At 43.5% G+C, this 60,948-nt stretch overlaps 1 protein-coding gene across 1 annotated transcript; it reads left to right on the top strand.

Moving 5' to 3' along the window:
* Positions 1 to 17,025: 17,025 nt before the first annotated feature.
* Positions 17,026 to 29,248, top strand: LOC128409867 (uncharacterized). Its single transcript, XM_053380364.1, has 9 exons — positions 17,026 to 17,509; positions 17,805 to 17,844; positions 19,953 to 21,566; positions 22,312 to 22,377; positions 23,249 to 23,349; positions 24,103 to 24,191; positions 24,483 to 24,628; positions 27,243 to 27,395; positions 28,666 to 29,248. Exons 1-9 carry the CDS (start codon positions 17,375 to 17,377, stop codon positions 28,977 to 28,979), a joined length of 2,658 nt encoding a protein of 885 aa, XP_053236339.1. The 5' UTR covers positions 17,026 to 17,374; the 3' UTR covers positions 28,980 to 29,248.
* The last annotated feature ends 31,700 nt before the right edge of the window (positions 29,249 to 60,948 follow it).

The raw sequence follows: 60,948 nt of genomic DNA, 5'->3' as shown, positions 1-60,948 counted from the left end.
AGTTCTTAACCCGAGGTACTAACTATTTCTGGGTTAGCGGAATCTGTAACCTGAAGCGTCTGTAACCCGAGGTACCACTGTAGTTACATTAACAGGGATAGATTTCGGCCAGTCACTAGATGGTGCTGCCTTTTGTTCGGAAACTAGCTGGTGAAAAATGTTTCAAATGTCATGACCAGAGTTTTGTTTGTGGAGCATGTGGGACTCCCAGTTACTAGCATGCTACCTCTAGTATTGGAGCCTCTGTGCTTCTGAATACCAGTTGTTTGGAATGGGCAACCAAAATGGTCAAAGGCCTGGAAACGATGCCTTATGAGGAACGGCTAAGGGAGCTGGGCATGTTTAGCCTGGAGAAGAGGAGGTTAAGGGGTGATATGATAGCCATGTTCAAATATATAAAAGGATGTCACATAGAGGAGGGAGAAAGGTTGTTTTCTGCTGCTCCAGAGAAGCGGACACGGAGCAATGGATCCAAACTACAAGAAAGAAGATTCCACCTAAACATTAGGAAGAACTTCCTGACAGTAAGAGCTGTTCGACAGTGGAATTTGCTGCCAAGGAGTGTGGTGGAGTCTCCTTCTTTGGAGGTCTTTAAGCAGAGGCTTGACAACCATATGTCAGGAGTGCTCTGATGGTGTTTCCTGCTTGGCAGGGGGTTGGACTCGATGGCCCTTGGGGTCTCTTCCAACTCTATGATTCTATGATTCTAAGGTTACCCTCAAGTCCCACAAGCAGTGGCATCTGGCTAGCCACTGTGGGAACAGAATAGTGAACTAGATTGTCTTTTGGTCTGATCAAGCAGGGTTCTATTTATGTTCTTAAGCATACTTTCTTTGTAAATCAGTGAAAATCAATTATGTTAGAAAAGGGATGTTTAACACAAACATATTTCATGCTTTAGAACTCAGATGAATTGGCTTAACAAAAGAAATTTCCTGCCAGGTGAGTTTGCCAGGTAGCAGAGCACAAAAGGGCCTAGCAAATAACGAGATGCTATACAAACAGAAATTGTTGCTGTTCTCAGAATCTCTTTTCAGTGTTTAGTCATGATGAGGGCAGAGAGTTATGGATACCACCAAATGAATCACATACGTTGCACTCGCTCATAGTAAAAGCATGTGGATATTTGCAAGTGTTGTTCCATTGGACCAATGCCCATTACACCAATAAACTGGGTCATCTTGTGCACCAGTTTTGCCACCTTGTAACTCACCTCCCACACTCTTGCAACTCAACTTTTCCCTGCTTGGCAGGGCTGAGCCAAAACCTCTACAGTTCTGTAGAGCATTCCTCACAGGCAAAGAAAGCTTCCTCCTCAGCTCTTTCCTGCCTGGCAACCATTGCACTATTTCTACAGAACTCTTTTAACAAGAAACTTCTACAGAATTCTTTCCTTAGTGGTTCTATTTTGTGCTTTTGTCACTGAAAAGTATTCCACCAGGAAGGCCTGGTGTGATCAATACAGTCCCATTAAAAGATAGTTCCTGGATAGCTCAATTGGAGAGAGTATGTTGATAATGCCAAGGTTGCAGGTTCGATCCCCATTTGAGACAGCTAAACTCTTAGGTTGGGATTCCACTAAGAAGCCCCACCAGCAGAAGCCCATGCAAGGACTTCCTCTAGCACAATGAGGCTTTGCCCTTCCTGTCCCACCAAATTGACTCAGGGGGAATTGGGAGAACCCCCCAGAACAGTGCATGGGAGGAGGAGAGGGCAGATCATTCCATCTGGCAGGCAGAAATGCATGCACAGACAGAGCAATCTGCTTAAGTGCTACATTGAATTCCTCCCAAAATGAAAACATCTAATTTCCACATGGAAAATTAAATGCAAAGCTCCCCGCCCCATCACAGCAGAGAGCCCTGCCACTTCTGCTCATCTTCACCCATCAGAGGTTTCCCCCTGGGGCTACCCTGCTGGCATGTGCTTCCAACACCATCTTGCAATGCTTGTGTCACCTAAGAGGTGGTCTTCAGACAGCCTTGCAGCTGAGACACCTAGCCGGGCCCTCAGAACAGCAACCAAGGCTAAACAGTTCTGGTAGCGGAGGAGAGGGAAGATGCCAAACAGTCCTCCCCCCGCCCCCCATTCATGCTCAGCCACTGTAAGAAATGACTGAGGAGGCCTGCATCCAAATGCTGCCCTCATCCTGGACTTACTGCATAGGCCAGACCATATTTTTTTTACCACGTCAGATCCTAATTTGTAAAAAGGGAACAGGTTATTGTATGGGCGTTGCTGTCGCCCTCAAAAGGAGAGATACTTTAACATGAAATGAGCAGAGATGAGCAATAGGGCACTGACTCACTGGCTCCTTTTTAGCAGTCCACTTACTTCTGTGGAGCGCTGGTTTCATTTAATGTCACGCTTGTGTGTTACTCATTTTGCAAATGCAGTCATGTACTGTTTGAAAGGTTTTCTTACATCACTTTTCAGATTATGTGAAATATGTATTCTGAGCACACATGCATTGTTTGGCTTCTCTAGGCATCTGTTTCGCCACCCTTTCATTCTACAATGCCCTCCTTTTGGTACCTTCCTTTGCGAGGTATAAGGGCATTGTCTTACTCAGCAGAGTCCTGGCAATCGGCCAGTACTCAGTTCAAGAAAGATCTTCAGGTATGGGATTTTCCCTAATGCAGATTGCTGGGATAAATCATCAGGCAGCTTGAGTCACTACAGCCTGTGCCCGTGTGCTTGGAATTAAAGAGCAGAGGTTCCAAAACACATAGTAATTTCCTCCCCCCAAAAGGGAGGCACTATCTAAATTTAAGCACCTCCCCATGCCTGCCTGGTACCTCTTCGAGGCTCTGACTGAAATGCCGCAATGAAAAGATTGCCTTGGGTGGCCATGTGTTCTACTTTACAAAGGAGAGAGGCTTCTGTTTGAAGGGCTCTCAGTCCATGTCCAATTTAATTATAAAGAATTCTTACTCTTATGTTGTTACTTCTCTATCCCACCTTTTCCTAGCCATGGAACCCAGAGTGGCCTAGTGATTCCCAAGCTGTCACCCATCCAGAAACTGACCACACCCAAACCTGCTTAGCTTCAGCAAGGTTGTGGCCTCATGTGCCTTCAGGCCATACCCAGCCTAACCATAAGAAGGGAGAACTGGGGGCTTGAAGTTGCCCATCAACACTTAGTAGCTCGGCAGCAGACTGAGCAGACAAACAGGTAACTTGGTCACAGTCTTCAGGTGAGAGGGGAGAGATGGGGAGACTTGTTTGGGAATGATTGGGAGTGTTGCTTCAGAGCTTATCAACATTACTGGCATATTATTGATTATAATACATTCATATATTGTGATTTATACTGTTTTGATTCAGAGATTGTATTTGTTATACCTTTATTGCATTTTTTCTGTATTAGCAGTTGTTTTTATTAGGTTTTGTTGTTGTTGTTGTTGTTGTTGTTGTTGTTGTTGTTGTTGTTGTTGTGAGCTGACTCAGCTCAGCTTGGTTGTTCCAAAAGCAGCAAACAAATATTACATCAAATTGAAACAGTCTACCCAACTGTGGCAATATTAGTAGTATTTATATTTAAACTGGAGTGATTATTTCTAAATTTGCATCTCTAAACTAACATACACAAAGCTTTGTCCCCCCTCTCTCTCTTTGGGGATGTCTCCAGGAGGGAGACAAAATGAGCATCAGTTAACCCACCATCTCCTTTCCCCTACAATTCAAAGACAAGCCTCCTGTTCTGTCCCATCACCTGGCCCCGGAGCAGGGGAATTCCTCTATCAAAGGAGGCTATCAAGACCCCTGGATTCCTCACCTTCTACTCTTCAGCAGTCTCCTACCTGCTTCCTTTGCATTCCTGGGATTTCTAGAGACCTAGGTAAGAAATGCAACCTTCTCAAAGGGTTTACTAGGTCCTTTGCAAGATTTTTGTGACCAGAAGATTTCAAAAGTGACAGATTGCTCAAGAAAGATCAGTAAGAGGACAGCTTAGTAAAAAAGGTAAAGGCAAAGGACCCCAGTTGAATTCGACTATGGGGTGCAACACTCATCTCCACTTTCAGGCCGAGGGAGCCGGGTCATGTGCCCAGCATGTCTAAACTGCTTCTGGTTTAATGGGACATCGAGACAAGTACCAGAGTGCACAAAAATGCCATTTACCTTCCTACTGCAGCGGTACCTATTTATCTACCCACAACGGTATGCTTTCAAACTGCTGGGTTGGCAGGAGTGGACCAAAACAACAGGCGCTCACCCCATTGTGAGGATTCACACTACTGACCTTCCAATCTGCAAACCCAAGAGGCTTGGTGGTTTAGACCACAGCACCACCTGTGTCCCTGTAACTTAGCAATAGAAGTTGAATCAACAGAGCCACCCTCTTCCAGCCTCCTGAAAGTTTCAAATTCCTCACTTTTAAAGGCTGGACAAGATTTGGGGGTTTGTCAGGAGACAACAGAGCTATCAATAAAGACAAGAGAGAGAGTGGACACTGAACTGAAGACTGATAAAGAGAAACTGGAAGACCAGGCCAGAGATGTCATAATCATATTGGCCAATATGGGGTGTTTTCAGTCTCCTCTGTTGCTAGGCAAACTTTAAAATACATTTTTTTAAAAGCTCCAACAACTCTAGCAATGATTTCAATTCCTCCAGCTGTTCAGTGTGTAATTATGTAATTTTGAGGTTGATACTGAAATCTGAGAATTAGTAGAAATCTCCCTATGTCAGTCAGAGGCTGTTACCAAATCTGCTCACGGACACATAGACATGAGCCTGAATCTTACTTACAGACATTTTCACAGAGCTATCACTTTGTGGATCTTTATATGGCGCAGAAATTATTGCTACTGGCACAATTACATTAGAAATGACCAATATTGCTTTGCTCATTTGGGGGTAATTGGCAGGAATCAAATGCCAATATTATCTTGTTTCTTCAGGGGAATTAGCAAGAACCCACACCATATGCTATGCTTTATTTATTTTATTTCTACAAAATGACAAAGAACAAACAGGAATGGCTTTGTGGCTTGAAGCACCAATACAGAAATGCAAGAGAGTTAAATGGTTACAAATTGTGCAGGCGACCCACTTCTCATTGCCTGGACCCTGAGCTCACACAGTTCCTACTACAGAGAGAGAGTCAGGTATTTCTCGGGCAGGCATTTAGAGACCCAGTGAGACTGCAGAAGGGAGAAACAAACCAGGAGGAAGAAAAGTTGGCCTGCAAGTTAATGGAAGTCCAGGTCTCACAAGAGCTTAAGTAAGTAAGATCAATGAAACATGAAAAAGAGAAGTGAGAAGGATGACATGCAATGGTTACCTGTCTTTAGAATGGGGGAAGCAAAGAGAAGCAGTTTCTTTGGTTTTTACTAAGTTCACTGTCATGGCTGGGTCCAGGGCTGCTGGCAATGGCTAAGCTGTTGATTCTGGGGTAGTGGAGACCCTGACAGCTATGTACCGCACATCTAAGATGGTTTTAGTTTGAGCTTGATAAATTGAAACACACATATCCCCATTTTGCTTTTTCATGTGGAAAGGTGACCAGGATACTAACTTCACCTGACAAGCAGTACAGCAATTGATGGCTTCCAGCATGATTTGTGTGACATTCAGTGGACTGTTCAGTCATCTCATCTATTGGGGGGGGGGGGTCAGTTGCAGAAGCATTGGATTTTCCTCTTCCAAGCTTCACTGCTGCATGAGTAGGAAACATGCTGTGTTCAGTAAATAGGACCCCACTCTGTTTAGCCAAACCCTGAACACCAAAATTCATCACAATAGTTTTAACCCCAAGTTAAAGAACACAGTGGTAGGATGTTTCACAGAATACCTTGCCCGCAGTAGCAAAACCACACCTTGAGTTTCCTGAACTGCATATGGTGGAGGTGGGAACATGGTTGGTGGCAGCAATTAACCAAGTGAGGGCCTGGCAGGGGAGCCAGGAATTCAGAAGGACCCACCGGCTGGGAGTTGATTCTGCCACTGTGCAGGGCCTCAGCCGGCACCGTCCTCCGCATAGGAAACAGATGCATTCAGTGGGAAGCTGTGAAGTACAGGACTTTTGAATGAAAGCTGTCTGTCTCCCATGCGCAAAAACTTATCCGGCATGCAAGGCCCACCTGGCACTGCACACCTTCTTGCCCTTCCAGCAGTTCTCCTTTCTGAACACACCTTATGTACACTTACAATGTCCTGCTAATATTCCATGGCAAATCTCTAGTCTTTGGCCTCTTCCCACTTTCCTGTTTATATGGGCTGCTATCTATTTCATAGGAAAGGCAGCCTTGAATTAACTGCTTTAATTATTCACTCACCTCAGTAGAAACATTCAGTTATTACAATGTGTTTCTCCCTACTAGAAGTTAACTCAATCCTTCGTGTGTGTGTACCTTGCTAGTTCCACAGATATGTTTCTTCCTGTCAACACAGGAACCACTGAACTGGCTTTGCTCATGCTATTCAGGCGTGCTGATGCTGATCTTTATCTCTTTGACTACTTCTTAGAAATATGTTGCACTCTCAACACTGCTAGTAGCCTACAGGCAGTGCTGGGGTGGGTGTGGGGAGAAGCTATGCTTGATTCATGGCAAGATCAAGGCACTTGGGGAGGGTGGGTTCCCATATCTGATAAATTGGCTGCCCAGCCCAGGGTAGCATTCCCCCTGAAAGAGCAGGCATGCTGTCTGGGGTGTTTCTGTGTCCAGCTTTGTCACTGGAAGTCCAAGTAGCCTCATTGGCTAGAAGTACCTTTTATGAGCTGCGCCTGGTATGGCAGCTATGACTGTTCCTGGACCAGAAGAGCTTGATCCACAGGAGTGCAGGCATTGGGGACGTCAAGACTGGATTGCTGCAGTGCGCTCTAGATGGGCCTTCCCTTGTCCTGGAAACTGCAGAATTCTGTAGCCTGGTGTCTAAACTTCAATGGATGGGAATCCAAGTGTGTGCTTGACTGGCGGTCAACATATCCATTTATGATGTGCATATTCTTCCTAGCTCTGGAAGAAGCTTGATGTGAGAAGGAATAATGGAAGGTCTCTTTAGTACACTCTCTTGTTACATTTGGGCACAGCCTGTTCCCATTTTCCTTTGAATGCAGATCACACCTCTGTGTGTTGGGTTAATTAGTTTGCCACATCATAAACAAGGCAAACCACCAGCATTAATTGGCATCTGCCTAAGTGATGCTTTATAAACTCTAAATTACAGCATCGTAAGACCTCCTTGAGTTTATCACTGTGGCTCGATGAGACTGAACTCAGAAGCTCAACTTTATATTACAGCGAAATACTTTCATGACTAACTGGTACACTGTATGTTATGACTCCAGGTTCTGCCAACTTCAAGCTTGGCAGCCCATGAACCCAGGTGGGACTTGCAGGAGGAGAACAGATGCCAAGTGCAATTTGACAAATGAAATGGGCGGAGAGGTAGGGAACATGCTAAACAAATTCAGTACAAATATTCTGAAGAGAATGCGGATTTCTGCATACAGCTTGACATTGACGTTGTGGTTGTTACTGCTGTTGCTACCATTATTTTGTGTGACCTTTCTCAAAGAGTTCCTTTTGTATCTAGAGGCTCAGCTTCCTTGGGCAGAGAGAATATTCGAGACTGAGTGGTTTTGTGCTATTTGTTTATTTACAAATGCACAGCTTGAGCAGGGGGAGGAAGCGTGTAGGTGCACAAACAGATAGTGCTAGTGGCATCATCCCACCCCGCAAATCCTGGTGCCCATACACCTTAATGCTGCTTCTTGGAAACCAGCAATATAAATGCAAGCTGTTTCATTTCATCAGGCCTAAACCAAAGTGCCTCTTTCTTTTCCATTAGTTTAAAAACCAGACCTGCCTTTTGCTCCCACGAGGACTGGAAAGTGCCACTTCCTAAAGCTGGCTTCTTAATTTTTTTAAGAGGATCAGCCATACCAAGACCTGAGGAGAGAGCTACTTTGCACAATCAAAGTGGATGTTTACAACATCATTATTGCATGCAAAGTACATTTTAAGTGGCTTAGTCATAAAGAAACTACTTGCCCCAAAGATCTCAAAGTACTTTTAATGGAAGGAGAAGAGAAAAATTAGAGGGGCAATAAAAGAAGCAACAAGTTAATTTTTAAAAATCAGTTTTCCAAGTTGTTAAAATGTCTGTTTAAATAAGATTCAGTATCAGTCCCCCCACACACTTTTTTGTTTATTTCACTGGCCTTGGAGTCTGGCCTTGATGGCTGGTTAAAACAGGCATAAGTTTATTACCCAACCTCAGCAATACAGCTCATGAGTTTTTTTATTGCACCAGAAAGAGTCTATGTTATGTTATCTTCATATGCTCAGCTCATGCCAAAACTAATGAAAGTAGCAGCATCTAGCAAGATATATAAACTGGCCATTTGCAGACTTAGAATCATAGTATTGTAGAGCTGGAAGGTTTTCCTAGCCAATTTGCAAATTCTCCCACTGGACAATGTTCAAGGACAATTTTCAAAAAGATGCTTACTGTTGTTTCCAATAGCCTGAAATGTGTTCTCCTATTAGTGCTAATATCTCTTTAAAACATAAATGACCAGGGAATCCTGTGTAAATAACATTAATGTTTATTTCTCATCTTCAGCCTTTTAGCACTGATCTTTCTGAAGCCAATACAGCAACAACCTGTGCACAAGAGAAAGGTGAACCCTGAGATGCACCCAAATAAAATAAATATTTTAATTTAAAGCTTGTTTGTTTTTTTAAACCCACACAAGTAGTGCATGCATGGGAGCTGGGGTGTGGGGGAGCCAGTGCTGGGGGGGGGGCTGGTGCAGCATCAGCTGAAGAGGAGGGAGAAGCAGAAAAGAAGCTGGAATGGGGGTGGAGGAAGGCAGGCAAGGAGACAAAGCACCAAGGAAACGAGGGGTCTGTGTAAGGTACAAAATGCTTTTAATTGATCAAAGCAAAGTGGGCGGAAGAGAAGGTACAGATACACACACAGAACACAGGGCGGGAGGAGCGGCTGCCACTGCCGCTTGCCAGCCAGCCTTGTTGTATCTCACAGCCACCCAAGCAGGTTTTCTGCCAGTCTCTTTCTGTGTATCCTCCCAAGCCCACTCCATTTCTTCCCCGAAAACAACCTGGCTAAGCACCAGAGTGTAACCAGGCTGAGGTATCCTGTGGCTGCCCTGTCTCCCCCGCCCTCCAGTTCCATTCCATAAGCAGCAAGGGTAGCAGCAGATCTTCCCCACTTTCCTGCGTCCCTTGAAATCCCTGATCCCTGCAGGCCTACTAAACAATGTCCAGTCACATGGTGCTCAGTTGCAGAGCACATGCTTTGCATGCAGAAGGTCCCACGTTCTACCCCCAGCATCTCCAGGGCTGGGAAAAGACTCCTGTCTGAAATCCTGGAGAGCTTCTTCCGGTCAGTGACAACAATGCTGAGCGGGGCATTTGGGTACCTGAGGCAAACCACAAAATGGCACCTCCCCATCCCAGCCAGGGAAGAAGGGGCGAGTGCAGATCAGGAACAAGAGAAGGAATGAAGATCTACTTTGGGACCTGCTGCCACTGTGGATCCTGCCCCCAGAAGCAGGACCGACCCTGATGCTGAGCTTGGTGGATCAATGGTCTGACTCAGTACAGGGCATCTTCTTGTGTTGCTCATGGGCTTTGCTCTTCCCATGCGGCTCAAAGAGGTCTGTGAGCATTGTTCCTTCCATGGCAAAGGGCTTGAGGTTCAAGGCACCGAGGACAAGCCCAAACCTCATTCACCTGGAAGCTTCACGTTGGGTGGGGCTATTGGTAGCAGAGCACATGCTGAGCATGTATTAGGTATCAGGTTTTGTCCTCAATATCTCTAGATAAAAATGAATCCTGGGAAAGGCTGGAGAGCTGGGGGCAGGGGCGCCTGTCCATGCAGTCAGTCCTGGAGAAGATGGAGCCAGGGCCTGACTTCCAGCATCTTTTCTCCTGCTCTGGAGGGTAGGACCAGAACCAATGGATTCAAGTTACAAAAAAGGAGATTCCGACTCAACATCGGAAGAACCTTCTGAAAGGAAGAGCTGACAATGGAACGGACTCCCTTAGGAAGTTGTGGACTCTCCTTCTCTGGAGGTTTTTAAGATGAGATTCCTCTGTTGTGGAGGGTTGGACTAGATGATCCTTGCAGACCCTCCAAGTGTCCCTATTTTCCAGGGAACATCCCTGATTTAGAGCTGTCCCAGTTTCTGATTTGATCCTGGAACATCCTGCTTTTCTTAAGGAGAAATATTGGAGAGTATGGAGTTATCTGACCCCTGAGCCGTCTGACAGCAATCCTGTATAGGAAAGGGTTTTTTATTTAATGTTTAATGTTTTATTACATTTTTATATAGGTTGGAAGCTGCCCATAGTGGCTGGGGCAACCCCGTAAGATGTCTGGGGTATAAGTAGTAAAATTATCATTATGGACTGGGATGCCCCTATTTTCATTGGAGAAATGTTGGAGGGTGTGCCCTTGGGCTCCCTTCCCATTCAGCATAAGACACTGTCATGAAATTAGTCAGCAACGAAGACAAACAAATCATAAAAATCAACTGATATCAAAATTAAGGTAATAACAACAACCTACCTAGGACTTTAGGGGTGTCAGCACTATGGATGTGGAAAGGCAGGATCCGAGCCAAGTAAAGTTAAGCTCCTTGGGGTCCCTTTCAGTGGGACAGAGTTGAGCATACGGGCACTGAAATTGCTTATCTTGGCTAGATCAAGCCCTGTGACTTTTGAGCTAGCAATTGCAATTAATGTATCATCACCACCTTATATCAGCAGCTACACATTTTACCATTATTGTATTAAGGCCATGTTTCTTCATGGAATATATCACATGTTCATCTCCGAACAATACCTATGCATGAATCCTGTGATAGTTGGGGGTGGGAATAAAAGCAAAGCATGTGGAGGGTTTTTTTAAAAAAAGGCAAAGCTGTATTCAGTAAGACGGATAGAATTATTATTTATATATGGCCATCCATGTGATTCTACTTCTCAGAGGACAAATCCCTGTCCTGAGGAGCTTGCAATCTAAAATTTGCCAAAGGAGAAACAACAGTGGAGGAAGGGAGAGTAGGGGAGGCCAAGAGGAAATAAATATGCTATTGTTTCAGTTCCACATGATTAGGCTTGGTAGCAGGCTTAGTTTTTGCAGGGCATGGGAATTACAGGGTTGAGCCCTGAGTGTCACGGAAAAGAAACACTGGGTTTGAAAAAGCAGCAGTTGGAATTGCATATGGTATTTGTGAAGCCAGCTCATGTGTGTCATTTATGAGCTAACTTTAAACCAGGATTGCCACATGCTGAAAGGTCACAGGCACGGATCCCTAGTAGGTTTATCAGTCACCAAATTGTGAGAACGGCATTTCCTTTCCAAGGTCACAAAGGATACTGCCGTTAAACCTTCATGGTTCCGCACAGGCAGATTTGCATAGGCAGATTTGCATTGGTAACAAGGATATTTGCATTGAAATGAACACCAGGATACAAAATACTCTGTTTCCCACACCCCAGATCTCTCTGAGCAGTTTAGAAGTCTAATAAACATTGAGATTTCCAAGAGCTGGCTTGTTTGTTTTTAGCACAAAGCAGTATGCAATGGTGACACCTGCTGTGGGAAAAGAAAACTGACTTGAGGTTGCAACCCTTCCCTGAACACTGATTTCAGAGCAGTCATACGTGGGGGCCTAGGAGCCAGCTCCCAGGGCCCAAGGTCCCTTCGGCTCCCCCAGTAAAATATTTGAGGGGGGCAGGCCCCCTAAAGTTGATGGTCATTGCCATTCAAATGATGTGCACGCACCATGTCATGTGATCAGTTACGTGGGGCAAGGCTTACCTGCCCCCCCAATTTTATTCAAGTTAGCACTCCTACCTGGGAGTGTGCTGTGCTGTAAAAGTATTCAGCAGTTTCAAGCCCCAGGCTCAAGTGTGCCAGAGGGGAAATATAAGCCATTGCTGAACTGAAGGGATTTTTATCAATGTGGCATGATTTAGCAAAGGCTTGATGCTTCTGTTGCATTTCTTTAAAGAAAAAAAGCAGCATAACAGAAACAGAAACACAAGTTTCTGGCCGGATAACAAGACCCCCACCCCGTGGTCTCGCTGAGGTGGTCCAAAGGAAAACAGAACAATATATTTGGCACCTGCTGGGCTGCAGGAGTTGCCAGAAGGAGGCTTACAAGACACTGTCCAGCCGCCTTAGGGACTCCACTCTGGATTTGTGTGGGGTTTACTCCTGAGCCTTTTCTTCTCCTGAAGATATCCCGCAAGGCACTGGAGGTTTAGGGTCAAAGATTTCCTCCTTCTAGATGAGCTACCTTCTCAGGTTGACAAGGCCCATCTGCCCCGCATTTCCCTCTGCAGCTCGTGCAGAAACCCCTCCTTGACCATTGGACCCACTATTGGTCTCATCCACTCAATCCTCCAGAGCCTGTCCTCGTGTACAGGGGGAGCCCCACTTACCAAGGGTTTGAGACCCATCGGTCAGGATGCTGAAGAAAAAGTGAAATATCAAAGGAGCAAGGAAATCTTCCCCATTAGCTGCTAATTGCGAGAAGGGATATTATAGATAAAATATTTACCCTTGGATTTATTTATTTATATTCCATGTATTTATAGGCCACACAAAGCAACATACAAGAACAAGAAATAAAGGCAACATAAAAACAGCAATAGATGTGAACAGGATCCTAATTAATAATAATTCTTTATTTACGGCTATTAGCCCATAAATGTGAACAGGATCCTTTCCGGAGCCCCGTTCGCATCTAGAAGCAAACGTAACTAGCGACGGCACGTCTGCGCACGCACACGTCGCTTTTCGCCGCTTCTGTGCATGCACGTGACATCATTTTGAGCGTCTGCGCATCCGCAAGCGGCGAAACCCGGAAGTAACACGCTCCGTTACTTCCGGGTTGCTGCAGAGCACAACTCAGACGCGCTCATCCCAAAGCGCATTCAACCCGAGGTATGACTGTACAAACATTTGTAAAATGTTAATACCTTAAATGCACTCTTAAAAATTACAAAGCTGGTTAGAGTAGTACAGCAGGAGGCAAATAATATTTCAACATGCATCCATCAGACAGAAGAAAATAGTTTTCCAAAACAAGAAGTTTCCACCTACCAAGAGAAGTGAAAGAGCCAAGCAGCTTCTCTTGAGGAAGCAAACTCCATTCAGACCACGCAGATGCCTCTGGCCTGCTGCTTCATCAACCCTCCAGAGCCAAGAACGGGCAGTCACTGTCTTCATGGTCGGAGCCACTGCATCCCTCGCATTTCTGTCTTTCTTTAACCATTCAAGGCCCAAAGCCTCTTGGGGGGGAGGGGGGCAGGGGGATGTCACTTAAATGGCTGTAATAAATTCCTGTGGCTGCAGCCTGATCCCTTCCACAGCACTTATGGCTACAAGCAGCCGGGCTTCTTTATTTAAATACCTGTGTAGAAAGGGAAACTTTTGCAAGGGCAGCTTTTTCAGCCTTGAATGGAAAGCTGAAGCTAATGAAACTCCTTCTTCTGCACAACTATTCAAACTGCAGGAGCTTCTGGTTAGGCTGCCCAGCGATTCCCGGCCATCACTACTCTTAGCATGCCATTCTTCTTTGTAATATTTCCAACGTGTGTGTGTGTGTGTGTGTGTGTGTGTGTGTGTGTGTGTGTGCATGCATGCATTGTGGGCGTTGGCTAGTTTTCTTAGTTGTTGAAGACCCAAAATATATTCCTGTTCCCAAAATACTGTTTAGAGAAATCCTACACTCCTTGCATAAATGTTTTGCTTGGGAGGCATCCATTGCCCATCCCAGTCCATGTTCCAATCGCACACAAACATCTCATGTCTCTCCCAGCCCCTGGAACACCTTCCCATGCAGAAAAATCACATTAGGTGCTATGTCAACAACGTCTCTACTTACAGACCTCAGTATTCATTTCAGGACAGCCTTACAGCAGGTTAGCAGTGAAAGGAAACAGATGTTCTCTTGTCTGAAAAACATTGGCCTTAGATTACCTTCTCTGGTCTCGGTTCAAAGCTGTCTTCACAGAGTAAGACCACTGTTCAAAGCTTGATGAACCAATTTTTTAGCTGTTTGTGTCTAGATACCTCTTTGACCTGAGTAGGTACTCTACAAATATTTGCAGGGTTAGAGTCAAAGTTGTGGATCAGATACTTTGCTCTTCTACTTCAGGGGGGAAATGTGTATGGCTTTATAAAACTTCAAAGCAGTTTCACTTTTCCTAATCCAGGCCTGTCCCACCACAATCTCTGGGGCCAAGTGCCTGGCTTCTAAAAGAGGAGGGGCCCAGGCTCACTTTTTCTGGGAGGCCACCCTTCCTAATCCCAGCTAAGAGGGATAGGTATTAGTCTCATTTTCATTACTTTGTATGTTCTAGAGCACAGCATCAACAATGAAGACAATGCTGCCGAATTCCAACCTGCAACTCTTGATATGGCTGCTAGTTTTCCCCCTGTCTTCAGTCTGTGCCTTCAACAGTAGCCTGACACATAGAAAATTTAGCAGCTGGAAATTTTCTTCATCATTTCATGGCCATGGCAGGAAAAAAAGAAAAGCTTTGCTTCCTTAATTTCAGTGCAGGGCTGGACCTAGACACATCAAAAAAGCAATTCAGTTAAATGCATTGTAAACTTCATACAGGGAAATTCGGTTGGCGAAAGACAGGGCTCCACAGCGCCATCTGGTGTCACAGTGTTGTAACACATAAAGCACTTTGTCTTTATGAATGTAGGTGAGACCCAGGAGGCAACTACTGAAGCCACAGGATTGGGATCAGTAAAAGTATTCTTATCACCTCAGTGACACTTTTCAATGGACAAGACATCCCTTTTCTTCTGTCACCTGGTGTTTGCTCCATGAACAGGAGCAGCTTCTGCCCATGGATCCAAGACTCTATATTTGCATCAGCTGTCTGAGCTCAGGCTGAGAGGTAGTGAGGAGCCCATAACCCTACAGGCGGCTGAGCTGAGACTTTCATTTCCAACCTTTGTGCATGCGCCATCTCTGAACAGCAACACGGGGCCAGGCAACATAGAGAGCTGCTTTGGTATTTAGGCTTGTGGTCAACTCATAGCCTGAGCCTGTGCACGTTTACTCGGAAGTAAGACCCATTGTGTTCAGTGTGGCTTGCTCCCAGGTAAGTACATTAGATTGGAGCCTAAGGATATGTCATTAAAGTTGCCAAGAGTTTTCTGACATTCCATACTGTGAGCTGAACTGGCACTTAAGTCATGACTAACTTTCCCCATTGTTTTCAGTGGAATGTGGGTTCAGCTAGCCTAGGCTACATTCTGAACTCCACTTACCTGGGAGCAGGTCCCATTGAATTCAATAGGCTTTCCTACTGTTACTGCTTGCATGAAGAGAGAAACCAGGCATACAAAACTTGCCCTGTGCCTTCTTCTGCCAAGAAAAGTCTGCCCCACTAAACGTTGTAAGAATACAATTTTGATCAGTCAGCTACTAAGCTGTACTATATTGCAAGTTGTAAGGGGCTGTTGTAAGTGCTGTGCTGAAACTTACCAACATGGGTTTGGGAAATCTTAGGTTTATTGGCCTTGGTCCTTTATGGTATGTGTGTCATACATTATTCTATTATTTGACTCTGCTGCTCCAGAGAAGCGGACACGGAGCAATGGATCCAAACTACAAGAAAGAAGATTCCACCTAAACATTAGGAAGAACTTCCTGACAGTAAGAGCTGTTTGACAGTGGAATTTGCTGCCAAGGAGTGTGGTGGAGTCTCCTTCTTTGGAGGTCTTTAAGCAGAGGCTTGACAACCATATGTCAGGAGTGCTCTGATGGTGTTTCCTGCTTGGCAGGGGGTTGGACTCGATGGCCCTTGGGGTCTCTTCCAACTCTATGATTCTATGATTCTATGATTCTAAGTTGCATTTCTTGTTAGGAAATAATAAATGCATTGAAACACAATTAACCAGTTTTTTAAAAAATGTTAATACACTTGACAGATATAAAATTTGGTAGGAAGTCACACAGGAGCATGAAAATAATATTCTCATTTAATGTTTAAGTAGGGAGCATACTGATTTCTTGGGAAATGTCATCTGTGCTGCAGCTGATGGTGCTTTGCCCACTCAGCTATCGGCTTTCTTTGGTGCTAAAACAACACATGGCCACCAGAGGGAGCTAGAGGACCAGCTTTACTGTATATCCTTTCAAAGCTTTTTTGGTACCAATAATGCACCATTTAAAAGGTGGGGCTGTTGTAAGTGCTGTGCTGAAACTTACCAACATGGGTTTGGGAAATCTTAGGTTTATTGGCCTTGGTCCTTTATGGTATGTGTGTCATACATTATTCTATTATTTGACTTCAAATTCATATTAAGTCTAATACTATGTAGTTATTGAGAATGTCATTTAACTCCATTGGATTTTCTTTAGGGAAGTATTTATTTCCTGAATAAACATGTATTTTATTTATTAACAATATTTCCATGCCACCCCATGACTGAAGTTCACTTCAAGGCATCATGTACAGAAAAATGGTTAATATAGATAATATAAAGCAATATAAAACACATCACATGAGAAATGAATCAATAAGAGCAATAGGTAGGACTTTAAAACTTTAGGAAGCCCCACAAAATCTATTAAAAGCCCCTCCCCCGGGCTTGCTGATCAGAAGGTTGGTGGTTCAAATCCCCGCGATGGGATGAGCTCCTGTTGCTCGGTCCCAGCTCCCGCCAACCTAGCAGTTTCGAAAGCACGTCAATTGCAAGTAGATAAATAGGTAAACGGGAAGGTAAACGGCATTTCTGTGCGCTGCTCTGGTTCGCCATGCTGGCCACATGACCCGGAAGCCGTCTGCGACAAATGCCGGCTCCCTTGGCCTACAGAGCGAGATGAGTGTGCAACCCCAGGGTCGTCTGCAACTGGACCTAATGGTCAGGGGTACCTCTACCTTTACCTTTAAAAAGAATACAGTGCAGGTGCCTCATGAACCTCTCTGGGAATGGTATAAATAGGAACAATCTTTATTATCAAATTCAAAGGCACGTTTTACAACAACTTAGAGAGCGCAGTCCACAGCTAGCAAATGCCATCTACCCACATTTGTTTTTATGTCCGTCTGCAAACTTATTTCTTGGGGGCTTGGCTTATTAAGCAAAGTGAAACTTACTTCCAAGTAAACATGCAAACATCCTCAAGCAAGTGAGCCCTCAACTATTTAATTAGTGCTACTTGGCACCTTGTAATCTGATTGGATAATAGAGTGCCTTTGAGTGGAGTGAGAATTGGCTGGCCTTGAAAAGTGAGAGAGATTCCAGCAGCAGGCTTCCCTAAGAGAGAGCGAGTGAAGCAGCTGCAGCAGACACTGAATGGTTTAGGAAAGGAGCAACTGTGGAGATATTTAATGGAGGGGCTTGGTAAAACTTTATGATGAAGTTGCTTTTTCCACTGCCATTATTTCTTCTTTTGCTTTGCTCTTGCTCGTTAGGGAAGGAAACTACCAATCCGGCTTCCAGGGGTTTCCCGACGCCAAACTTTGATGTAGGAAAACATGATGAATGGGTGAGTATTGATGTTGTCCTAAGAGTCAAGTCAAAACACATCTTGCCCCAAGAGGGCTTCATGTAAGTGCCTCATTCTTCCATTTATATCCCATGTACCTCTGATAGAAATAGCCACATATGTTAAATAAACGCACCATTTCCTCTGTAAAGTAAACTGTGCACTTCCCGGAGTTAATGGGATTTTGGCACTTAATAAGCAGTGAGCCCTGGAATGACTGTGTGTAGGGAAAAGCGCTTGTATCTGTGCTATACTTGCATAATAATAAGAGTAAATCCCTTGGTTTTCTTTTTAGGCAGACACAAGTCTTAATGGATCCCAGGAATCAAAACCAGGTGAGCTTTAAAATTGACAGTGAAGGAGCAAGGTGATTCATTCATGGGTTTGACAGCAATTTTGTACTGTGCAGAAGTGTTGTTGGGATTTGTGTACTTTGGAGGGGGGTGCAGTATGGCTTCAGGGCAGGCTCAATACCAAAGGGATGATTCAAATGGTAATGTAATCCCTAGAGGCTAGTTGTCTTCCTTCCAGGATGGGGAGTGGGGCTGCTGCAGGCCAAGGAGCCTGTGAGCAATGGATTTCTGCTGCTGCTGTTCTTCCTGACTAAGCCCTTGGGTTGGGCTCTGCTAAAACAAAGAGGGAGAACGGCTAGAGAAAATTTCAGTCCCTGTTTTAAATCTGGGAAGGATAGGTGGTGTGTTTGTTTTGTAACCCCCACAGTTTAAATGCACAAGTGCCCACAGGGCAGTATTTACATTATGTTTATTTCTGAAGTATCACATTACTCCCATGGCAGAAACAGCTGCCTCTCCTATTCCAGCTTTAGGGTGTTCTTTGAATTTTGCAGATCTGGTATTTTCATGCCCCTCAGATGACCACCAGTGGGATTCTGTGATTTGATTTATTCTTTGCCAGTTTTCCTCAAGCCAATATTTCAGGCTCAGCTACATAGGTTATGATTAAGATTCAGATTAACTGAGGAACTGGAGGGGCTGTAGCACCACATCCCTGGAATCTCTCTGTGTTGGGAGCCCTTGGGAGGGGAGGTGTTGGGTTCGGCACCTTGAAGCTGCAAACAGAGCCATAAGAAGGAGAAGTCAAGCAAAGCAAATCCCTTTACTGGATGTGATGGCTCAGGTGCAAGAAGATGGAGGCTGTTATTTCTGAAACATATAACCCTGATCGACTACCTATAGTTCTCAGATAGTTGTATTTGTGCTCTTGATAGCTTACAGCAAATGGGATAGGAAATACAAACTTCCAACGTTTTCTTCAGCAGATTTTGTCCAAGTGGCACAATGATTGACTGGTTGGTGTCAGAAGATTAGTGTGGTGTTTTCCATACTGTCACAACCACAACAGTGGCCTCCAGTCAGCACCAAGGAGCAAGTGCTGTCAGCTTTTGACATATATGCCAACTGCACGTATATACCAAGAAGTAAAGTAAAATGATTTTTCAGCTTCATTCTTAACCCTGGATGATGTGGAGTTGTTTTATATCTGGAAAGGATGTGTGAAGAGGCCCTGTGATAAATCTTCAGAAATGTTTTCTCTTGCCTTGAAAACTGGCAAATCGCAAGCCAACTGTTCAGCAGTTGTGTTACCTCGCAAGGTGTGTCCAGAGTCAGCATTATTTTGAAGTTGCCTAAACTCAGGCAGGCTTCCACTTGTTCCCCAACCAGTGATCTGTCAACATCAGCAGTCTGCTTCTGGGGTGTGTGTTGGGGGGCAAGGGGAGCTTGTCTGAGCAGATCTTTTATGCTGGTTCTTTGTCTATTGTAGGCCTATAGTTGGCCTGTGAGCAATATGGGTATACTGCAAAACAGGTAGAACACCAAACTGCCTGGCCAGATTGCCATAAGCATAACTAATACAATGTATGAAGTGCTTCCAGATGCTCAAAGCATTGAATAAAGGCCAAGAAACCAGGCCAGTCCCTACTTAGCTTTGCAAATGTGCTAGCAATTTTATTGTCGTTCTTCTAATGCAATAAACCAGGCATAGGCAAACTCTGGCCCTCCAAATGTTTTGGAACTACAATTCCCACCATCCCTAGCTAACAGGACCAGTGGTCAGGGATGATGGAAATTGTAGTCTCAAAACATCTGGCTGCAATAAACCAATCGTGCTCAATAAATGGATCCTCCAAACTTCCATTTGTTCTGCCACTACCCCCTGAGGAAACCCACAGTTTAGTGCTGAATTGGAACAAATGGCAATTGGTTTTTTCGCAAATTGCCATCTATTCTGATTAGCATGAAAGAGCAGGTTTTCAGGAGGAAAATGGTGGGACAAAGGCAAAACCACTCAGACCTGTGCCAAGAAAGCATAGGACAAGCAGAAAACCCCTTGGACCTATGCTTTCTAGGCTCCGAACAAGCGGAAGTGTGGATGAGCCCAAAGTGATGGTGATTGTACACCTTCTTTCATCTTCCAGCTACAGAATTGGGATTCCCTTGGCTGCTGGTGTATCTTCCTGTAACAAGTTGCCACGCTGTCTTGGAGGGCGATGCTGGAACTTTCTCTCCTCCAGATCTGAGCAGGATGCCAGGCAACAGCTGGTGCAACTGGACTATCTGGGCTGGTCCTCACAAGCACATCTTGATTTACATAGAAGGATTTGAAGGGATTTCACAATGTGAAGAAAATCAGGATAAGCTCATATTCCAAGGAGTCTTATCAAGTGTTGAAAGCAAAGTAACTTATGCATGCAGAAACCATGGTACTTTGGTGTTTGCTGCACAGGCTGTGGCTGTCCATATAGTGTTTTTGTCAACAATGTCTTCTCACAACCATAGTCATAAATATTTTAAAGGACGGTATTATGTATTTGAAGATTATGAAACTTTTACTGGTGGTGAAAGGCCAGTTGTGAAATCTAACAGCAGTGCTGGACTTTCTCCCAAGTCTTTTATAATGCACTCACAGCATATTTTGGATTTTGTAAACACCAGCAGAAAGCTTAGCAGCAAAAATGGGCTTCCTGCGACTAGTAAAGAGAGGTGGTGGAGAAATGGCAAGGCTACAAGCTTAGAATCATTCCTACAGCCTACGGTTTCTCTCTTGAAAACCAAAAAAAAAGTTACCTTGAAACCTCTTGATATGAAGAGGATACATGTTGCTAAGCCAACTATTGATGACATTAGGAATGGGAATATTACCTCTTCCAGCAACTTCAAGAAAACTCTAGTCTTAGAATCAAGCAGTTTTGAGAATGAAGACAAAGCAATTATGTACAAGCCAATTGCCTCTTCAGCCACACTACGTGTGTCCCAAAAGGTCAGAATGATGACAAAATTGGTGGCAATGAAAGGTCATGGAACTGTTACTGAATCTGTCAATCTTCAAAATAGTGGGCACAGAACCACACGCTGGAAGCCAGCATACATGAGCAATACTGGGAGAACAATATTAGGAACATCTGCCTTGAGTGGCACTACTTTTCCACAAATGTTCATGGAAGATCAGAGAACTCCAGTTTCACCTCCTAAAAGTATCCCAGAGAAGAAGCAAGAACAGGTTCCTCACTCACTGCTGACTAATTCTGAGTTCTCCAGGAAAATCATGGATGAAATGGAATTGCAACACCTGGAACTGCAGGAAGTATATACAGGAGAGCAGAGGAACAATCAAGCCTTTGGAGAAGAGAATGGCAACAGGGACAAGTACATAGCAGTGACTACTGCTGTAGGAAAAAATGACTCTCGTGGAGCAGAGCAGCTCACTACAGAAATGCCAGACATTCCTACAGCCAAGCCAGAAACCTATCTGACCACTGTAGGGGACCCTAATGTGCTTCCTGCTCCTTCTCTAAGGATGCTTAATAGGAAACTCTTGGGCCCCACAACCACTACAGCTACAAATTTCCAGGCTGTTCCCTCAAAGAACTCAAAAGGCACCCAAGTAGAGGCAGTTTCTACTTCGCCTCTCAACAATCCAGTAACCAGAAACACAGAGCGACTGCAAAAGAAACGCATAAACCCAAATCCTCCCTACTCACCTTCTGCTCAGGTGTCAAGTCATAAAACTTCATTGAAAGCAGAGAATAATTCCTATGGTAAGTCTTGTTACCTTAAACTGCTTATCTATCAGCTGAGGCTGGTAAATGCACAGAGCTAATTGGGGAAATTACTGAAGAAATCCTTGCTAGCCTGTGTTTCGGAAATCTGGCTTAACTCAATTGAGCAGTGTGTGGTTTTCAGCTTTTTCTAGTGTTTGATATAGGAGGGGGAGTCAGTAACTGTTGGCAGATGAAACAAAATTGTCACTCTAAATCCGAGCTGCTTCACACATTGAATTTCCCCCACTCGTTCAGTACTGGTCAGTCACTTTAATTATGAATTGTCACTGCTCTTCCTTTTCAGAATTTTCACTCTGTACTGTTTGCATTTAATTGTTTTTATATTTATTGATTGATTGATAATGGAACCCTACTGTCTGACAAAACGCCAGCTATGTTTTCTTTCTCTCTCTCTCTTTGTGTTTGTGTCTATATTCGCCTACCGACTGATATTCTAGTCCACAAAAGACTATGCCACAATTCTCTGAAGGCTGTCAGGTGTCTTGTGTTCAGTGAAAAATGTTTTACTTGTGCATATAAACATGTATGCAAGCATAAAGTGTATTTTCATTCCACATATTGCATATGGGGCTAGGGTGGGGGGATTATTTTACAATAAACTGTATGTACTGTACATGTGAGTCAGATGCAGTTCTGACTTGATGGTGTTTATGGGCGTTGCACTAGAACTCTCATGTTCCGGATACTAGATTGATATTTTTCCGTTGTCTTTCTTCCATAGAGAGGGATTCTGTTTTGAAGCCCCATGACAATTATTTTGTACTGGAATCTGAGCACAATCCTGGAGGTAACATTTCCATATCCCCTTCCTCAAGGCTGGAAGAACTTTAAAAAAAATTGCTTTCTCAGTGTAGTTTAATAATAATAATAATCATAATTTTATGATTTGTACCCCACCCATTTGACTGGGTGGCTTCCAACAGATATAATAACATAACAAAACATCAGACATTAAAAACTTCCCTAGACAGGGCTGCCTTCAGATGTCTTTGCAAAGTTGTGTGGTTATTTATTATCTCCTTGACATCTCATGGAAGGGCATTCCGCAAGGAGGGTACCACTACCAAGAAGGCCCTCTGCCTGGTTCCCTGTAGCTTCACTTCTGCCAGAAGGCCTTTGGAGGTGGACCTCCGTGTCCAGACTGAACGATGGGGGTGGAGACACTCCTTTGTGTATACTGGGCCAAGGCTGTTTGGGGCTTTAAAGGTCAGCTCTGGGAGCCAATGTAGATCCTTTAAATGGTTGGGTGAACTGATACATCACTGACTGTTAAACCAATGATACCCAGGCTGCAAGTGGGCCCTTTGGGGGCAGGGAACACTTTCCTTTGTGCTTATTTATTTACTGCATTTATATCTCACCTTTTCCTCCAAGGAGCTCAAGGTGATATACATGCTTCTCCTTCTCATTTAATCCCCACCACAACCCTGTGAGGCAGGTCCATCTGAGAGACTGTGACTGGCCTAAGGTCACCCAATGAGCTTCATGGCTGGGTGTGGATTTGAACCCTGGTATCCCACGTCCTAGTCTGACATCTTAACCGCTAGACCACACTGGCTTAGGGGGCTGTTAGCTTTAAATACGGTGGCAAGCTATAAGAATTGCTCTGCTATTTTCTGTATCCTCACTGTACTTCGCAAACTTTGGGTCTTCTGCAGATCTTCTGTTTGAAATAAGTTTTGGTATAGAAAACAAAGGATGGAGCTCTCCTATTGGAAGTGAGTTGGAAAAAGCTCTCATAGACTCTATTAAGAGTCAGGTAAGAAAACAAATGGCACTGGTTGTATGGTAAAGCTGATTGTTTTTGTAATGCTATATGTCAGTCCTTTTAATAGAGGAGCTTCAAGTCCTCAATTTTAGTTCTTTATTTTTGAGGTGGGGGCACACCTCGCCTGTGGCACGTCATGTTGATGCTGGTATCATGTCAGTTCCACAAAATGAGTTTAATAGATTTTCAAAGTGCACAGTTAGTTAAACATGGGTATTCAGACAAATTAAAGACAGCAGAAAGGTTGGATTTTCACCTTTTTGTGACGAATAAAATGGAAGCACACAGAATCACCAGAAGGCACACAAGGAAATAGACACCTTTGGGGAAATGGTGAGCATTCACTATTTTTGGAATAATAAGAGTTTTTGTGAAAGAGATTCAGAGTGACTAAGAGATGTTGATATTAAGAAATGGAATAAGAATTTTGTGAGTTAGAAGAAGGGAAAGAAGAGTGGAAACATATTGAAGAGATATAATAGATATATAATACATATTTATTATAGGTGCAATTGAAACACTTGAAGTAAAGTTATAAAAACAAAATACTATTTTTATATTACATATACTTGCGTAGTTGTCCCATAGTAGGAAAAACTGAGGTCCACCATACTTGGGTGAGGCTTTTGTTGTTATTTTTAACAGGATATTAATTATGCTATCAGCACCTTTGTTTCTGTTGCCATTGATTTAACCATTGGCTATCTGTAATATAAACCCACAGTTGGGCTGCTTTTTTTTCAGGTGCAAGAGAAAGTGAAACTCCTCTCAATCAAAGTCAAGGAAGTCAAGTTAAAGGAAATTATAAGGAAAGAAGAAACTGAAACTGATAGGTATGTCAACTAAGCTACAGCTTGCCCTAAAATGGTAACAAACTTGGTTTAAAGCACCCTGAATATGCGTGCTATTCTTTATCAGTTGCACTTAATGAGGAAAAGCCAACAATATTATTTCCAACCCTTCTTCCTTCCTTCTCTGTAGTAAACCTGCAACTTGCCTTCCGTCTTCTTATTCCCAAGCTGAGATAATACCTTTATTATATGTGCTCAGCTACTAGAGAAGGGAAGTGTTAATGTACTCACTCATTTGAAATTAATACTTTTTATACTAATTTTTATATGTAGACAAAATGGTCCGAACCTGATATTCATGTTCTGGCTCCATCTAACACCAGAAGAAAAGAATATATCTCACTTATTGCATTTGCAACTGGAAGACCTTGGTGGAACATCTGTGGAAGTTGGCAAGGTTCAGACAGTTGTGGTGAGAGGTGTGTAAAAAGTGTTACACTATTTATGGGTGGTATAAAATAACAAGTTAGATAGAGATGGGGAGGTCCGGGATGGGGGAGTAAGGCGGAAAAATTCCACAGGTCTTCCTATCACTAGCTAAAGAAGAAACTTTAATCATTCAGTGAATAAAATTCTGGGCTTGCGATTTTTGCATCAGTGAAGGCAGGAGGAAAGAATAGCCCTTTAATCCACAGAACAATTAAGCTGATCACATAGGGCTGGATTCAACTTTAATGAGAGCCAGCACAAGGTCTTTCGCCAGCACAAGAGGGCTTCTCCCAAATAGGCTTGGGGGGTCAGGAGATCCCCCAGAACAGCAAACAGAGGGTTATTGTTCCATCATGCAAGCAAAAGTGCTTTTGCAGACAGAACGATTGTAATAGTGTGATGTTGAATTACACCTTAACATTGTGTCACTGTCTCCTAAATCAATTTAGAAGTTGATTACATGGCATCAAATGGAACTGAAACTTCATTCTAGTTGGTATCAGTTGAAGTATGCAAGCCAGCTATTGCATGCAGTTTGACCCACATAACTCTGCAGCATACAACAAAAGCCTAATACCTGCTTTTCTCTTCAAGAGAGGAAAATTTGGAGTAGGGAAGCCATTAGGTGGCATGTGTAACTCTTTCCCACTGAGAGCCAGTGTGGTGTAGTGGTGAGAGCGGTGGACTTGTAATCTGGTGAACCGGGTTCACTTCCCCGCTCCTCCACATGCAGCTGCTGGGTGACCTTGGGCCAGTCACACTTCTTTGAAGTCTCTCAGCCCCACTCACCTCACAGAGTGTTTGTTATGGGGGAGGAAGGGAAAGTAGACTGTTAGCTGCTTTGAGACTCCTTAGGGTAGTGATAAAGCGGGATATCAAATCCAAACTCTTCTTCCCAGAAGTTGCTTCTCTCCAAATCATCTTGTTTCTCCATCTGCCTTCCCCTCATGGAGTTTGAAGCACATTCGCCTTTGGCTTCTAACATTTTATTTTACAATGACAGGTCCTGCTCCAAAGCAAGTCATGTACATGAAGACTATGGGTTATCCCCTCAGTGTCCATGACCCAGCTGCACTATGCATTTAAAGCAGGATCATACCACTTTAGGAAGTTATGGCATCCCTGGGGACTGCAGTTTGTTAAGGGTGCTAAGAATTGCTAGGAGACCCCTATTTCTCCTCATAGAGCTACAATTCTCGGCATGATTTTGTTGGGGGTACTGGTCATTCGTTTTCAGAAAACTGTCTTCCTGAGTTTCTGCATGTAAGATGAAATTCTGGTTGTGAAGCTGGATTGTTTACACTGGTGCAAAGATAAGACAGTGAAGTCATGGGCACGCACAGCGCATTATGTGAGAGTGACTAAGAGAGAGGTTCGGTTTTGATCTGCTGAGAAGATGCAAGCAGATCTGCCGCAGGGATCCGCAGTAGTTTCTGTAAATAGCAACTGTTAAGTTTAATGACAGGCAATAAAGTAATCTGTCTCATCAATCAAGACTCAGGGCCAATTTCCTCACGCTTAGCTGCAGACTGTATTTCAGCTCTGCTAAGAGTCTGGTCGGAAGTGTGCTGGGCAAATCTGTTTATGGCTGCGTTCACGCCATAAACAGCAACAGCCAATCCTTTCCAGGGAATTCTGAGAATTTTAGCTCTGTGAGGGGAATAGGGGTCTTCTTACAACAAACTACAGTTCCCAGGATTCTTTTGGGGAAGCCATGACAGTTTAATGTGGTATAACAATGCTTTTAGGTGTATAGTGCAGATGGAGCTTTAGTGTTGTCGAGTTAAAAAGCTAGTGGTGGTGAAGATCATCCACCCTTGACATTTCAGCCAATTTTGGTTGACATTCTGGTGCGCCACATGCAAAGTACATGCTTGAGCAGGATTTCTGGTGCAGCCATAATGGAGGTTCCACAGTGCTTCCACCTGTGAGGAAGTGCTTGTGACATGCTTAACCATGAAGTGATCATTGTGAGTGAAAGAGCTGGGCGTGGGGGGGGGTACCGTAGAATGAACGCTACAGGAAAAGTGGGAGGGAATTTTTTTTAATGTCTACTGAAAGAGGTGAAGAAAAGGAGAAGATGGGAAATTAATCAGCTATAATACTTCAAATACTGCATGCAGTGCTCATATCTAAAAAGGTAGCTGGCTAATAAAAGCTTTGTGCATGCAAAGACTAATCCTTAACATCAGGAAAAGTCAAAGCTTAAGGAAAATCTATTTTATTCCATACATATGGAATGCCATAGCATTGCATACCCCAACATTTTCATTTATATTTTTATTATTTTGACTTGTCCTCTGTTTTCAGAATTGTTTGTATAAGTTGTTTCTAGTTTATATCTGTTTAGCTGGGATTGTGTAACATCTTTTTCTTCTTGTTTCTTCTTGCACCTATGTGACTTAGGGCTGTTGTCTTGGTGTTTATTCTGCCAATCCATGGGAGACAGAAGTAATGAGTGGCAGTCAGACAGCTTCCAATGCATACTAAATTCCTACTTAATTGGTTAGCTGTGGCTTATATGACTGGTAGCCTGAAAACATGCTATTTAAAGTTTATAACCATGTTACTGCAGAACAATTTTATTCTCGCTCTACCTGCCAGATGTGAATGAATGCAGCTCTGGGATTGGGCTATGTGGTGACAAGGCAATCTGTCGCAATGGATATGGTACATATATATGTCAATGTAAAGAAGGTTATGAGGATCGTTCTCCAAAAAATTCAGGAACCCTGTGCTTTCATAATCCACAGACAGGTATGTATTTATAAATCTGCTTTGGGATTTATTTATTTATTTATTTAGTATTGGGAATTAGAATGAGAATACTTAAGGATAAGAATAAAAAGAATTAGTAAGAATAGTAAACATGTTATGCTGCTTAACATAACAGCAGTTTGCATTAAAATGTTAAAAATAAAATATAAATGCTTATCACAAAATAAAATAGAGACACAGTAGACCATTAGAAGGTGTCCCTTCTCGTTCTATGGGATATCAGTTGGGTGCACATCTTAATCTGGAAGATGTTCTCTTGCTTGTGGAAGTATATTCCTCTTCTTAAACCCCATTCAGCTGGCACAAGACTGGGCTCATCCTACGGCAGGTTTTTTCCCCTTATGAACAGTAAATCTTGTAGAATCAGACAGAAGGTGAGTTTGAAATAATTGTCCATCTTAGAAGAAGTATGCTATTTGCATTGGAAATTCAACCTGCCAGTTCACCGTAGCAACCTCTTAAGCTGTCAGAGTAAGATTATGCCTTTTTAGTTGTACTGTCGCTCCTGAAAGTCTTTGATGTAGTTATGCTTCTGTTCATATCACCTGAGAATATATGGATGAAGGTGGACACAGTGTTTAAAAAGCAGTCACGGTGAGTTCTTCAATAGTGTGAGCTTAGCCTTAACAATTTACATGACAGACAGATATTCAGGCATGTGTGCCAGCAAGCCTTATGCTGATTCAGCCTTCAGTCCTGCATTTTGCTTCACATTTGGTGTGAGCTGTCTTCCTTTTGTTTCAGGTGTGATGTGCATTATGTTCTGTTATATGTTCTTCCTTGACCTTATTAAAAAAAGAAAAAGAAAGAAACAGCAAAACATTTCGATAGTTGCAAAACTGCCCTAAGCAGTGTAAGGAAGTGATGGTTAGTAGCCTATGGGTGTTGATGGACAGGCGGCTTTATCCCAGATTTGCTTTTAAACAAAGAAATTCAAACTGTGCATAATGGCTGCAGAAAGCAGGGCTGTATTTTCCAGAAGAGGGCAAGTTATGTTTGCACTCCGTGTGGCAGGAGAACTTCCAAATTCAGCCTTACTATGTTCTAAAAACGTTGTATCTTCACCCTAAGATAGTTAACTCCTGTCCTGAGTGTGGAGGAGCATGAAATGTGAATGTTGGTCTCCTAGAATCCTTGACTTGTTCTATGACGTGTTGGCTGATCTCTTTTGAATGTGGAAGGCAATTTTGTGCGCAAAAAGCATTCGGGAAAGAACAAGTTCAACAAAGCAGTTTTATTTGTCTTGCAGGCATTAGCTCCTTGTTCCGCTACACCGAGATTCTTGTAGGTACCACTGTTTTTTTCATCTGTGCTCTTGTAGTGGTGATCAGTGTGCTGTGCAGCATAGTAAGAAATAAATTTACTAAGAAGGACTTGCACTTTCAAGAGGCTGCTTTGCCTGGGACATCTACATCATTTGATCAGAATAACATCCATCCTCTCCTTAGTCTAGACCCTGGCCTGTTAAAACTCAGAGCCAAGTCGCCAGAACGGCCTTTACAACAGAGAACTAGCCCCAGTGAAACGTACAGAGTATCTATTGAACAGTCTGAATGTTTATAAAGAAAATGCAATATTAGTTGCACACCCCCCTTCCCCAATTCATAATATCCTTTCATTTCTTGTTAGTGAGTAGATGCAACTTTTTGTTTCTTAGCAGTTCTTACCGAATTCTTTTTATCACCCCTTGTTCTCTGCCCATTTCCCCCGATATCTTAATTAAAATGTAACTCTTATAGTATTTTTTTCTTCAGTTTATGGGCAACTGTATTTTCTGCCTGGCTTTATATATAAACAGCAATGAGTGTGACTTCTGTTCATGACTGTTAATAAACCTGATATCCTGCTCTTTGTGTAATTGTGTATCTTGGTTAATAGTCAAAATAAATGTATGGGGCAATGGAAAGGCTGTAGGGTTGTTTCCGGACAACCTGTTTATTCAGGTGTTCATCCTGATTTATTTTCACAAAGTTTGTGGGTAGCTTAGACAACACCCGCTATTTATTTAGCATATGTTGTGGTCTGTAAACCAAGGGGAATCCCACCCCCTGCCATTCTCTCCCCCCCCCCAAGATTATTATTAAAGTTTTCTCAAAACATTAAAATAGTATCTAGAGCAAATAGAATCAAAAAGACAAGAAACAGAGGAGAGAGAAGAACAAGAAAATAGAAAAAGAGAAGAAAAAATAGTAACAATCATAATAAAACACAGAATTATATGTAGATATCCCTCTATCATAATTATACCTTAATCCTCAATCCACATGCAAAGAAAGTGAGTCTTCCAGCTCTCGCTTCCCCCTTTCTCAGCCTCACACCCTGAGGAAAACCCCCCTGGCCTGTTTTTCACACTGGTCCCTCTCTTCTATCCATCACCTCTGCATGTATCTTCATTTATCCCAGATATAAATCTTCAGAAATCAAAACATGTGCAAGAATAAAATCAATAAAGTGCTATCAAAAATTAACAATCAGAACGAAAACAGTGAATAAGAGGGGAAAGAGGGAGGTAAAGATTAAAAGAAAAAAGAGGCTTCCACTTCTCTGTCTGCCAAAATGTTTAGCATATACACTCCAGAAATATCCAGTTTTCCTCCCATTCTGCTAGATGGTAATCCCAAATTTTCTTCCCACGCATCCAGAATCCATATCTTCTCACTTAGGAAGTTCAATGTAGCTCTTCATTTACGCATTGTTATCTTTGATCTGTGTGTCCAAAATAATCTCTTTCTAGTTCTTTTTAGTGAGTTTCTCCTCAGATGCTGCAACCTTTCTCAGTAACATCGCAATTTATATTTGTTTGCCTGTTAAATCTTTATTAAATCATTTTTGGTCCTTTTGCCCCCTTCCCCCCCCCCCCAGTCTTTGATCAGTTTAGTCTCTATGAGATGGGGGCCATTTTCTATTTGTATATTCATTATTCCACCAATCTCATCAGACACAGCTCTGAAAGCACATTCAATATAGAAAACCATACTTTGAACTGTCTTGAGCAATTCCTGTGGTCAGTAAATTTCCAACTTTACAGCAGATTCCATCCTCGGCTCCCACCTTTCTGACAGCTGTAAATCTGACCCCTCAGCTCCATCTGGTATTTTTCCATGTTTAAACAAATATGGTTTGCGTTTGCCACCTGCGGATTCTACACCACATCCCATTTGTCTTATCTGTGTCCTGAAATCTGTATCTTCTGTAATCCATTTCTTAACTCAACCTGTTGCATTTTAAGCATCCTTTGCACAAATTCAAGGATCAGCGATGTCTTTTGTGTAGCCATGATTTATTAGGCTATCTTTGCTTCCCTGTGTCATATGACACAATTTAAAATCCCCACTTTCATTTTTCATCAACTCAGCACAAGAAAACAAGGATTTACAAAAGATGTAAAAAATAAATTACTGTATAAGCAATTCTGAGCTCCAGTCCTTTTTAATCTTTCCAGGCAATAAGTTATTTAAATTTTCTTGAAAAGGCTCTCAGCCTGTTATCTGATACTGCTTTTCACTGCCCACAGTCTTTTTCTTTTTAGCCAATTGATTTTCTTTTTATTAATTTTCCAAATTGTTACAAATCAATCAATCCAAATTAATTCAATTAAATACAATTAAAAACAAAAAAAGGTTTCCTGCTCTCATTACAGGATATGTCAATGCTGTATCTGCAATGCTGCATCAATTCTCACTTAGTCTCTAGATGACATCACTTACACATGCCAACAATATTGCATTCATTCAGCTGCCCCTTTACAATCCTGCAAACACAGCAAAAAGCTCAATTAGACCTTAGTATATATAATCCTGAGAAATCTCTATGTGGGACAAGAAGCTACAGTTTGAACTGGATTTGGAACAACTGATTGGTTCAAAATTGGGAAAGGAGTACGACAAGGCTGTATATTGCCGCCCTGCTTATTTAACTTATATGCATAATTCATCATGCGAAAGGCTGGACTGAATGAATCCCAAGCCGGAATTAAGATCGCCAGAAGAAATATCAACAACCTCAGATATGTAGATGACACAACTTTGATGGCAGAAAGTGAGGAGGAATTAAAGAACCTTTTAATGAAGGTGAAAGAGAAGAGCACAAAATATGGTCTGAAGCTCAACATCAAAAAAACGAAGATCATGGCCACTGGGCCCATCACCTCCTGGCAAATAGAAGGGGAAGAAATGGAGGCAGTGAGAGATTTTACTTTCTTGGGCTCCATGATCACTACAGATGGTGACAGCAGTCACGAAATTAAAAGATGCCTGCTTCTTGGGAGAAAAGCAATGACAAACCTAGACAGCATCGTAAAAAGCAGAGACATCACCTTGCCAACAAAGGTCCGTATAGTTAAAGCTATGGTTTTCCCAGTAGTGATGTATGGAAGTGAGAGCTGGACCATAAAGAAGGCTGATCACCGAAGAACTGATGCTTTGAATTATGGTGCTGGCGGAGACTCTTGAGAGTCCCATGGACTGCAAGAAGATCAAACCTATCCATTCTTCAGGAAATCAGCCCTGAGTGCTCACTGGAAGGACAGATCCTGAAGCTGAGGCTCCAATACTTTGGCCACCTCATGAGAAGAAAAGACTCCCTGGAAAAGACCCTGATGGTGGGAAAGATGGAGGGCACAAGGAGAAGGGGACGACAGAGGACGAGATGGTTGGACAGTGTTCTCGAAGCTACCAGCATGAGTTTGACCAAACTGCGGGAGGCAGTGGAAGACAGGAGTGCCTGGTGTGCTCTGGTCCATGGGGTCACGAAGAGCTGGACACGAATAAATGACTAAACAACAACATATATAACACTGGGCAACAATTTTTTACTTTTTGAATGTTGTCTAGATTTCTACAACTGATTTAGGGTATTTTTGCACTGCTGAATCAGGAAATGGCATCCGTTTCTCTCCATCAGGTCAGGTTTTTGTGTTAGGTTGATTTGAAAAAAATCAGATCTTGTGACAAAATCGATTACATTTTTGTGGCATTATCAGCTGATTTTTGTCAACACATATCACCCTAAATATGTTTTTAAGAGAAAAAAAATGTTTTTCCAACAGCATATGTTGATTACCTGATAGAAACATCGATTACTGTAAACTGAATGGTGGGCATTGATAAAGGTAAGTACACGTAAATTGCATGTTGCTTCACCATTTTTCAAACTTCAGGGCTTGAATTTCCGTTTCTTGGAACTCATGGAATGCTCAGCGGCAGGGAGGTCTCTCTTCAGAGTCCAACAGTAGTCAGCCATCATGACTGCGTCCCAGCGACCCTGATACCTGGTCTCCATCTCTTTCATGTCCTGATTGGTTCATGTGGGAACCAATGACACTGCAAGCAATAGCCTCCAGAAGATCAAAAGAGATTACGAGGCTCTGGGCAGGAAATTGAAGCAATTAAATGCACAAATTGTCATCTCATCTGTCCTCCCAGTTGAACGACGTGGCCCAGGGAGAGAGGGAAAAATAGTGGCAGTGAACAACTGGCTTCGCAAATGGTGTAAACAGGAACGGTTTGGATTCTTAGATCACGGAATGCAGTTTCTTGAAGATGGACTTCTGGCAAGCGATGGGCTGCACCTCACAACGGTTGGTAGGAATGTTTTTGCAAAAAATCTCAGAAACCTCATCAGGAGGGCTTTAAACTGACTAATGTGGGGGAGGGAGACAGTGCTCCTGAAGGTAGGAGTCTATCAATTGATGAAGATGATCATCCAAATGTCATAGACCGAATGGAGCAAACAGCACGCAGACCTAGTGGTGGGAGGAAAAAATCCTTAAATAAGAGACACGGGGGAATGATTAATGGACTTCAATGTCTGTACACTAATGCGCAAAGTATGGGAAATAAACAAGATGAGCTTGAGCTCTTGGTACAGCAAACTAAATATGACATAATAGGCATCACTGAAACCTGGTGGGATAAGTCCCACGATTGGAATGTAATAATGGAGGGATACAATCTATTTCAGAGAAACAGACCAGACAAGAAAGGAGGAGGAGTGGCGTTATATGTCAGGGATGTGTATACCTGTGAAGAGATCCAAGATTTAGAACCTCAAAGCCAAAGTGAGAGCATTTGGGTCAAAATTAAGGGAGAGAAGAATAACAGTGACCTCATTGTGGGAGTTTACTATAGATCCCCAAGCCAAACGGAGGACATAGATGATGCCTTCCTGGAACAGATGGCCAAGCATGCAAAAGGAAGGGGGATAGTAGTAATGGGGGACTTCAATTACCCGGATATTTGTTGGATGTCAAACTCAGCCAAGAGCATAAGGTCAAACAGATTCCTCACTGGCCTTGCAGACAACTTCATTGTCCAGAAAGTGGGAGAAGCTACAAGAGGAACAGCCATTTTAGATCTGGTCCTAACCAATGTTGATGACCTGGTTAGTGGGGTAGAGGTGGAAGGATCATTAGGCGCGAGTGATCATGCTCTTCTGAAGTTTACTATACAGCGGAAAGGAGCAGCCAAGCATACTAGGACTCAATTTCTCGACTTTAAGAAAGCCGACTTCATAAAACTTAGGGAAGTGCTGGGTGAGATCCCATGGACAGTAATACTAAAAGGAAAGGGAGTTCATGATGGCTGGGAGTTTGTTAAGAGGGAGATAGTAAAAGCACAACTTCAGGCAATACCAATGAGACGGAAACATGGAAGGTGCCTAAAGAAGCCAGGGTGGCTATCTAAAGAACTTTTAACTGAGTTAAGATTAAAAAAGGATGTGTACAAAAAATGGAAAAGGGGGGAAACCACCAAAGAGGAATTCAAACAAATAGCCAGCACGTGTAGACACAAAGTCAGAAAAGCTAAAGCACAGAATGAACTCAGGCTTGCTAGAGAGGTTAAAAGCAACAAAAAAGGCTTTTATGGGTATGTTCGTAGCAAAAGGAAGAACAAAGAAACAGTGGGGTCACTCAGAGGAGAAGATGGTGAAATGCAAACAGGGGACACAGAAAGGGCTGAACTCCTCAATGCCTTCTTTGCCTCAGTCTTCTCCGATAAAGAAAACAATGCCCGACCTGAAGAATTTGGAGCAAATGATTCAGCAGAGGAAACACAGCCCAGAATAACTAAGGAGATAGTACAAGAATACTTGGCTAGTCTAGATGTATTCAAGTCTCCAGGGCCAGATGAACTGCATCCAAGAGTATTAAAAGAACTGGCAGATGTGATTTCAGAACCACTGGCAGTCATCTTTGAGAATTCCTGGAGAACAGGCGAAGTCCCGGCAGACTGGAGGAGGGCAAATGTTGTCCCTATTTTCAAAAAGGGGAAAAGAGAGGACCCAAATAATTACCGCCCAGTCAGTCTGACATCAATACCAGGGAAGATTCTGGAGCAGATCATTAAGCAAACAGTCTGTGAGCACCTGGAAAGGAATGCTGTGATCACCAATAGTCAGCATGGATTTCTGAAAAATAAGTCATGTCAGACTAACCTGATCTCGTTTTTTGACAGAATTACAAGCCTGGTAGATGAAGGGAACGCAGTGGATGTAGCCTACCTTGATTTCAGCAAGGCATTTGACAAGGTGCCCCATGATATTCTTGTAAAGAAGCTGGTAAAATGCGGTCTTGACTATGCTACCACTCAGTGGATTTGTAACTGGCTGACTGACCGAACCCAAAGGGTGCTCATCAATGGTTCCTCTTCATCCTGGAGAAGAGTGACTAGTGGGGTGCCACAGGGTTCTGTCTTGGGCCCGGTCTTATTCAACATCTTTATCAACGACTTGGATGATGGACTCAAGGGCATCCTGATCAAATTTGCAGATGACACCAAACTGGGAGGGGTGGCTAACACCCCAGAGGACAGGAACACACTTCAAAACGACCTTGACAGATTAGAGAACTGGGCCAAAACAAACAAGATGAATTTTAACAGGGAGAAATGTAAAGTATTGCACTTGGGCAAAAAAAATGAGAGGCACAAATACAAGATGGGTGACACCTGGCTTGAGAGCACTACATGTGAAAAGGATCTAGGAGTCTTGGTTGACCACAAACTTGACATGAGCCAACAGTGTGACGCGGCAGCTAAAAAAGCCAATGCAATTCTGGGCTGCATCAATAGGAGTATAGCATCTAGATCAAGGGAAGTAATAGTGCCACTGTATTCTGCTCTGGTCAGACCTCACCTGGAGTACTGTGTCCAGTTCTGGGCACCACAGTTCAAGAAGGACATTGACAAACTGGAACGTGTCCAGAGGAGGGCAACCAAAATGGTCAAAGGCCTGGAAACGATGCCTTATGAGGAACGGCTAAGGGAGCTGGGCATGTTTAGCCTGGAGAAGAGGAGGTTAAGGGGTGATATGATAGCCATGTTCAAATATATAAAAGGATGTCACATAGAGGAGGGAGAAAGGTTGTTTTCTGCTGCTCCAGAGAAGCGGACACGGAGCAATGGATCCAAACTACAAGAAAGAAGATTCCACCTAAACATTAGGAAGAACTTCCTGACAGTAAGAGCTGTTCGACAGTGGAATTTGCTGCCAAGGAGTGTGGTGGAGTCTCCTTCTTTGGAGGTCTTTAAGCAGAGGCTTGACAACCATATGTCAGGAGTGCTCTGATGGTGTTTCCTGCTTGGCAGGGGGTTGGACTCGATGGCCCTTGTGGTCTCTTCCAACTCTATGATTCTATGATTCTATGATTCTATGATTCTATGATGAAATCTCTCCCCCTGCTCGTCACTCATTGAACCCAGGTTCTCAGGAAACAGGTCCATATGTGAAAATAGGTAGTGCATCTTGACGCTCATGTTGCAGCCCAGGTTTCTGAAAGCAGTCAGCATGTTGTTGACAAGTTCTGCATAGTTTCTGGCCTTATTATTGCCAAGAAAGTTCTTCACTACCAGAACAAATGCCTTCCACGCTTCCAGTTCCACTTCGTTCATTGAGTTTCCGAACTCTGGATCTCTGATGAGCTGACGGATCTGAGGACCGTCAAAGATGCCAGCTTTCAACTTCTCCATGGTCAATCCTGGAAAAGCCTGGTACAAGTAAGTGAAGCAGTCACCATCCTTGTCCAGAGCCTTGGTGAACTGCTTGATTAAGCCGAGCTTGATGTACAGCGGTGGGAAGAGTATTCTGTCTCTGTCCACCAGAGGGTCATTGATGACGTTCCTTTCTTTGCAAGGCACCAATTCCTCCCGCACAGGCCAGTCCTTCTTTGTGTAATGCTGAGCACGGTCCCTACTATCCCACATGCACAGAAAACATGGGTACTTGGTGAAGCCAGACTGTTGTCCCAACAAAAAGTTCACCATCTTCAGGTCAACACAAATAAACCACTTATGCTGATCATAACCAATTTTCTCCAGCACATACTTCACCGCTTTATAGTTCTCCTTCAGTGTAGTCAAGTGAGCCAGGGGTATAGAGGCAAACTGGTTGCCGTTGTGTAGCAGAACACATTTCAGTGATCGCTTGCTGCTGTCAATGAACAGTCTCCAATCTTTGGGTTCGTACTGTGGCACTCCAAGCTTGAGCAGAAGCTGCGCAATATCTGCACAGTACACCAAGTCCTTCTCTTCCGAGAAAAAACGGAGGTACTCTTGATGCCTGTTGCAGAAGAAGCTGATGCGAGCACTGTCAGAGAGGAGGTTTTTTTCCTTCAATCTGGATGCCAACAGTTCGGCAGAGTCCTTTGACAAGCTGAGGTCGCGAACTAGATCATTCAACTCCTTTTGGGAAAATGGATGTGGAGCATCATCTTCAAGAACCACTTCTTCTTCTTCATGTCCTTCAACACTGGAGGCATCTTTGTCACTAATGTCAGGAAGTTCTCTGAAGATAGGCACTGGAATTTTATCACAATGAGCTACAGGACAACGTGCTGATTGAAGATCAGGATACTTGAGGCTGCTCCAGTTCTTTCTGTTGATCCCAGTCACATCAACAGCGCAGAAGTAGCAGTCAGTGACATGGTTTGTCGGCTCCCTCCAAACCATGGGAATTCCAAAGTTCAGACTCCTCTTGCCATTGGTCCACCCACGTAGAGCCTCGGTGCATGCCTTGCACACCATGTGTGACGCCCAAGCTTTATCCTGGTCACCAAGTTTAATACCAAAATAGCTTTATGCTTTGCCGCAGCAATTTATGGAAGATTTTGAGGTTTTATGACTTCAAACTGATCCCTTTTCGACATAATCACCCAGAACTATCGGACCTGAATACTTCTTGTCATTAAAATAATCATTTCCAATCAAAACGATTATTCGACATGGCATTTTACCCCCACCAACTTCTAAAATGCTCCACACAAGCGTACATGTGAACAAAAACGTAAAAAAATGACATGTGGCCATAGCTCAAAAACTTGACCTGATTGAGCAAAACCAATGTGATTTTTGGATTCAGCGCGTCAGATTCGTCCTAAATCATCTGAAAAAACGCAGACAAGAAATTTGTTGTTGACCAGTGAAAGCGCGTGTAGTTTTTCATTAAACTCTTGTTTCCAGGCTCTGGCGTCTTATTCCAACTCAATCCTCTTGCTCCGTGTTGTAGTTGTGGATCTTTCCCCAGTTGAGTGATTTATTGGAGTATTTGTTTTGTCTGTATTTTCATTCAAGGTTGCATTCCATCTTGATAATACAGCCACATAGTGATCTGACTGTAGCCAAACATGCAGAGCAAATCTTCCAGACCTTTTCTCTCAGCCATTGGATCCCATCCTGCTATGCCTTCCCCTCCAGTGCCCATTGTAACACAAGCATCTCTCAAATTCAGCCTCTCCTCTGCTCCACAACAGTCTAGCTGCAAGTCATTTTTTCACTGCATTCCTTCTTCCACAGCGCCCCATCTGGAGATGGTCATAAATATCATCCATTCACTCCTCAGTCAAGGGGGAGGGGGTGGACATAGTAAAGTTGTATTAAATTCCTTGTAAAACACAAATAAAATGTCTTCCTCCCCTTCTCATCTAAGAAGAAACACACGGACAACTACACATGCCTCTTTTCATTGTGCAGGGGAGGGCAGAGGAAAAGAAAACAATATCCAATAATCATAAGAAAACATAAATCACCCAGCCTTCCCATTTTCCGTTCATGGCTGTTGCAGGGATTTTTCAAAGCTTTCAAATATCATTCAAATGCCTTCAAAATGTCTTAGTTCTTTTGGCAGCTGATTAATCGCAGCTCATTTGCATTTCTTGCTTTGAGACCGCCTCATGATTTATCCAATTGGTCAAATTAAGGAGGAACCTTTCCACAAATCATGCTGGAAAACGGAGGCTCATTCCTCGGCACAGGCTCACACCCAGGTCGCTCTCATTCTGCCTTCTGAGGTAGCAGACTCAGGTCACATGGATCAGCGGGTGCCATAGTTTTTCCAGTACCCCCAGAAAATTCCGGGAGGATTTATGCCTCATTTCCTTCCTCTCCGCTGCCTGAACTTCTTCATAGACCCCGGAGGGGCTGCAGGAAACACACACCATGAAATGTGGGCATGGCCAGAAAACCTGCCCACAGTCCTTTTTTCCTCTGTGTGTTATTTAATTGGCAAATACAGAATCTAATTTATATTTCTTTCTTTCCAGTCTTAAGAGAGGGAGGGTTTGAACTACAAACTCTAATTTAAGAGCAATTATGCAGTGCTTGAGCCGATATATTTTAAGGTTACCAGATTTTTTTCAATGAATCTGAGGATGCCTTTTTTTTTTAAAAGAGAAAAAAAAGTTATTTTTTTAAAAAATTAAGAAGTAATATCTTCTGTGGTCTCCTCTGTCGCGTGGCCTCCCTCTGGGCCCCAGCCTGCTCTCTTGGACCGCTAGCCGCCATGGAGGTCGGCTCGGGTTGGGCCTGGGCTCGGCCACGTGTCCTTGCCCTCCCGGTGCTCTCCTGTCTCTTCTCTTCAGCGGCAGTGGCAGCGACGCTGCAAGGTCGGGGCTTCTTTCTTTTTTCTCCTTCTTTCTCTTTCCTCCTTCTCCTTCTTCTCTCCCCTTTCCTTCTGCGTTGGCTCCGGGGTTTTCCTGGCCCCAGAGCACCACTGGGTAGTTGGCCAGGCACTCTCACTCCCAGCTCGATTTGGGTCACGAGGGGGAGGTCAGTGGATCCCCCAGTTGACGCACCAGGCATCCCCAGTTCCCTTTCAGTAGTGGCGGCAACAGTGGCAGTCTCAGCAGCCTGGAGCCAGTCTGGTAGCTTCAGGAACTGCTCACTGCCATGGCGCCCGCCATGTTGCCTCTCTGGAAGTCCCAATTTGATGTGTCTTGTGCCGTTGAACCAATCATGCCACGTTCATTCCCTACTAATAAATCTACAACACTTAAAGTATAAATCCAGGGACATTAAATGAAATCCGGGGGCATTCCGGGGATGGATTTTGTCAGGGGACAGATTTGTAAATCTGGGGACTGTCCCTGGGAAAGAGGGATGTCTGGTAACCACAATACATTTGCCTTGCTCTATATCATCAAACCTTTATTGCATTAGCATACAGCCATAGCAGGATAAGACAAAAATGCTAGAGAGAAGCAACCTGACAAAACAAAATTCAAACGATATTACTGGCATTGTGACATTTAAATTACCCTAAAACAATAATGTAAAAATTTAGTTGCCAGCGCCGGGAATCTAAAATGCAGATGTATATAAAACATATAATGGCCCCAAAATAGGCTCGGCACATTAGGTTAAAAAGGTAATACAAAGAATTAAAACAGGTCCAGGTCTGGGACACATTACCCAGTCAGTGTAGCCCTAAGTTTCAAAGCCTGCACTATAAAGATTGCCACCCCACGTGAAATTTGGGGATTTGCGTCCACAAGAAGGAATTTCAAACAGTCTTCCTTAGATGTGATGGTGGGCGGGATCAAGAGGAGGAGCTTAGTTCTTATTAGCTCATAAATAGGGCAGTAGAAAAAGAAGTGTATGAAGTCCTCTACTTCATTCATTGTGCATGGACATAGACGCTGAGTAATGGGGGTCTTAAAGTAAATCCCCTGCAAGAAGGCCGTGGGTATAGAATGGAAACGGGCCATGGTAAACGCTCTTCTCAAATTGGGCTCCGTCAGGTCTATCAAGTAGTTGGCAAGTGATCTTACCACTTTCACTTTAGGGAGCCACTTGGAGAGGCGAGCTGTGGCGGACTGTGCCCGGTCCATGGCCTCGTCTCTTGTAAGAATCCAGGCCCGGATATTATGATGGTCCCAAGATGACAGCATGTCAAGATCTGGGAGGGAGTAGCGTGCCGTGATAATCTCCATGGCCTTGGACCATTTGTTGTTATAAGCACAAGTTAAAAAGGCTTGCCTGGCTATAGGCTTGTCAGCTTCCCAGAGATTTATTTTCTCCCTCGTACGACGATGAATGTTTTCTTCAGAACATCTGAGGCAGGCTGTGCCCTTGGACACACACAGCCCAGTCCAAAGGCGAGTTAGGTATCTCCTGACCACCTCTCATCACTGTAGAACAATCTCTGCTAGTGGGAGTGCTAGCAGGCAATATCTTAGCTTGCCATAACTCCAACTGGAAGTTCAACATATGTTGTGGTCTGATTGTGCAGAGATCATACAAAAGTGTAACAAGCAAGTAAACGCTTTCCCCCATTGCTTTCCTTATCACAAAAAGTCTTGGTTGGGGTTGTTGGGTGGTTTTTTTTGTGTAGAAACAGGTTTGTTCCACAAGAACTCCAAACCAACTTTAATTGTGTAAACTGAATTTGCCAGGATGTGATTGAATCCCACCCTTAGTTCCTTAGTTGCAGTCAAGCTAGCTAGCACAAGGAACTTCTGGCTGCCTCCAAGAGCAGAAGATCTGAGTCTTCCTCTGTCTCTTGCCAGTAAGTAATGTCTAGTAAAATCAGGGCCAGCCCAAGACATTTTCGCACCTGAGCCAAACCACAAAATGGTGTCCCCTTCCTCGCCAGGGAAGAAGGAGCAAGTGAAGATCTATATGAAGAACAAGGGGGGCAACAACTAGGAACTGCTGTCCCTATGGATCTTGCCACCTGAGGCTGTTGTCTCACCTTGCCTCATAGGTGGGTTGGCCCTGAGTAAAAGGCAGATGGTATGATGTCATGATCAGAGCTCTACAGCTTCTGCTCCACTTCACTGGCAGTCACTTGCAAGAGTTGGAACTCTGATTACAGCAACATTTTGTGTGGTGTCTTCAGAAGACATTAGCAAGAAGATGTGGGGCAGCTGCTCTTGCAGGTGACCAGGCAATCATTGAAACATCTGGCTCAGCAAATTCCTTCCCACCTTGGGATTTTTTTTAAACTCAGCTTATCAGTTTATTAAATAAATGAATATCACAAGGTATGATCTGTAAGCTTCAAGCTATTGCAAACTTCTGGTACTGCAGTTTGTGTCCCTCCCCCCCCCCCTTTTTAAAAGAGCAAGATCTCTTTTTCTCTTTAAGGGTTGCAGAGATGAAAAACGTTTTGTTTTGCACCTTGTCTAGCTTGCAGTTGCCACAGATCTCAACACCATCTGTGTGTGAGACACAGTTCCTCAGACAACGGCTCAAAGCAGCGGCTGGGCAACAATTCAGTCGATTGCAGACTCCAGTGCTACACACACCACTCCTGATGATGCTACCCCACTGCCCACAATCGCCTGGTCCTGGACACAAATCTCCCTTTCAGCCCATCCCTCACAAAGGGGAATTCTCAACGTGGGTAGAACCCATAAGAAACACACCTGAAGAAGGACAAGCTTTGCTCCTGCACTGCTCAGGCTCTTCCTGGAAGCCTCATTCAAGAGGCTGTAAATTGCTCAAAGCCAAAATGATGCTAGGTGTATGAAAGAAATAATAATAAACAAGCAATAGCACTTGCTTTTACCTGAGAATTCCCACTCTCCCTTGATATGATGTAGCCTTAAATAATTTCTTTTCTTTTTTTTTAATTTTGAAAGCAGAGCTGTGTCCACAAGGTGGCAATATTTCTCACAGAAAGAAGAGTTGAGCTGCTTTCATATTACAAATGGTACTAACATTCTCTGATAGATTTTATTTCATGCAACTATTTGCATCCAAAGCAGCCCTTAAGACTTTTGTATACAGCCCCGTACCCCAATAATTCCCACAGTAACCCCTGAATATGTGCCAAACCAGCAAGGCAAACAGACAACAGCAAGTCTCTGCAGAATGCAGAGAACAAAGCACCCTATAAGCCCTTGCTAAAAGTAAATCAAAGATTTAGTAAAATCACTCAGCCAGGTTTGTTGTGAGGATAAATCCCACGGCCCCCGTACACCTGTTTCCTTCCAGCCCTGATATTCTTGAGTCTCGGCTCTTTTAAATATTTGAAGCTGTTGTAGGTGTACCATTCTAAATACTATGGAAATTAATCATAGCTCTAGCTGTAGTAAAAAGTTGAAGCCCTCGCGCTTATGCCTAGACCAGAAACTCTTGCCACCACAGTACAGTACTACAAATAATTGCCTCCCAAGTATTTTGCTTCAGCCACACAGCACACTTCAAATGTAGCAAGGCAATCTACTTAAGGATTTTGTGTATGACAAATCTTAGCACCAAGTAACTGCCTGCATCAAGGAGCAAAGGATAATTTAACATCACATAAGTGTGTGTGTGTGTGTGTGTGTGTGTGTGTGTGTGAAGTCTTTATTTTCTGTTTCTAATCATTTTTTGCAATTTCTTTTATTCATACTGTGACTTAACAAAAGGCTTTGTTTCATTTCTGGGTTTCCTAAGCAACTTGAAAAGGTTCAAAATTTCTGTATCCCAAGTCTTCCTCTCATATTTTCATGTGATGAGGACTGCATGCCAGATTGACCACTGGCTAGCCGGCTCATGAAGAGGCCATTGTTGAGCTCAGAAAGGCCTGCCTGTGTCCAGGGGACTCTGGGAACTACGAGAATCATTGCTCAGCACTTTGCATATCTCGCCCCTGCGAGCAACTGTGCCAGGATTCCTTCAGCTATGTGAGCCCTTCTGTGAATACCATGAACCAAACGGGGCACATATTTTATTCCACAGTCTTTCATATTCACACACGCATGATCACTTTTTTGTACATTTCCCCCCTCAACGCTTGTAGAAAATCATGCTTAAATACAGCTATGACAGACCCTACAGCAACTGAAAGAAGCGAATGTCACACTTTGCTCTGAAAAATGCAAGTTTGGAGTCCAACAAGTCTGGTTCCTGGGGCATATTACTAATGCAAATGGGATGAACTCAGATCCAGAGAAGATCACACCATTTGATAAATGGTGAACTTCTTGGGATGGTTTTTGTTAAGTAATTTAATTCTCTGAAATTGTAAATGCTTGTATGCAATACTGTGTTAAATTTGATTGGTTGGTAACTAAATTCTAGAAACTTATCTGTTAGTTTTCATGTGATTGGCTAATGTTGGTCACATGGATGGTATCTATTGATGGAGAGACTCCATTTTATGTGAAGCAAAATTACTGTGTTTTAGAATGCACTGTGAACACTGCTAAATCCATAGTGGACACCAGAGTGTTGGGCCTGGGCAAAATAATCAGTTTGGTGGCTGGGACTCTTTTAACAGAAACAGAAGAAATGAAGAGATTTCTGGCTTGCCTTCAGAAGGGTAGCACTCACCATGTACCACTAAGGCTGTTGCGCAACCTCTCTCATTACCAGGGAAACTGGTATCTTCTGCTCATGAACTACTATTTCTCATTTCCAGAAAAAGCCACATTGGCTGAACTGACTTCTAATATGGTTGTCCAACATTTCCAGGCATGGGGCCCCACAGCTTGTGAGGAGTGATAATGGACCTCAATTCTTTACTGCAGAGATTTTCAACCTTTTTGAGTCCACGGCTCCCTTGACCAACTACATTCTTTCTGCGGCACCGCTGTGGGGCTCAGAAGCCCAGTTATGTCTCCCCTTGCCTGCAGAGCTGGCAGCTCCTCGCCCCTTTTCGAAGACCCTCCCTTGTGGAGTGTTCCCTCAGCCTCCTCTCTTTTCTTCCTCTCCTTGGGAGTCCTCTGGGCAGCTGCTGCCATGCTGTCTCTGAGCTTGCCCCACCCCAGAGAGAGGTGCCTCCTCACGCTGCCCCACAGGGGCCTGGGACTTGTCCATCCATTCTCACCAGCAAGGGCTGGCAGACGGGGTGGCTGGGCTACCTCACCCACTTGCTTGCTTACTCCGAGGCCGCCTCAGCTCCTGGCAACCAGCACCCCCTGGCTAAGCCCCAGATGCACGATTCTCCTGTGAAGCTTGTAGCTAGGGCTGGGGCAACAAACAGCTGTGCAAGCCTTCGGGAGACAGAGATGCTAGAGGGTATCAGAGGAGGGAGAGGAGGAAAGAGGGGCAGAGGCCAGTGTTACCTGCCACACCCCTGACCATCATTCAAGGCATCCCAGGGTATGCCCCCCCATTGTGCCAGGGTGATGCCCCACCCCCACCACACCACACTATGCCTCTGGGTTTCAGTGTGTAGTCTTTTGATTAGAGTCATTGGCTGAGGTCACAGTCTTGTTTTCTTTGCATGCAGGGACCCCAGTACAAGAACCTGGTAACTGATCAAAGTAAAAATTATAACATACTTTATCAGTCAGTCTTTATTTCAACAGCAGTCATTCCTGGAGGATGCGTAGCCCATTAGCCATCAATCATTGTGAAGCTCTAGCCTCTCTGCACACAATTTGAGCTACACAAGTAACTCAAAGTTGACTTGACAGTTACATTTTTCAGAGTATCGAAAATTGGTATTTCAATCAGAAATTATCACAAAAATATTTGGCATCTACTTATTTGAGAACTGACGTTTGTGTGTGTGTGTGTGTGTGTGTGTATCCTGCATTCAAATTTAGATGACAACAAAAGATAAATAATGTACCACAGAGTACATCTGTTTTGTCCATATTATTGTAATGTGATACAAAATTGGCTGTATGTTTTGCATTTGTGGTAAAGTCAGATGGTATATGCAAGATACACAATGTTCAGAATTTTCTTGAACTAAATAAAATAAAAACAAAAACCTCCCAATTTACACTTCTGGTCTATTTTGCATCTCCTTTTCCTGCTTTATTTTGGCTAAACAACCCACTCTCCATAAAAAGAGAGACAGCTTTGTTTAATGCAGAGACACAGCTGGAATCTTTTGCTGCCCTCTGTTATGCAGAATTATCTTCCGTTAATGGTTTGTGCCCACATCCCTGTTATTTATTCCAGCGAACTATGAGCTCAGCAATAAAGCAGAGCACCACTGAGATAATAAACTGAAACGTTAAAAAAAGTAATGCTTCCTTCTTTGAAATTTGATTCTTTCCTGTCTGCTATCAATTCATGGGTTTTGTGATGAATACAATTCCACACATAATTGAATAGTAATCAGATTTGGAAGTGAGACACAGCCTATCTATAGATGGCTGTCTTTTGGAAGCATGTGATTTGCTTCCCCCGGCTTCTGCCATGAACTTAGTCCTGTTCTAGCAGCAGCAGTTTGATAACTGTGTACGCGTAATGGAGTAATTTTAGTTTCAGTGCAGTAGAAGTCTCTTCTCAAGTTTTTCCAGGCTGGAGATAGACAATAGATTTTTCAGAGACTTGAAGGTTTGGAAGAGGGGTCAGGGCTTGTGAAGTGCAGGCTCATCTTGCCTAGGTCTGCTAGTATATTGTTGCAAAAACCTACGTAACAGTTTGACTGGAGGCAACAATGGGACAAAAAAATGCAGCAAGGGTACAGCAAGGGAAGTGATCCCTCTAGCAAGTAAATTTCTATTCTGATGGTAATTATTGTCATTCTGCAGTCTAATTGCAGTTACATTTCCTGATCCTTTACTACTCAAAACAGGTGTGCAATTTCACCCCAAAGAGTAAATCTGCACTCATTTTTCTTTTAAATGGGTGTGTGCAGGTATGCAGGTCTTCCACTGACCAGGTGCTTTAGGTAAACACTTAGGTGAACTTTAGGTGAACACTAACCAGTGGGGATTTGTCAGGCCCACCTCTTCACAAGATGCAGTAAGACACTTCAGCAGTGTACCATTTTTCAGCCTCATCTTGAATGTGGTATGATAGTACTCTCATTGAATCATAGAATCATAGAGTTGGAAGAGACCACAAGGGCCATCGAGTCCAACCCCCTGCCAAGCAGGAAACACCATCAGAGCACTCCTGACATATGGTTGTCAAGCCTCTGCTTAAAGACCTCCAAAGAAGGAGACTCCACCACACTCATTGGCAGCAATGTGTACACTTTCCTATTATGGTTTCTAGTCATTTTGTTTTGACTTACTATAACTTCTGCTCGATTCAGCCCAAAACACCACTGCACAGAAAAAACTGAACAAATATACCCAGAGGCAGGGATAATTCCAATATGACTCCATTAAACCTCTGAAAAGTTATTGAACATGTTGACCTTAGCTGTGATTCCTGCACTGCAGGAGGTTGGAAGCTGCGCAGAGGGCCTGGGGCAACCCAGCCAGATGGAGGGGGTATAAATAATAAAAAATGTATTATGGAATAGGAGGTCCATATTTTCATCAGAGAAATGTTGGAGGGCTGAGGCCTCTTTGTGCTTACTCCATTACCTGGCTACCTCTAGGCCCAAAATTTCTCTCAAAATGCCCAAAAGTGATAAGAAATGAATATAAGATTGTAACCTGCATAATCAAGTTCATTATGAATGTTTAAAAGTATGAAAAATCTTCTCTGCTCCATAATACATCACACACGTTTGCCTTCAGTTCCTGATATCTTTTCCAGTTTTGTATTTTGAAATAGGTTAGGCCCGAACAATTTGATTGAAATGTGAGCAATCAAAATAGATGTTTTTCTCTGTGTTCAGTTAGGCTTTCTCATGGTTTCAGTGCATCAAAGGCAATTTCATGGAGCCATTTACTATTTCTCTTCTGGGATAAATGTAGCTTTTTCAGCTTTTGCTATCACCTCTATGTGTTAACCATGAGAAATGAAAGGACAATATTTCTGCTGCCAGAAAAAGGGGCTGCCAAGGGCACTTGCCTAAAATAAAACAATTGCCATTTCCTTCCTCATGAGTGTGCCTGAATGAGGAAGGGAGGCATAGTGTGACACTGCAATTTTCTCAGGCAGCCGCTTGCTATGGCACAGAATAAATGTGCTCCAGCCGGCTCTCAGCTGTGTCTCCAGCTGCTTTCCAAAGGGATTGCTGCTGATAGTCTGGGACAAAGCGCACCAGTCCACGTCACGGGCAGATTTATTTTAAAACCAGTATGTGCAGTTAATTGCCATGCTGCGGAATGCGAGAGGAGCGTCAGGGAGAAGCCAATCAAAGCTGCAGCTCCCATAGCAGCTGCTGTATGGATGCCTTTCCAAATAACGCAGCACAGCAAGTCCTTCACAGCAGCAGGTTACCATGGGAAATGACGGATTTCTGCATCTGACCATGAATGCCCCCCAAGTGGGGGGAAAGTGTTTGTTTCCTTTAATTTACTACGTTTCTATCCCACACTTCCCTCAAAAGATCCCGGGACAGAAAACAATAAAACAGCAAAGAACTGCAAATATTTGGAAACATATATTCTCACACCTAAACAGATCCTCAAGCCTGCTATAGAAATTCCACCACAGGGCTTATCTGCAAATAGCGCTTTTGCCTGTATCAAAAAGGCAATATGCTGAGTTTACCTTTGGGCTCAAAGTTCTGTTACGAAATCACAGTAGTATTTAACAGATGGATTGTTGTTGCTAAAGGACCAGAATGAAGCTTTAACAGAGAGGGAAGCTGGCAAAAAAACAAGGTTTTAATCCCTGGCCTTGTCACATGACCAGATTTAAGTTTAATACTATAGGCTCTCTAAGTCACTGTTGAGCAGCTATATAACAGAACATCTGTTTGTACTTGCATGTATGCATCAGAAGTAGTTGATATTATCTTTGTATTTTGTGTGCTCGCTTCGGCAGCAGATATACTAAAAATCTTTATATTTTGTTTTTCTTGGATTTTTGTTTTGCCTATTGTAAATAAAACTGTTCTTTCAAGGCCTTTGCTCTATCAGTATTGCGCATTAAGAAGTCTGAATAGGTGGGTCTCATCGTGTAATGCTACTGTCTACAAGTATTCTACTGATGTACCTGAATGCCTGTGGCACTCACATTCACCCTCATATCCATGTAATAAAGCTTGGGAAATTGCCCCTTTGGAAAAACTCTGTCAAAAATTGTGTGTGGTCAAAGGGAAGAAATGAATGTTCTGTGAACTGCCCTGAGACCTCCTGGTATAGGGAGGTATATAAATTCAATTAATAATAATAAAAAATGACACGTTCATAGCTGGGGGGATTATTGTTTTCACAAGCAGAGCAAATAACACTAGACCAGTACTGAAAGCCTGTGGATTAGACCTCTCATATTGGATAATGTAAGCTAACTCTCAAAGGATCTGTACTAGAAATATTGCATGCTATTATTGCTTTATGTTTATTTGGTTTTTATTCATTTTATTGAAAATAATAATAACATCATAATAACAAAAATACTACATCGTGTTTAGGTTTATCCTTTCCCGTGATTCTTTGGGGGTTGCCTAGGCTCCATGGGTTTTAAACGTAGAGTGTGGATATCTGGAATGGATACCTGTCGGTTGAGGGTATTTGGGAAGATCTCAGAGGATCAGAAGAGAGCTTTCCCAAAGATGGTTTTGCTTGATCATCTGATGGGAGTAAGCAAGGCTTCAACCTTCTAGGTGTTGTATTCTCTCCTCGGGAAGTTGAGGCTTAGAAAAGGGCCTGTTTATCATCAAGGTAGTAGCACGCATGTCATAAAAGCAACCAAAGAAGGCCTTTTCAGAGTGAGGCAGGGAAATGAATATGATTGCTTTACAAATATTTTAAAGTTCCCCAAAGGCTTTTGAAGGTGAATAAGGCTGTACGAAACATGAGTGGAAAGCCACCATGGAAGTGCACCTATTGCATTTTGGGTACTTCCTTCTTCTGTGGATTAAATTTTGAAGAAACTCTTCTGGTTTTCAACAGAAATTTGATTTATCCAGTACTGATTGCTGAGTTCTTGTGTCCTTCTTGGAAGAGGGATGTGCACAACAGGGAGTGGGTGGCTCAGAGCCCAACAAATGCCTATTTTTCTTTTTTAAAAAATAGCAATGAGAATTGGATCAACTCTTTGGAGAATGGTGTCTCTGTGCGGTTTTTATTCACACTTTACAACGTTATGACTTCGTACTCTAAGAAACTCTTGCAGCTGAATGTTGGAAATTCTTGACCTCAGTCCAGAGAAAGGTAGCTGTGTATTGAAATCAATGGGTCAAGTTATTCCACAAGGAATTTAGTTCATATGATTTCCACAGTGCTTAGGTACATCTAACTCACATATTTCTTGGATAAATTGTTCAGCTGAAAGCCGCATTGGCCCAGCTTAAGAATGAGGGCTGGGTTAGTTTAGATAGATTTTATTTAGGATTTGCTCCAGAACTGTCATACAATAAAATGCCAGAGAGAGAGAGAGAGGCAGGTTAGAATTTCCCAGTGGAAATATTCTGCTTCCACCCAAAGGCTGATATTACGAGAAGAAAATGCTGCTGCCCTCGGGGAAGAAGCTCTTCAAACCTCATGTGCTGCAGCAGCCAAAGGAAGTGCTATCAATATGTAGTCATCACTTAAAACTGCCCAAGCCCAAGTATTGTGCAGTTTAAGCATAGCAAAGGTCTGACTCACATTATTTTCCCTCTTGAGCATCTGCTTTTAAAAAAAGTATCTGTAAGATATTTTGGCTTCCAACTAGAACAAATACGTATTAGCACAGCCAATCTCATGTTGTGGTTTACCTACTTTTAAACAGGACCATGAATATTTGTCCATGGAGTTTTCTTGGCAGGGATACTGGAGTGGCTTGCTGGTTCCTGCAGGTGGATCACGTTTGGTCAAAACTCTCCACTATGACCTGTCCATCTTGGGTGGCCCTGCACGGCATAGCTCATAGCTTCTCTGAGTTATTCAAGCCCCTTCGCCACGACAAGGCAGTGATCCATGCTTTTCTCTTGGGAGAAAAGCAATGACAAACCTAGACAGCATTTTTAAAAGAGACATCATCTTGCCAACAAAGGTCTGTATAGTTCAAGCTCTGGTTTTCCCAGTAGTGATGTATGGAAGTGAGAGCTGGACCATAAAGAAGGCTGATCGCCAAAGAATTTATGCTTTTGAATTATGGTGCTGGCGGAGACTCTTGAGAGGCCCATGGACTGCAAGAAGATCAAACCTATCCATTCTGAAGGAAATCAGCCCTGAGTGCTCACTGGAAGGACAGATCGTGAAGCTGAGGCTCCAATACTTTGGCCACCTCATGAGAAGAGAAGACTCCCTGGAAAAGACCCTGATGTTGGAAAAGATTGAGGACACAAGGCGAAGGGGACGACAGAGGACGAGATGGTTGGACAGTGTTCTTGAAGCTACCAGCATGCGTTTGACCAAACTGCGGGAGGCAGTGGAAGACAGGAGGCCCTGGCGTGCTCTGGTCCATGGGGTCACAAAGAGTCGGACACAACTAAACGACTAAGCAACAAAAACATGAATATTTATGTTGCCATGGGAGAACTAGCCAGGAACTCTGTAACCTGGAATGTGTGATGCAGTCTACTAGTGAAGAGGCTGAGCTGTAACCCAGGAAGACTTGACTTCAAAGCTCATTGCACCTGCCAGCTTCCAAATTGTTCCATAAGCAAGGACTGAAAAGAGTGCTTTCAATCAACACTCCACCCACACCTCCCCCTTGGAAGACTTGCCAAGGTCCTTGCCTGGCAGATGCTCCCTGACCCCACATTCATGTTCCATCCTAGCCATGGGGTGGAGGCAAGGCAGGGATACCTGCATGCCGGGGGGCGGGGAGCACTGCTATTTAAGCACAAAGGTAAGATACTGTGTGTAACGGAGGCTTGTTAAGCAAAAATGAGGTTTTATTAGAAGTGATGTGATAAAAGAGAGACCATTTTACATATGGGAACAATTTAATGCTGTGTATGTAAAAAAAAAATATAGGGGGACGCGGGTGGCGCTGTGGGTAAAACCTCAGCGCCTAGGACTTGCCGATCGCATGGTCGGCGGTTCAAATCCCCGTGGCGGGGTGCGCTCCCGTCGTTCGGTCCCAGCGCCTGCCAACCTAGCAGTTCGAAAGCACCTTCGGGTGCAAGTAGATAAATAGGGACCGCTTACTGGCGGGAAGGTAAACGGCGTTTCTGTGTGCTGCGCTGGCTCGCCAGATGCAGCTTTGTCACGCTGGCCACGTGACCCGGAAGTGTCTGTGGACAGCGCTGGCTCCCGGCCTCTAGAGTGAGATGAGCGCACAACCCTAGAGTCTGGCAAGACTGGCCCGTACGGGCAGGGGTACCTTTACCTTTACTATGTAAAAAAATGTTATTCCACAAATTTATATATCATGTGACTGTAAAAGAAAACAAACAAACCTTAAAGCAGTTAACAAAAAGAACAATAATCAGTTTACAAAAAGTATTTACCGTATTTTTTGCACCATAACACTCACTTTTTTCCTCCTAAAAAGTAAGGGGAAATGTCTGTGCGTGTTATGGAGGAAATGCCTACGGGTGGCATGCCTACGGATTTTCCTCCTCTAAAAACTATGTGCGTGTTATGGTCGGGTGCGTGTTATTGAGCGAAGAATACGGGTAAGTTCTAAGTTCTGTCAGATGATTGGTCCCTGTAGGCCACTGCTATCCACTCTGGCGAAGTTTTGTCCTTGTGAAGGTGCACCAGCTGCTCCAAAACCAAATAAATAGAACATGTGTGGCATTTATGTGCTTATGTGTTGGTGACAGATGCTCTTAAGCCTGATTACTGTTTATCCAGCGTTTCAGTGAACAGCTTGGACAACTGATTGAGCTAAAGGGTTAAAACTAAAGGAGCGAAATACCAGCAAGCCTTCAGTTAAACACTGACCACTAGAGGGAGAAGTGTTCTCCCCAAATAGGTTTTATAGCTACCGGTATTTCCCATTGTTTATGAGCACAGCAGGATGAATACGGGATGCAAATAGGGAAGGCATTTCTAAAAGACGAAGCTGTGCCAAAGTTAATGGCCTTTGGCTGCACCACCGGCTTTCAGCTCCTCCCTGCTAGTCACAAGTTAATATTGGTGCACTAATGTAAACCACAATCCAAGCAATATAGCAGCCTCTGGAGCTTGGGTGCTGCACTTAAAAACAACAGAAGCTCAATAAGATTGGATTTTGGCCCTGCTTTTTGGACTTCTCCAAATGCATAACACAGCTTCGTGAAAATTGCATAGATCAATGCAAACATCAACAAATTTAGTGCAAAATAATGGAGTATACTTGTTATGTAAAGGCAAACTTTTGTGCAATGCAAGTTCTGCAGCAGACAACTGGTCACAAATCTGTTGACCCAAGCAGTAAATGTACAACTTGCTAACTATTTGGGCCTAAGAAAAAATATGCTGCAGAAAGCAACAGAAGTAATAGAAGACGGCTTTAAAATTATGTGAACCACCTTTCCTGGTCATTTCTGAGAGGTCACCGAAAGTTCACAACTTGACCAATGCTAGGGCTGAAGTTTTTCTCAAATAAATGCTAACATCGCTGCTCTTCTAAGGAACCCTTCCTCAGCCAACCTATATGTTCCTAACAAAATGGAGAAAGAAGATGAAGGCCCATTTCTGTTTTACGTCTAGTATCACAGTTTGGTTTCCAGAGGTTTTTCCTCCATTTGGATGGAAACCTTCATAGCAGGTCCATATTGCCCCCTTGCCCTGACTTCAGGCAAGATCTCCACAATGCTGCTGCCATCATGCAGACTCCACCTCAGTGTGCTACTGGTGCCTCCACTTGCCCCAGTATTCTGACTCCAGACCAATAGTGCATGGAGCACAGACATGTTAGCAGGTCCCATAACATCATTCCACCCTGGGAAGCTTGCAAAAATTGAGAAATGTATGGGTGGACAAAAACATGCCCATCTGGGTGGATTTTTACATTTTAAAGGAAATGTCCAGGGTTTTGAGGGGGGTGGGGTGGTTGGGCTCAGGCTTGGGCTCAGGCTGCTTGGGCTGGGGCTGCTCTCCACGCCACAGCTGCTGCCAGCCCGAGTCAGGGAAAGAGGTGCATGGGGGCAGCAGCCCCACCCGCCCACAGGCCTCTTTCCCTGGCTTGGCCTGTCCTGTTTTTTTGCTCTTCAAGATATGACAACCCTATTCTACTGTCATACATGAACAACAATCTTACTTTCATTATAAAATGTAGTAGAATACATGTCAAGGCAGCTCAATCTTGTCTGTGTTTACCAAACACACTGGCTTGCCCCTGTGACTGAGGAGGCAGGTGCCGCACAACATATACATGCTGTGTGTGCATGTTGTGCAACTTGCTGATGTCATGCTGCATGATGTGCACGCACTGTATGCACATGCTGCACAATGTGCTGAAGTCACTCGCACACTCGCATGTCATACACATGCCATGCAGTCTGAGCACATGACACAAGCTTGCTGAGCATCATGAACAAGTGATGTGAGCACAGCATGCGCACAGTTGCCACAGAATTTTGAGGGGGCCTGGTCACTTCCTTGAAACTTTTGGGGCACCCTCACCCCCCCCCCCGATGGCGCCTCTGATGTTTACTCCAGTGTGGGTGCCACTGAGTTCAATGGGACTTACTCCAAAGTAATTGCGGCCTTTGACTTTTAATTCATGCATATTGAATTTAGTGGTATTTACAGCGAGGCTCCTCACGGGGTCTCTGCCATGGGAGCATATTCACCCAGTGCTTTTCCAGCTGCACTGGCTCCCGGTGGAGTACAGGGTCAGATTTAAGGTGCTGCTTTTGACCTTTAAAGCCCTTCACGGCCTAGGACCCTCGTACCTACGGGACCGCCTCTCCCGGTCTGCCCCACGGAGAGCCTCAAGGTCCATAAATAGCAACACCCTAGTGGTCCCAGGCCCTAAGGAAGTTAGATTAGCTTCAGCGTGGTGGAACACTCTGCCTCATGAGACCAGGGCCCTGCAGGATCTGATTTCTTTCCGCAGGGCCTGTAAGTTGTTCTGCCTGGCCTTTGGCTTGGAGCCAATTTGATTCCCTCCCCCTCTTCCTTTTTTCTTTCTCCTCCTGTGATGAGGCTGCATTTTAGTATTTTAATGTTTCAATATTTTAATGTTGTATTTTAATCTTGTTTTTAAGTTGTATTCATTCAACTTGTTTTTATTATTGCTTGTTAGCTGCCCTGAGCCCGGCCTTGGCTGGGGAGGGCGGGGTATAAATAATAATAATAATAATAATAATAATAATAATAATAATAATAATAATATCTGTGTAAACCTGCATGGGCTTGGGCTAAACAGTTGCACTCCTAAGCGTACTGTTATGAGTTTGTGAGCACCAGACACACATAATTCCTGGATTTAGTTAGTGTTAAAGTTTAATCAATGCTTGGAGAGTTAAACTAGAAGTCAGGCTCTTAATAGTAGTGCTGGCTCCACCCCCTCTGGTAGCCAATCAGAGAGAGGCTCCAGCCCTCTGGTGGAATTCTGACGTACTGCATCACCAGACTCTGGTCTGGCTTGGCTGTCCAGCACAATAGACCATTAACAGAGAACAAAGACAGGGAGATGGGGTCTGAGCAACGCAGAGCCTCTGCCGGCCAGCAGATGGGAGGAACTCCTCTCCGGACTCTGAGAGAGACAAAGCAGAGTGGAGAGTTTAGGATTGCAGCTGGGGATGATAAAGGCTGGAAGAAAACAGATTCAGCCTGTAAAATGCAGCAAGCTGAAGAAAGGCCGAGCCATGGCTGGTGTCTTTCTGAAGCCAATGCTGTGGCTATGGGAGAAGCAAGACTCTCTTGGAGTGTCAATGCTGTGAGCCCCTCCACTATAGACTCAGGTTGTATATATGAGTAAATAAACCATACAGTCGTACCTCTAGATACGAACGGGATCCGTTCCGGAGCCCCGTTCGCATCTAGAAGTAAACGTAAGTAGCGACGGCATGTCTGCCCATGCACGTGTCGCTTTTTGCCGCTTCTGCGCATGCGCGTGACATAATTTTGAGTGTCTGCACATGCGCAAGCGGCGAAACCCAGAAGTGACGCGCTCCGTTATTTTCGGGTTGCCAAGGAGCGCAACTCAAACGCGCTCAACTTGAAGCGTATTCAACCCGAGGTATGACTGTATGTCATAAAGACACCACATTCTCTGCTGGGCCTCGTTTCCAATGAAAACACGAAGCCCAAGTAAGTGCCTGGAGCCCTAGAATCTGACACCGCCTACAGATTGTGGTGATGTGCAACAAAACATGGTAGTGTGTTTCATTGTTATTGGCAGCCATCTTCTCAGTAAATGAATGTACTTAGGATCAGAGGGTACCAATACTAGAGAGAATAACAAAATATAGCTCAGAAAGAACATTCCTGGGGAGAAACAGCATATACTTTAGATAGTGCTGTGATTAGCTTTTAATTATTATGGTGTAAATTACTTAACAAGTTGGTACTTTTCATGGTAACTGTTATCACATGACATTTACAGAGCTCTCTCTGAATTTCACAGTCACTGTGGCAGCTGCATAATTACAGATCTTACACAAAATGGGTATTGTGCCAAGGATCTAACACCCCTTTTTGGGGGTGGGGTGGGGGCTTAATAGCTAGAACAAGAGCTTGGGGATTTAGATAAGACCTACCAAACTGAACCAGATCTCTGAACCAGATAACTCTGATTGTTATAGGAGTTTTGCATACATCCACACCCATTATATTTCTAAAATTGAAAATCCAGACACAAAAGTTGTTGAGCTCTTCTTTGCTTGGGGTGGGGGAGCAAAGTTTCCACCCGGATGCTGCTTATGTTTCTTCCTTTCTGCGATCTCCTTTGTCCTGCGGCTTTGCATGGAGGGGTGGGCTCCGGTCGGCTCAGCCACGTGTTTTTTCGGAGCCTCTTTTGCCTTCCCGTGCTCACCTACCTCCCCTCTTCTTTGTCGGCAGAGATGGGGGCAGCAGCGGTAAAGTAAAGTTAGGGCTCCTTTTTCTTTCTTTTTCTTCTTCTTTCCCCCTTTTCTTTTTCTCCCTCTCTGCGTTAGCTCCACTGTCTTCCTGGATTTGGAGCTCCTCTCGGCTGTTGGGGGGGTGGTTGGGTGCCTTTCCGGCTCAATCAAGGTCGTGGGGGGGGTGTTTTGGCTCCTTTGAAGGACGCCCCGGGCACCCCCGATTCCTCTCCATTGGCAGCAGAAGTCCTGGGAGCCCGGGAATCGGCCAGACAGAGCCTTTTACTCTGGCTGGCTTCAGGAGCTCTTTTCTGCTGTTGCAGCCGCCATGCTGCCTCGCCGGAATGCCCCGGATGCTGCTTATGGACTCAAAGGAAATTTACGTAGCACATTTCAATTACGAAGTGATTGGTTTTATACACCAAGCATAAAGCTCCTTCAACAGTTATCTCTAGTGTACTATACTTGTGGTGGTGAAGCCTCAGGCTCTGACTGATTGGCTGACCTGTGTGAAGGCACAGAATTCTTTTAGAATATTTGCTGTCCTAATTCTGCAGTGGGATGGAAATACACAAGCTCGTCTGGAATTAAAAGCTCATTCAAGCTATAAGGACAATAGGCAAAATTCCAGGTGCTGCAGAGGCACAAAGCTAAGGTGTGAGAGACTACTATGTGCAAGTTGTGCATTTCTTCTGATTCTACAGAATTTGTTGGTAATTTGTTGATGAAGCTGCATGCACCTCACCACTTATTTGCTTCCTTCCTTGTTAATTTCCTCAGATCAAGAGGAGTTGAATAGCCAATTCCAGGAAGGGGGCGGGGATCTTGTGCCTTCAAGGATGACTCGTAAATTATTTTTGAAACATGGAGATTGTTTCAACTTTCGACCAGCTTCAAATTCCACTTCCTTGCCCCTCTTTTTGAAGTGGTGTTTGAGTAGATAATGGCCTCTCAACTCCAAACACTCTTGGATGACACAGGATATCTGGATTCATTTCAATCTGGCTTCAGGTATGGTTTTGGCATTGGAACACTATCATTCTGATGAAGAACTTTCATGAGAAAATGACAGGGGAATGTGGTCCTTGTCATTTTCCTGAACCTCTGAGCACTTCAGTACTATCAAAATAGTGTCCTTTGGCTTTCAGAATTCAGAATCTGGGGAACTGTGATCCCATTCATACTTATCTCATTGATTCCAGGTACTGGTGCTGGGAGTGGGGGGACAGTTGCTCTGGCAATTGTGTCATGGGGCATTATAGAACTATGTTCTGCCCTCCATGCTATTTATTGCCTATGTAAAGTTGCTGGGAAATATTGTTCTAATAACTGGGTTGAAACATCAATAATACTGACAGGGTGCTTGTGGGTATGTGCTCAATGCTGTGCCCTCCCACCCCTTGACATTCATGACTAATCAAAGTGATCTTGGGGGTGGGATGACTGGATGGGTTCTGAGTATTTTTATTTTTTTTTGCATGAGGGACTGGTGCCTGCTGCCTTGAAGGAGTGATAATGGTCCATTCCTGGCGGGGGATGGGAACCATTCTGGAGCAACTAGAATTTTAACAACTACTACCCAGTTGCAAATACTCCCCTTTGCAGGCATTCACTGGTTATCTAGACCCGTTCCAATCTGGATTCAGGACTGCATTTGCCTTGGTCATTGTATTGCCCGAAAAATGGCCAGTTGGTGGTCTCCTGGTTTTGATGTAACTGTAGCTTTAAATCTTTATATATCTGCTGAAATGTCATGGCTTGACCAACTACCAAACACCTGGCCCCCCTGGAGAGAACAAGATGCCTGACAAGTGACCTGTACCTAGTTCGGCCCCGAGGATATGCCTGTTGGCTGACCATCAAGGCTATGAGAACAAAGTGACTGCATGAGCACACCTGTTATCAGACCATGCTCTCAAACCCGTGTATAAGAGTTCAGTTTCAGCAGTTCTCAGAGACTTCTCGCACAAGACTTACCAGAGGACGTTGGCTATTGTTCCCAGGGTCTCCACAGCAATTGAGGAACCATGAACTTTGCTTTTGCAGTTCTCTCCCTAATATCCTTTTGTTTTTGTATTTTTTGCTTGGTCCCTTATGTTAAATGCTATTTTATTCTTAATATTTTCCGATTAATAAACCACTTCTTTACCTGACAGTCTGATAGTCCTCCATCTGCTGGGCTCCAAAAGAACCTCTTGCCTGAGTGATAGGAAGAGTGTGATTCTGCTGTTCCCGCTCAATATCATTTCAGCTTTTGATATCACTATGATATACTCATACCAGATACTGGGTACCACTTAATATTTAAAGTTTATTGGGCATTAAGCATAATACTCCATTCACCTATTACTCCCTGGGTTAGTGAATGGAAGATTCAGCTTTCCAAGGACCAAAATTCATTGACTTTTGGGCCTTCCTATCCATTAGTAGCCATGTTATCCACCAGTTTTGGAGGATTACTTGATCAATCACAATGTAATTCATAAATGAAGTGGGCTATATCTCTGTATTACTAGCTGCAGATGTTACCTGGCAGTGATTCAACAGCTTCATCTAGCACCCTAGACTGAATGTTAAACCATTACTAACTACAATGGAACAGAAAATGCAAGAGCTTATTAAGTTTACATAAACCACAGGATGCAAGATAAGGACAAATAAATAAAGGCTTTGACACATAAAAGAGATAAATCAGAACTATATCCTGAACTCAACCTTTTGCATCTTCAGAGAAATACTAACTTCTTCCAAACAATCAGCAAGCAAAATAATATTTTTTACTTACTTGGAAGTAATCTATCTATACCCATGTCATCTGAAGGCTGCTGCTGAGGGGTTAGGGATAAAAAAAAGGCCAGGATTGCTGGAGGAATCTCTCATACACCTCATTCCAAATACAGAAAATTAAGCGAGTCACAACACTAAGGGTTAATTCACGCAAACATCTAGCTCATTTGATTTATCTCCAGTTGGTGACTTTGGCTGTGTACAATTTAGTGGCTTAAAATGCAGTGATGCTAAACTCATGTGAACGTGGCTTCAGACACAGCAATGGGAGTGCCCTGGAGCCAGAGTAAATGGAAATGTATGCACAGCCCTTTTCTTCACTGCATGTATAAAACGGCTGCAGTGTAAAATGTGTTTGCATTGACAACAGTAGGGTGTTGTTTTTTTTAAGCTTGGTGTTTGATCTGCGATTGCTTTCACAAATGCAAGTAAGGAAATTATAAAATGATAGGCATGCAAACGTAAATCAACCCTAAGACATTAGCAGACAACTTCAGCATTGCAAATGTAGAAATCCAAGGATTGGTGGGTACAGCAGCCCACAAAAATGGTGGGTTGGTTAGACTCTACACCAGGGGTCAGCAAACTTTTTCAGCAGGGGGCCGGTTCACTGTCCCTCAGACCTTGTGGGGGGTCGGACTATATTTTGAAAAAAAAATGAATGAATTCCTATGCCCCACAAATAACCAGAGATGCTTTTTAAATAAAAGCACACATTCTACTCATGTAAAAACATGCTGATTCCCAGACCGGGGGCCGGATTGAGAAGGCGATTGGGCCAGATCCGGCCCCCGGGCCTGAGGTTGCCCAGCCCTGCTCTACACTCCTATGTGCTTCCCACTGCAAATAATGGCCAGCATGCCATGCATGAGTGACTGAGGGCCTCTTTGGAGCCCCCTATTTCCCCACTCTTGCACCCTTGGGGGTAGGCAATGGATCACATCATTTAATTTTAGTATTTCTAGACTATTTTAAAAGACAAGGCTAGGTACGGTAATTTATCAAACATTAGATGGGTATAAGGAACTCTGCTAGATGGTGTTTTGAGACTCCATTACATTCTGTGACTGAATCACTGAATTTCCTGTGAGGAAAGAGAGAAATAATACAGTGCTAAACCCTAATTTGCCACTGGATCAAGAAAGGACTTTGATGGCCCAAGGCCACATGGGAAGGAAGGAACTCCCAAGTGGAGGTTTGGCATCATAATTAGACTTACACGAAGAAAGGATTTCACCCTTTTCTACTCAGAGAAGAATATATCAATCTTGCCAATCAATGAAGCAATTTGTATTTGAATAGGATTTTCTCTGTGAGAGAATTCTTTTATTTTTAAAACGCAATCTATTAAAGTCCATACTTTTGTTAGAACTAAGCTTTATAAAATCCTATTAAAATCCTTCCCAAACCCACTGTATCTCTTTCTGTTTTATATTCCCAATTACATTCTTTAGAACTGTTCTGGAAGTATTGGTAAGTGAACATCCTGAGGGTTCTGAATTCATGCAATTGAAGGGGGGAGGCAAAAGGAGTGTTTTTCTTTTGACAGTATAGTTTAGTTCAAAACACTTTCTACTGATCTTGATTGGAGCTTGGAACAGGCAGAGGTGGAGTTCCTTATGTAAGTTCTTGAAAATATTTTCCTCTTGGCGTGCAGTTTCTTGTATTTTCAAGGGCAGATCTTCCTATCAGATAGGAGTGGCCTTGCTTTTAAAACTCTGGAATGATTTGTGTTTCTTTCTAGGCGTGGATTGTGGAATCTGGCTTGGGAACTATGAGAACGCTTATGTTTTAAACAACTGCCCTCTTATTCAGATCTTGAAAGCATGCATCCACTTATGACAAAGGATCCATATCGCGAATA

The sequence above is a fragment of the Podarcis raffonei genome, chromosome 3, assembly GCF_027172205.1.
Source record: "Podarcis raffonei isolate rPodRaf1 chromosome 3, rPodRaf1.pri, whole genome shotgun sequence".
Lineage (NCBI taxonomy): Eukaryota > Metazoa > Chordata > Lepidosauria > Squamata > Lacertidae > Podarcis > Podarcis raffonei.
This window is presented reverse-complemented; position numbering and strand designations above follow the sequence as displayed.

What these genes read in the sequence shown, in the direction of transcription:
- LOC128409867 (XM_053380364.1), top strand. Translation starts at nt 17,375, where the DNA reads ATGATGAAGTTGCTTTTTCCACTGCCATTATTTCTTCTTTTGCTTTGC. An exon ending in GAAGAAACTGAAACTGATAG is followed by an intron (nt 24,192 to 24,482) that starts GTATGTCAACTA and finishes TTTTATATGTAG; the next exon opens with ACAAAATGGTCCGAACCTGA. An exon ending in CTTTCATAATCCACAGACAG is followed by an intron (nt 27,396 to 28,665) that starts GTATGTATTTAT and finishes TTTGTCTTGCAG; the next exon opens with GCATTAGCTCCTTGTTCCGC.